At 38.9% G+C, this 72089-nt stretch overlaps 1 protein-coding gene across 1 annotated transcript; it reads right to left on the bottom strand.

Annotated features, from left to right (window-relative positions):
• Window positions 1-31505: 31505 nt before the first annotated feature.
• On the bottom strand, window positions 31506-68818 carry LOC311077661 (B-cell receptor CD22-like). Its single transcript, XM_084106243.1, has 9 exons — window positions 68747-68818; window positions 55574-55912; window positions 55227-55475; window positions 53454-53708; window positions 52770-53012; window positions 52584-52686; window positions 52368-52413; window positions 37018-37274; window positions 31506-32536 (listed from the first exon to the last, which is right to left on the bottom strand). Exons 1-9 carry the CDS (start codon window positions 68790-68792, stop codon window positions 32479-32481), a joined length of 1596 nt encoding a protein of 531 aa, XP_083962369.1. The 5' UTR covers window positions 68793-68818; the 3' UTR covers window positions 31506-32478.
• Between the last annotated feature and the right edge of the window lie 3271 nt (window positions 68819-72089).

Raw genomic sequence — 72089 nt, 5'->3', positions numbered from 1 at the left:
ATATATCGACTCATTGAACATGTAGATGTTTTAAAAACCAAAGTTAAAGATGAAGCAATGGAAGTAGATGAAAACAAGTCTCAGCATTGCAATGTTTGTCCAGTTTGTGCATTTAAAAGGGTTTGTACACCCAAAAAGGAAAATTCTGTCATTAATTACTCATAATTTTTCTTCGCTCTATAAAAGTCTCCGGTCGTACGGACCCTTGTAAGTTTACAAAGACACCTATAGACACCTTACATAAATATACTGTCGCCCTCTAGAGGAAGATTTAATTAATGCAGATTAATTATCTTCAGTGTCATTTGTCCTTAGCAGGGGTCATCAAACTTTTTTCTTTGGGGGCCACATTATCGTTCCTGACTGTGATGGGGGGGCCGGGTCAGCTATATAACATAGAATTGTATGACCCAGACCAAAATGACCGCCAGCAGGCCTCATTGTGTAGTAGAGATTACTAGCCTGGCACAGCCATCCCCACTACTATATCCACACTACTATATCAACACTTGATTCCTGGCACATATTTGTTTATCTTTACTAGTGGTTTGCAAAAGTTGTAATTGAGTCTTCACACTTTGTTTTAATTAAAGTTATTCTTCACAAATAATTGTTGGTCCACTGTTCTTTGAAAACTCTGCACTCTCTTTTAGGGGTGGAACTAGTGCACTGACAATAGTTTTATATAATTAGTTTATTAATTCAATTAATAAAAATACCTTGATATGTTTGGTATATACCTGAATGAATTGAAAATTAATCTGCTACATTTCAGATTTATATATTTGTTTTCCTTAAAAATGTAATTAACAGTAACTTAAACACTTTGCAGTTTGAATGAGGTCCTGCATAAACTAAATGACGGAGTATGTTTTTATGTTTCCACTGTTCGATCACGGCCGCGCCTCACACACTCACTCACTCACTCACACACACACACACGCACACGCACACAAATATAAGTAAACACTTTACAACTTTTCGATCGCGCCCACACCTCTCTCTCAACATATTCCAGCATTGCAATCTTTCTTTACATCGCAGCCTGCTTCAGAGCTAAGGCGGAGCTACAGATTAGGTGTCCCTAAAGAACCCACGTATCTAACAGTAGTTCCGCATTACATGAATTAAATTGCATGCGAGTTTTATTTATTTTTATACCGTGTATTCTCTGTGTAAATGTATACACCAAACCGTGACGCCCGTACCATGACGTACCGTCCATGACGACTTTTGGTTGCCTCATAGGGCCGGTTCAAGTAGTGGGGGGCAGAGGGGCTGGGGGGCCAGTCAAAGGGGGGTGGCAGGCCTGAGTCGGCCCGCGGGCCTTGGTTTGGTGACCCATGTTCTATAGAGAAGATAAAGCCTGTATGAGCTCTCAGTCTCAGACACTGTAACCTCCACTAGGTGGTGCTCTTTCAGTGTGATTAATGTAATATTCAGTCAGTGCTGATGGTGGGAGGAGCCAGTAAAGCTGATCATTACTGATAAAGAGCTGAAGAAAGAGGAAGGAACTAAAGCAGACAGATGTAGAGACAGAGAGATTCACACAGAGAACATTCAGCATAAAGAAGACTGAACTCAACTCACAATGAAGATCCTCCTCATCTTCTTCACTTTCTCCCTGATCTCAGGTCAGAGCTTTTCTCTTTCATCACTGCAGTAATGATGCTGTTTTCTGTTCATGAGTTTTCTGATCACAGTATCAATCTGATTGACAGGTGCAGTGAGATGCGTCAGTGTCACTGGATATTCTGGAGGAAGTCTTCTTGTTGATTCTGGGAAACTTTGGTTCAGTAACTCTGCTAAATATACGGCCAAATTACCTGAGTGGAGAACAATAATAAATGATAAGAAACATGATCAATGGATTAATGAAGGACAATTCACACTGTTTCAAAACAAAGAGGGAAAACTCATGATCTACATCAGAGAACTGAACCAACATGATGCTGGAAGATACGCAATTGACGTCGTTCACAAGTGGCTTATATATATGACTTTGAATGTGGAAGAAGGTCAGTCATTTTAAGAAGTCTTTGTGTAGTAAAACTATTTCAAAGTTTTTATATTCATAAAATAGATTTATTGTGTGAATTACAGATTCATGTTGTAATGTGTCAAAGAGGGTGATGGTGAATATTGGAGAAACTGCAACCTTCAGCTGTGAATATTCACAGAATCATATTAATGATCCCAAGATCATATTCAAAGAAGGAAAAGACTCTATTGAGATGATCTACAGCACCTCGAAGAAGACCGGAAGATTCAGTGTTTCTGATGACAGACATAATAAACTCATGACTGTGAGAATTTCTGCTGTGACTCCAGATGATGGAGGAGTTTATTTATGTGGAGTTTGGATCAACAGACACTCGTACAGTTACTCCATTATTAATACTGTTAATCTACGCATTATTAGTAAGTTGAACAAACTCAATCAAATCTGGCAAAAAAACCCAAAAATAAACATTATTACATAACATGCAATATGTAAATTGTGAAAATATAAGTATTTAAAATATAATTTATCAAACTATAATAATATTATTTGTCTTTGAAGTTTAATGATATTTGTGATTGACAGCTAAAGTGGGCGTGTCTAGAGCGACTGGTCACTCAGGAGGTCGTATGATGATCAAGTGTGAACATCCTCAACACAAAACCAAGCCAAAATACATCTGTAAAGAATCAGATGGATGTTCAGAGAGGAAGAATCCAGGAGTTCAGGATGAATGGATGGAGAATGGAGATGTTTCTTTATATGACGACACCAGAGCAGGAGTCTTGATGGTGTTTTTTAGAGAGCTGAAAGCTGCAGATGCAGGAACATACAGATGTGGAGTGAATGTGTCTCACTATACTGAGAGCTTCACTGAACTTCAGCTGGACGTCAGAGACGGTGAGGAACCGGATATACGTTATGATTTATATAAAGTATTTGTTCTGATCTTTATGTAAATTTGTCCTGGTTTATAGGTGCAAAATATCCAAAGAAAAAGACTGAATCTGTTCATCTTGGTGAAGAAGTCAACATCACCTGTCAGATCCCAGAGGAACACAAAGTTCATTTCTGCAAAGAGGATGATGATCACATCTGTCAAAACATCAGCACATCTGCAGTGACAGAAATGAGTCCTTCATCTGAGAGAAATGAAGAGAGAGTTTTTACAGTGAGCATCAGTAATGTGAGCGTGAGAGATGCTGGAGTTTACTGGTGTGGAGCAGAAACCAGAGACACACATTTGACTTTCATCTCCCTGACCACCAAAATTCAGCTCAACCTCTTCAGTGAGTGAATTCAGATGATTTCATTGTAGTAAATACAGTATATTCAGAATCAAGTGTGTGAAATTAAAGCAACACTAAAGAACTTTTTTTTACCTTAAAATAATGTTTCCAAAATCGTTTCAGTGGTTCATCAAGTCGTAACAGGGTGAACGGCACTTCTGCTCGCTTTGCGGCCCTATATCTGCTATAACCACACTATGCAAGTTTGCCAGATCGGGTAGCGTTTCTGTAGTTCGAATGAGACATAAGAAACTACAAATTTGACTTGCTTTATGGCAAGCGTTACAATAGTCATTATTTCGTTTTTCTTAGTTTCTGACATCGCAATACATCATACTGTCATAAAATCATCAACATACTCTACCTTGTCTGTGGACATCGTTCATTCCAAAGCTGCTGCTGGATGAACAGCGAGCGTGTGTGCGACTGTAGGCTGCGGTAGGCTAAATGATTTACAACAGCGGTAATGGACAATTCCACTTCCAACCTGTAGGGGGACCGAAGAGGAAAGTTCCTTAGTGTTGCTTTAATAGTTCACTTAAAATTGAAAATTCTGTCATCATTTACTCTCCCTCAAGTTGTTCTAAACCTGTATACATTTCTTTCTTCTGCTGAACACAAAGGAAGTTATTTTGAAAAATGTCAGCAACCAGACAGTTGATGGACGCCATTGACTTATAGGTAAAACAAGTATAAGTGAACTATTCCTTTAAATGTCTGTGTTTGTTTGTTTGCAGTGGCTCCAGTAGTGAGACGTGAAGGAGGAGGAGAATCACACATCTTCACTAAAGTGCTTTTAAGCATCAACAAAGGTAAGACAGTTTCTTTTATTTGTATCTTCTATCATATCAACACTTTAACAATCGGTTATGGGCGATTCCACCGATGTGAGAGGAGGGGCGAGAAAAAGCATTTCCATTGTATCGTTTGGTTTTATGCTATTTAAAATATGCACACAGTGTTGTCCGATTCATGAACAAATGACTCTTATGAAGCGATTCATTTGAGTAAATCAAGAACATACAGTGTAACTAGTATAGTCAGATTCATGAACAAGTGACTCTTACAAGCCAGTCATAATAAAGAATCGTTCAAAAGACTCACAAACTAAAGAGTGCGATTTGAATAATTCATTGAACAATCTCAGAGAAGTTACTGAATCGATGTCCATCCACTGCCACTAACTAAACTGTAAGATATTAATAACTTCTTACTACATAAAACAAAAACTAACTTACAGGAGCTCTGAGAAATAATCCTGTGCAGATTGTCTGTGTTTGCAGTATGTTATTTATTCTCACTGTGTTTGTGATGAACAGGTTTTTTTAATACCAGATAAAAACCACAGAAATGAGCTGAAGGTTCAGACTCTCAGTTTAATTTGGCTGTGAAGAATTACAGTCTTTATTCAGAAACCCACAGCAAGACTCGACAGAGACAGAAACAGAAACAGAGATGAAGCAGAACGTGCAGATCTGCAGACGAGAGACTGAAATACACTCATGTTACTGCAGAGCTACAGTAGCTCCTTTATGACAGAGTTCACAGATCAAACATTAAGACAGAAATCTGTTAGGTGTGTTTTACTCAGCCTTCTGTAAAATGTATGTGTTAAAACAGACGTTCATGTTTGGGCTGAAAATGTTATTATATTTGTGTTATTCATATGTTTGTGTGTTTTATTTTCAGGTTTCTCTATGATCATCATTATTTGTGTGTGTGTGAGTCTGCTGCTGATTGGTGGATTCACTCTGACTGTATGTAAATTAAGACACAAGAGACGAGGTTTGATGATTTTTTATCTGTTGAAACAAATTAATAATTAAAGTGATTTGAGTTTCTCTGTTCTGCTTCAATGAGCAACAGTAAAATCTCAATGAGTTTCTGTCTCAGATGCTGCTGTTCGTCTCCAGTTTGATCTAGTTGCTCTAGGTTTTACTAATTGATTCATTTTGTTTTGGGTAATTAGGAAGAACCTCGACATCAGAAAAGAGAAAGATGGAGAAAAATACATTGGTGAGTCACAGTGTGTGTGTATGTGTGTGTGTGTGTGTGTGTGTGTGTTGTGTTTTGTCATGTTAATGTACTTTTTCCTCTCTATTTTTCATGTTCAGTCATCATGTTCAGACAGCAGACGTGATTCTCTCTCAGATCCTGGATCAGCTCAGATTAACAGTCATGATGCACTACCCACAATCCTCTCTGATGAGCTCCTGTACGCGTCTGTCAGTTTCCAGAAGCATGAAGAGTCTCTCAGTAAAGCTTCAGTCCCCTTCAGTAAGAAACAAGATTCACTCTGATTATACTCAACTAGTTCCCTCTTGACAGAGATCACAAGATTATCACACATTACCACCATTATTAAAAAAAACAAAAAAACAAACAAAACAAAAACAGTAATTTACATTTGTTTACACTCACAGAAAATGTTTTTATAATCCTTAATTTAGTGTCAACCAGATGTTTGGTTTGTTCTGTACAGTCTTTTAAATCATGAGACACTTTAGTCTAAAGACATATATCCAGAAATACCTTATTATTATTATTATTATTATTATTATGAAAGAGTGAAAAAGGGCTATACTCTGCAAAGGAGAAAATCTATGATCTGAATGATTTTATTTTATTTTATAAATTATATTTTGTATCATCTCAGGGCTGATCTAAATATTCACATATAATCTAACACCATGAAAGCTGAATGTGTTTTTTGTGTGTTTGTGTGATGAACAGGTAGTTTTTTTCCGTCCAGCTCAAAGCCACAGAAAACATGTGAAGGTTGAGGGTCTCAGTTCAGTTTAATTAAACACACTTACTCAGGAAACCCACAGAGAGACACATGAGACTGAACAGAGAGACAGAAGATGAACAGAAGACAATAAAGACTAACAGCTGATCATTCAGTAATTCACCTTCAACATTTAATGAAAATGATGAATTGAGGAAAAGACAAAAAATAATGTATGATCAACAAATGAGTTATGTTATCTATTTTAAAAACAGATCAAACTAAATGAAAACAATGAGTCCACAAGTCAATGAAACTTCAGGGTTACTTGACTGTAACCCTGTTCCCTTTCAAAAGCTACAGTCGATGCTGCGCTGATCAGCGCATTGGGAACGTCTTTAACGTGACCAGCTGTGAAAATATGTGCAACACGTCAATGAAATTGCCCAGGAAGGTGGTGACTTCAGAGGAGCGCATGCGCACCGCAAGGCTATAAATAGATGAGCCACAGCTGCATCGACAGTATATTTTGTCTGAAGAGCAGTCCTGGGACATCTTCAGCACTGCAATACAGCGCAGCATCTCGTTCCAGTTTTTCAGGGAACAGGGTTACAGTCAAGTAACCCCAGACGTTCCCTTTTCAAAAGCTACAATCGATGCTGCGCTGCTCAGCGCATTGGGAACGAGAATACCCACACCACCATGCTTTGTAGTTGTCTGGACCCCTTGCGGTTATGTAGTGTGTGCTCACAAGAACGCAAGAAGGTCTCAGGCATGAGCTTGTGATGTCGACTCAAGGACGTGGCATGAACATCCAAACTATAGAATCTTATGAATGTGTGCAGAGAGGACCAGCCTACCGCATCACAAACATGCTGTAGGAGGGCACCCCCCGCCAAGGCTTGGGAAGAAGTGCCCCCCCCTAGTAGAATAAACCCTGATGCTTACTGGCAGAGCTTAACCGCGCGCCTCATAGGCAAGGGCAATAGCATCCCTCACCCAATGTGAAATTGTCCATTTTTGTGGCGGCCGCCTCTGTTAAAGCCGCAATGACAAACAAATAGTTGCTCTGACTTACGCCACTGGCTAGTGCAGTGGACGTAGGGCTGAAGACTACGGACTGAGTCTCTCCTGATCCGGCGTTGTGAACGGCGGAGAGCAGAAGGCCTCAAGAGTGAGCGGATGTACGGTCGAGAAGGGGACCTTAGGCAGGTAGTCAGGATGAGGATGCAAGATTCACATAAACCTTGAGAGTGGCGGGGCATGTGCCTGCTGATAATTTCTTCTGCGGGAAGTCCAGAACTGAAGCAATCTGGCAGTTTACTGGATCTGCATTACGTGCAGTGCACCACCTTTCAAAGACACCCCATTTATTGGAATAACTTCATCTGGTGGAAGGAGCCCTAGCACTGAGAATGGTCTCTATGATATCAGCTGAAAACTCAGTGTCCCTCAGTTGGTACCCTTCCGGGGCCAAGCATAAAGGTTCCACAACTCGGGCTGGGGATATTGTCCCCTGCGTTTGAGACTGAAGGTCCCTCCTGTTCGGTATCACCTAGTGCGAGCTGTCGAGGAGAGATATTTTTTCTGAGAACCAAACTCTGTTCAGCCAACTAGGCGCTATCAGTAAGAGGCAAGGACCCTTGATGACGAACCTTTGCCAGGACTCCTAAGGATGTAAATCGTCCTAAGGGACAGGAACTTGTCCTGACCCTAAAGCAGAGCCTGCTGCGCTCGCCTGTTTAGAAGGCGCGAACACACGATTTTTGTAGGCGACTACCATCGTATTGTCCACCTGCGCCTAGGACATGATAGCCCCTAAACTGCTGGAGGAAGTATTTCAGGGCCAAAAATACAGCCATCCATTCGAGGCAATTGATGTGCCAACCAAGATGATGCCTCCCCAGATCCCTTGGGCTGGACGACCACTTAAGACCGCTACCCAGCCCGACAGGGAGGCGTCTGTCGTTAGCATTCTGCGACGACAAGACACACCTAGAATGGGACCCAAGGCAAGGAACCGGGGTCTGAACCACGTAGAAAGGGAACGAAGCCATAGCGCGTAACCCTTACCATAAACATGGATTTTTAGAAAGGACACGAAGCCCTTGCCCTTATTTGCCTTTAGAGATTGTATAGATGAAATCCCCCGGTTTTGAGCCACAACTGAAGTGCTCTCATGTGCAAAAGGCCCGGAGGGATCACTGTGGGTGCCATGAGACCTATGTAATGTTCTGACCTAGCCAGATGTTGCTTAGGGTGTTTAAAATGGTCTTGACACGAGGGGAGACAGATGTGCCCCCCCAATGGTGACAGAGTCCCATTTAACCCCCAAGCATGTTACCCTCTGGGCAGGAGAGAGAACGCTTTTCTTGGCGTTGCATCTCAGCCCCAGAGAGATAAGGTGAGTGGGGGATCGCAAGCTCTTGAGACTGGGCCAGTATCAGCCAGTCATCTATGTAACATGGCTAGGTCGAATGGAAGGACCCTGTATTGGTAAGCTTCGCCCATCAAAGCAGGCAATATTTCTATGTGAAAATATGCATCTTTATGATTGACCGTAAAGAGCCAATCTCAATGTTGAATTTGCAACACAATCGTCTTGATAGTTAGCATCTTGAACAGAACGGTTCAAGCCTCAAAAATCTAAATACGAAGGCAGTCCCCCATTTCTTCTTCTGTGACAGCAGATGCGCCTACTCCTGTTTCACGGTAGTGGGAACCACACCGTTAAAACAAGGAGGGCAACGTACTCCTTTTTACTGTCTTTAGGACGCAAAGAGAGATACCACGGCAGTAGCTTTCATGCTGCCAAAGTCTCTTTGAAGGGGTACCAATTTAAATACTTCCTGTAGGGGGAATGTTAAATGTTCTGTGTCCTGGGCGATAACAGGAAACAACAGACCATTCAACATTTCACTGGAAACCCCCCGCTCCCCGAATCACCAGAGGTGGCGGGGATGTTACAGTGGTTTTGTGAGGCTGTCAGGTAGGAGCTGATTGATGTATTTTACATGCCCTGTCCCGAAGGGGCACACCCCCACAGACCTGAGAGGAAAGAAAAACTTGAGATTTTTGTCTCAGGTCTATTGTGAGGCTGCTGAGCGCAACGAGCCGGTCCACAGTCTTTACGAGGTGGAGCGCAACTCACCACACTAGCATTGAGCCCCACTTTTCTTTTTTTTTTAAGCAGATCAGCCTGGTATGCCTGCAACACTGCCATAGTGTGCAGAGCAGCACCAGTCTGGTCTGACCCCAACCAGCGTGGATGTTATTATACATGGCTTGGTGGGGAGTGCTGACTCCTTAAATGACAATGAGGCCCAGAGAAGAGATAGCCCGCAAGCGTCTCTTCGGACTGGCGCATCATCATATAACCACACGCCCCTGCACCTACGATAGTCTAATAAGTTGACGTTGAGGGCACAAAGACGCACAATGAATAAGGTTTTCCCCATGAACGTGTTAACATCATGGAGATCCTCAAGGAGAGCAGTCTAGCTGTAATCTGGCCACTGCACGAGTCACCACCTCGAGTAACCTCTCACACGCTTTATCATAACAAGAGAAGTGATCGGAGGCGGCACTCTCAAAGTCCATCATTTTTTTAGATGGCTTTTTCAATGTTTAATTCCTCAGAATTAAATGTGGCCAAAGAACAGCCAGACAATATATTAATATTAATACAAGCATCTGATTTCTCAGCAATAAATACAGCCAAATATCAATCAGACAAGCAAATCGCCCCAAGCAGTTATCCTTATCATCACGGGAGGAACGCTCGGAGGCGGTGAGCTCACGAGATTCAGTGTCCTCTGCCCGAGCCGAAGACGCGCCGTGGCACGCTTCTAGTCAGGCAAAAGGACACCGCGATCTGGAGAGAGAGCGAGCGATAGGGACGCACCCGTCTCTCGCTCCTCAGCCAGATAGACATGCGAGCCACACAATCACATTGCGGGTGCTACCCCTTTGAAATGAGCAAAGCAAACGCAAAGCACTTTTACTGTGAACATTCCACTGTGCTCGCCATCACCATGCTCAAACGCAAGGGCAGCATGCTCTTTCCCCAAACAAACAAAAACAGCATTGTGTGCCTGATTCAGCCATAGGACGTGAACACGGAGGCACACACATTTGTTTTTTAAATCACTCATATTCTTTTTTTCTTTTTTTTTTTTTTTTTTCTTTCACTTGTCAGAGTGTAGAGGAAAAAGAGAGAGATTTTGAGAGCTTGAGTAGCACACACATCACAGTATGGTCTGAAGACAAAAGACCTGTCGATGCAGCTGTGGCTCATCTATTTATAGCCGCCCAAGGTTCCTGGTCAATTTCATTGACGCGTTGCACATATATTTACAGCTGGTCACGTTAAAGACGTTCCCAATGCGTTAATCAGCACAGCATCGACTGTAGCTTTTGAAAGGGAACAGTATGTCTGTGTTTTGAATATAATACCTTTGTATTGTTTAAGTTATATTATGTTAATAAAGCAAGCAGCATCTCCAGGTTTACTGTATTATAGTATTTTTACTAGGTAAAAACACTTGCTTGTGTCTCAGTCCTTTTTGCATGGTTTGATACTGTGGTCAGTGTGATAAAGATCTACATCATGAGATGTTCTTCAGCTTGTGCTTTTCTTTTGCTCTATTTACTGTATATCCCTAGCCTGAAAAGCCAGACCTACATCAAGATGTTAGGTCTGGGAACACACCATTGGCAGGGCTCAATCTGAGACGCGGGATAAACGGTGGTCTTTCAAATTCCCTCTGCACGCAATAGAATAGCGCTACAACCAACCAGAGTGTTTTCCCATTTTCCCGTATATGGTCGGCAAAACTACAAACACATCTTGCTTTTTTAAGAATAACTTAAGTGCCGTTCTTTGTTCTTTTCTCAAATAAAAGCTTAACTCCAAGTCCTCCAGAGTCGCGGCCAAAGCCGATTCAAAAGACCGCTGTTCGCCAGCAGCAGCCGGCATTCTTTGTTTTCAAGTAGCAGGGAATTCACGCGGAACCGTCACAACTCTGCTGTCATTATGTTAAGCCCGCCCACCGACTCTATACACGATTTGATTAGCCTGACTAGAGTTTAGTTTTTCCAGCTCGAAAGTCTTTGGAGAGTTGCTAGACTACCCTGGCTGCAAAATAAATTTTTCTGCCTCTAGGGTGCGTCCAGATTTCTAGGCTAGTATATTCCCTCGGTCAAACCAAAACCCTTGAGCCTCCTACTGGTGTGATATAAACAGAAAATGTTTTTAGCCCCAATGGACACAAACTTTTCTCTCCATAAAAAGATGCTGTGAATTTGTGTAATATATATTAAAAAAAAAATAAAAAAATCTTATTTATATTGAAAATATTCAAAATATGTCATGACAACATACATGCCAGAGGCAATGAAGTTTAAAGGGTTGGTATAATGCCCTTTTCACAAGATGTAAAATAAGTATCTGATGTCCCCAGAGTGTGTATGGGGGATAGTGTGATTTAAGGAGACAATAAAGGCACTGAACTTTTTTAAAGTCTATGAAAATATGCTGTGAAAACCTCTGGAGAATCTCTCTAGTGTTTGTGATGTTCACCATTGCATTATTATAGATGTACAGCACCTTCAGTAAACACACACACAGCTCTCTTATTGAACCCTCTGGCTCCATCTAGTGGCAGATAGAAGTTCATGTTCTATTGATATTATAATTCCAATGACTAAAGATGACATTTCTTGGTTTTATGTAGTTGTGTTGTATGGTAGTTGACACAGAACATAATTTACTTTGTGTTCTGAAATGATGAAATGTAAATGGCACAGATTTACTCGCCTCCTGCATGTTCAGAAAGAAAGAGTGAATCATTGGAGGAATGAAACTTTGACCTAATTTAATAAGTACATAGAGCATTTGTCCATGCAGATTGCAGTTTTTGATGACTAAATCAGAGATGAAAGGAAGGAAGCAGAAAAACTCAAGTTCACCTGTCATCAGTGATGCTGATGTTCCTCTGACAGCTGCTGTCCGAGGTGCTGAATCCACATCAAACCTTCATATTATTATTGTCTTTATGCAGAAAGTATCCAAACAAATCCAGATCTGGCCTGTTTACTCCTAAAAAAAGATGTTAATGTTTCTTACAAGTGATAAAAAATGTTAAGAAAGTATCAGTATCATTGTTTTATTTTTTGCATTTCAAAGTTTTTTTATTTATTTATTTTTTATACAGGCTCTAGGGAGTGAACTTACATGAAAATTATACTGTCGCCCTCTAGAGGAAGATTTTAATAATGCTTATGAATTATCTTCAGTGTCATATGTCCTTGTATAGAGAAGCTGAAACCTGTATGACAGAGGTCGGCAACAGGGCCTCCACATCAACAAGTGAACAATAACAAAGCAAATTCAGCTTCCTTTTTATCAAAAAGATTGACAAGACAATCACCAAACAAAAAATGCCTTGATCATGGATGCAGAACAGCTGGGGGTGCATATGCTTAGGCAGGATGAAAGCATAGTTGTCTCTCCATTCTTCTTTGTATGCCCTATTTTCACTGTCAACTTTCCTCTTTAGACTCTTTGATAGTGCCATTTTTTCTCACCAGCTCGCTTGATGTTAACATCACTCTGAACACAACGTAATAGCGGACCTCCAGCACGCAAACAATAAAAAGATGCAGTTTAGTACGTGAGGATGCCAAGGAATAATTCTGAATGTAAAAGTAGGCTATGTCAAATAATTATTACAATAAGTTAGGCTCCATTGCGTAACAAGCAAATTAAAATGATACACATTTATTATTCACAATATGGAAAGAAGAAATAAAACATAGTTTGTTAAGAGCATGACTCAAACATGCCATTAATGGGCTCTTTTATTTTTGAGTTATTTTTATCCTTTCCGCATCTCCCACATATGTGTGTTTTAGCAAGGTGTTCTGTGCTGCAACTTGGTGAATGAAGATACTTGTCAGGTTACATGTCACTACTGCTTTATTCATTTATCCAGTGTAAACTAGGACACCACCACACAAATGTGGCTTTTCAAATGTTGATGACTGTCCTACTACAGGATTTAACACAGAGTAACAGCTCACTACCCGTTACAAAAGACACTGTAACAGTCTGTCACAGGCAATTCAAGGTGCATTTTTCATCAGTCATTTCTTAAATTATCCTTTGACTATGTTCTGGCCGCCATCTAGTGGCAAAAATTTGTTTTGGCCTGATGCCAATCTTACATGATGACCCCTGCTGTATGAGCTCTCAGTATCAGACACTGTAACCTCCACTAGGTGGCGCTCTTTCAGTGTGATTAATGTAATATTCAGTCAGTGCTGATGGTGGGAGGAGCCAGTAAAGCTGATCATTACTGATAAAGAGCTGAAGAAAGAGGAAGGAACTAAAGCAGACAGATGTAGAGACAGAGAGATTCACACAGAGAACATTCAGCATAAAGAAGACTGAACTCAACTCACAATGAAGATCCTCCTCATCTTCTTCACTTTCTCCCTGATCTCAGGTCAGAGCTTTTCTCTTTCATCACTGCAGTAATGATGCTGTTTTCTGTTCATGAGGTTTCTGATCACAGTATCAATCTGATTGACAGGTGCAGTGAGATGCGTCAGTGTCACTTGATATTCTGGAGGAAGTCTTCTTGTTGATTCTGGGGAACTTTGGTTCAGTAACTCTGCTAAATATATGGCCAAATTACCTGAGTGGAGAACAATAATAAATTATAAGAAACATGATAAATGGATTAATGAAGGACGATTCACACTGTTTCGTAACAATGAGGAAAAGCTCATGATCTACATCAGAGATTTAATTCAACAAGATGCTGGAAGATACTGGATTAGAGTTGTTGGCCTGCAGTTCATTGATATGACTTTGAAGTTGGAAGAAGGTCAGTCATTTTAAGATAAAAGTCTTTGTGTAGTAAAACTACTGATCATTTAAAAGCTGGTATGAAATATACAGAGGCATAAAGTCCAGGTTCAGAAAGTAAAAGTCTTCCTCAGTATTTTGTTCCAATCACCTGGATTTGCTAATTCAGCAGGAGAGAGAACTAATTAGTGAAATCAGCTGACTGAGTTTATGGGTGAAATATATTTCTTTATTATGTGAATTACAGATTCCGGTTGTAAAGAGTCAAAGAGAGTGATGGTGAATATTGGAGAAACTGCAACCTTCAGCTGTGAATATTCACAGAATCATATTAATGATCCCAAGATCATATTCAAAGAAGGAAATTACTCTATTGAGACGATTTACAGCACCTCGAAGAAGACCGAAAGATTCAGTGTTTCTGATGACAGACATAATAAACTCATGACTGTGAGAATTACTGCTGTGACTCCAGATGATGGAGGAGTTTATTTATGTGGAGTTTGGATCTACAGAGACTCGTACAGTTACTCCATTATTAATACTGTTCATCTGCACGTCACTGGTGAGTAGGAATATGATCAATACAATCTATTTGTCATTGTTTTCCTTGTTTCATATTTTTATGTAGTTTTCCCAGTTTATGAATGAAGACTTTGAATGTTGACAGATTCGTGTTGCGGAGCATCAAAAACAGTGAATGTAAACAGTACAGAAACTACATTCAGCTGTGAATATTCTTGGGATCAAAGGTATGATGGGAAAACCATATTCAAAACAGGAAATGACATCATTGATGAGATGATCTCCACTACTAAATTAGAGGATCAGAAAGAAAGATTCAGTGTTTCTGATGACAGACAAAACAAACTGTTCAAAGTGAGAATTTCTGCTGTGACACCAGATGATGGAGGAGTTTATTTATGTGGAGTTTGGATCAACAGACACTCATACAGTTACTCCATTATTAATACTGTTCATCTATATATCACCAGTAAGTGGAAATAACTCAGTCAAATCTGGTTTTAAAGTTTCTACAATCTTTGTGACAAAATTGATTAGAGAAGATATTTGTGATTGACAGCTAAAGTGGGCGTGTCTAGAGCGACTGGCCACTCAGGAGGTCGTATGATGATCAAGTGTGAACATCCTCAACACAAAACCAAGCCAAAATACATCTGTAAAGAATCAGATGGATGTTCAGAGAGGAAGAATCCAGGAGTTCAGGATGAATGGATGGAGAATGGAGATGTTTCTTTATATGACGACACCAGAGCAGGAGTCTTGATGGTGTTTTTTAGAGAGCTGAAAGCTGCAGATGCAGGAACATACAGATGTGGAGTGAATGTGTCTCACTATACTGAGAGCTTCACTGAACTTCAGCTGCTCGTCAGAGATGGTGAGGAACTGGACATACTTTATCTGGCATACATGAAGTGTTGGTTCAGATTTTATGCTATTTCTTCTTCGTTACAGATGTAACGTTTGTGACTGAATCTGCTCATCTTGGTGAAAAAGTCAACATCATTTGTCAGATCCCAGAGGAACATAAAGTTTATTTCTGCAAAGATGATGATAATCACATCTGTCAAAACATCAGCACATCTGCAGTGACAGAAATGAGTCCTTCATCTGAGAGAAATGAAGAGAGAGTTTTTACAGTGAGCATCAGTAATGTGACGTGAGAGATGCTGGAGTTTACTGGTGTGGAGCAGAAACCAGAGACACACATTTGACTTTCATCTCCCTGACCACCAAAATTCAGCTCAACCTCTTCAGTGAGTGAATTCAGATGATTTCATTGTAGTAAATACAGTATATTCAGAAACATGTGTGTTAAATGTCTGTGTTTGTTTGCAGTGGCTCCAGTAGTGAGACGTGAAGGAGAATCTGCTGAGATCTTCTGCCCTTATGATTCAATCTATAAATCAAAGTCAAAGTCTCTCTGTAAGGGGAAGTGCTCCACTAGAGATAGAAATACTCTCAATGAGACTGTGAGAGAAGAGAAAGAGACCAAGACTGACAGATTGACTCTGAATGATGACGTCACTGCAAGTGTCTTCACTGGGACCATCATTGGACTGACAGCAGAGGACGCTGGGAAATACTGGTGTGCAGTGACATTAGAGAGAGACGTGAATTATCTTTACACTCATCTGATCGTCATCATGAACGAGGGTGAGAAAGGTTTATACATCTGAATATGTGAAACTATGGCTGTGAATTGATGTTCTTATATTTCTAATATTTCCAGAGCTGAACTTGACTAAGTATGAAGGAGACGACGTGTCAATCCAGTGCAAACATCATGATGAACATCAGAAATGCTTCTGCAAAGCACATGAACCCTCCATGTGTGTGAAGGATGGAGTTTCATTGGAGACGATCAGAGATGATCGATTCTCTTTCAGCGATGAAGCTTCTACTGGAGTCTTTACTGTAAACATCACTGATCTGAGAGAAGAGGATTCTGGGATATACTGGTGTGGATCTCACATCACCACTAAAGTCACTCTCACTGTTAAAAAGGGTAAGGAAGTTTATTTTACTTGCATTATCTGAGGGTCAGATTTAAATATTCAGAAATTAGCACTTGAACAATCACTCAGGGGCGAATCTTCCAGAGTGACATTGAGAAGGTCATTCTATAGTGACTTGGCGACTTAGTTCATGGCATGGTGACTGACCGGGATTGTGGTGCAAAGGTGGGCCTGGAGCATGGCCTGGATTGTGTTGTGTCTGGACCTTAGAACAGAGAACAAGGACATGGAAGACCAGGTGGCCATGGCAGGACCAGCAGAGATGGAGACCACCAGAGTGGAGCCAGTGGGAGTAGATGATCACCACCTCAGTAGAGCAGGAGACCACCATGGTGGAGTTGGTGGATCGGGAGGCCGTGGCAAAACAGAAACATGGATGTCCTTCATGGCTGTGACAGACCAGGCATGAATGACCTCCGTGGCCATAACAGGAGGTACAGAGAGTCGAAGATGTCCTCCTTGGCTGTGACAGGACGGGCAGAGAGTAACCCCTCTTTCACACAGCAAGCGTGAGCGGCGCATCCGCGCAACTACATCGTCACTGCAGCAGCAGACTCCCGCAAGTATTCACACTGGAAGCGTAGTACAGCGTCATAGCAGCGGCTGCAAACCGTGTTTGGCAGACAATATAACCATTTCAAACAATGGGTCAGTTCTTTCAACATTTTTGTTTTTATAATAATACACCTTACTTTCACCCAAAACGAATAATTAAAAAGTTTAAATGGGTAAATACATATTTTTTATACTTAATTTTCTTTTCTGGCATAATTGTTAAAACACTAGACATTGGCATTGTTGTTAAAACTCTTGACATGTTTATTCTGTGCATTTTGAGCACGTTTTGTGTTAAATCACATTAATTTTGTCCATCAAAAGCATCAAAAATGTACTTTCACTTTAATTGAGCGTGAGCAGCACAGCAAAAAATAGACCGGACGCCGAAACCCCCGCTGCACTGCTGTTCACGCGACGCTCCTGCTTGACGCTCACGCGCTGATCCTGCTCCCGGTGTGAATGCACTCATTGATTAACATGGACGCCGAAAAAAATACGCGCTGCTCACGCGCCGCTGACGCTTGCGGTGTGAAACTGGGGTTAGGAGGCGGCCCCTTTAGCCTTGACAGGGAGCACAGAATGTTCACATATGGCCCGCTTGTCTGTTTTTATTCTCAATCAAAACCACAGAAATGGTCATCAGTTTAAATTGGCTGTGAAGAATTACCATTGGTTATTCAGGAATCCCAAACTGAGACCACATAAGACTCGACAGAGACAGATGAAATAGAACATAGTTTATGTGCAAGTCTGCAGAAGAGAGACTACAATACACTAATTTTACTGAAGAATAATTCAGCTTCAAAAAATGAATAAACAAAATTTGAAGCATGAACATTCATCCCACAAGACCTCAATGATAATAAGTAAAACATAGTAGGAAATTCTACTACTAAAAATACTACAAAATATTCCACGGTCAGCTGTTTTCTGCAGAGTCAATAGCTACAGACCTCCAAACTTAGGAGGGAAAAAAAACGAGCTGATCACGCCGGCATGATCGTCGACCCCAGGGGGTTAACTCAGAAAATATGTTCTCAATGAGTTCAGTGATTCAGGTCAAATAATGATTATGTTAAAACACAACCAACACCATCAGATCACCTTTTTTATGTGTTTATCTGACTGTTATCACTCAGTTACAGTAGGCAAACAAAATCTAAAGTTGAAAATGTAAGCGTCAAGAGCACAACTAAAACAAATACTGATCACCATAATGGTGACTTAAAATTACAGTTTTCTCCTTCAGTGATTCTACTTTTTAACATCAGGTGTCTTCAATAATGCTCAATCATCACTCAATTAATCACTTAATTATCTCATTAACTTTAACATTGCTTAAGTGTTACTTATAGCACTCTCTGAGTGTGGATTATATAAACACTGAGCAGTGATAATTTAACACTGAGGATTTTGCAGCGTGGGATGCAGTGGTGTAAAACGTGGGATGCAGTGGGGTAAAGCGTGGGATGCAGTGGGGTAAAGCGTGGGATGCAGTGGGGTAAAGCGTGGGATGCAGTGGGGTAAAGCGTGGGATGCAGTGGGGTAAAGCGTGGGAGGCAGTGGGGTAAAGCGTGGGAGGCAGTGGTGTAAAGCGTGGGAGGCAGTGGGGTAAAGTGTGGGAGGCAGTGGTGTAAAGCGTGGGAGGCAGTGGTGTAAAGCGTGGGAGGCAGTGGGGTAAAGCGTGGGAGGCAGTGGTGTAAAGCGTGGGATGCAGTGGTGTAAAGCGTGGGAGGCAGTGGTGTAAAGCGTGGGATGCAGTGGGGTAAAGCGTGGGATGCAGTGGGGTAAAGCGTGGGAGGCAGTGGGGTAAAGCGTGGGAGGCAGTGGTGTAAAGCGTGGGAGGCAGTGGGGTAAAGCGTGGGATGCAGTGGTGTAAAGAGTGGGATGCAGTGGTGTAAAGCGTGGGATGCAGTGGTGTAAAGCGTGGGAGGCAGTGGTGTAAAGCGTGGGATGCAGTGGGGTAAAGCGTGGGATGCAGTGGGGTAAAGCGTGGGAGGCAGTGGGGTAAAGCGTGGGAGGCAGTGGTGTAAAGCGTGGGAGGCAGTGGGGTAAAGCGTGGGAGGCAGTGGTGTAAAGCGTGGGATGCAGTGGTGTAAAGCGTGGGATGCAGTGGTATTTTTCACAATACAGCCTGACTGTATTGTGCCAAGTGTAAAGTTTGGTGGAGGGGGGGATTGGTGTGGGGTTGTTTTTCAGGGGTTGGGCTTGGCCACTTAGTTCCAGTGAAAGGAACTCTTAATGCTTCAGCATACCAAGACATTATGAACAATTTCATGCTCCCAACTTTGTGGGAACAGTTGGGGATGTTCCTGTTCCAACATGACTGCGCACCAGTGCATACAGCAAGGTCCATAAAGACATGGATGAGCGAGTTTGGTGTGGAGGAACTTGATTGGCCTGCACAGAGTCCTGACCTCAACCTGACAGAACACCTTTGGGATGAATTAGAGCGGACACTGTGAGCCAAGCCTTCTCGTCCAACATCAGTGCCTGACCTCACAAATGCGCTTCTAGAAGAATGGTAACAACACACTCTTGTGGAAAGCCTTCCCAGAAGAGTTGAAGCTGTTACAGCTGCAAAGGGAGGGCCAACTCCATATTAAAGTGTATGTAAAGGCAGACGTCCCAAAACTTTTAGCAATATAGTGTATTTCATTTATATAAAATGTTTTTACTTAAAATTGTTGAATGTTTATTATCCACAAGTGTTAAAACAGACATTTATGTTGGATAGAAAAAGGCTGAAATTAAATGGCATACATTCAAATATTATTTTATTCATGTATATCTCTATGTGTTTGTGTTTTATTTTCAGATTTCTCCATGATCATCATTATTTGTGTGTGTGTGAGTCTGCTGCTGATTGGTGGATTCACTCTGACTGTGTGTAAATTAAGACACAAGAGACGAGGTTTGATCATTTATTATTTGTTGAAACAAATTCATAATTAAAGTTATTTAAGTTTGTCTGTTCTGCTTCAATGAGCAGCAGTAAAATCTCAATGAGTTTCTGTCTCAGATGCTGCTGTATGTCAAGTCAAGTCACCTTCATTTATATAGTGCTTTTAACAATACAGATTGTTTCAAAGCAGCTTTACAGTGATAATAGGAAATTAAAGTAACATAATTTTTTTGGGCTTTACAGCAGCTCTAGGATAAAGTTATTGTCCAGCTAAAGTTAGTTTTGATTGATTCACTTCCGTTGCAACGATCATTAGTTATTAACTTAGGGGCTGCTAACACGACACCGTTCCAACAGAAAACCTTTAACACGGTCCGGCCCGCTCATCTGCACAAAACAGTGCCTGGTGGCTCGAGAATGCAAAACCATGAAATAGGTTCCAAGGTACAAGCATTGAAAAATTTATAATACAAAATTTTTTATCACTTCTGCGTAGCCACATGAAGCAGAATTATCCCAACAACACTTTATCTGTAGAGAGGTAAAGGGAGGGGAGGGAGGCCTTCACAGGGGAGAGACTAGTTGATACTTCAGGACTGCGCTGTCATCGTGTCCAGGCGCAGGTCCTTCATCAGATCTGGATCCGGCCTAAATCCAGCGGACTGCGGTAAACCTCGGTATAAACAGAGAGACTAATATTAGCGTAGACACAGTTCTTCTTATGATGTAACGAGTACATCAGGATTTATGGGAAGTGTTCCCGGTTCCGGCTGACCTAATCTATGCAGCCTAACATTGAATTATAGAAGTCTATAATGTGTTATGTGTATGCTAGGTCAAAGAGATGTGTTTTTAGTCTAGCTTTGAACTGACAGAGTGTGTCTGCTTCCCGGACAATGTTAGGAAGACTGTTCCAGAGTTTTGGTGCTAAATAGGAAAAGGATCTACCGCCAGCAGTCGATTTTGATATTCTAGGTATTATCAACTGGCTGGAATTTTGAGATCGCAATAGACGTGAAGGACTATAATGCAGTAAGAGCTCTCTCAAGTACTGCGGAGCTAAACCATTTAGTGCTTTGTAAGTAATCAGCAATATTTTAAAATGTATACTATGTTTAATAGGGAGCCAATGCAGTGTTGACAGAACTGAGCTAATATGGTCATTGAGCTGCTGTGTTTTGGACCAACTGTAGTTTGTTTATTAAGCGTGTATTTATTAAACCGTATATCTCCAGTTTGACGTTGATCTAGTTTGTCTATTTCTTACTTAGGAACAACCACAACATCAGACAAGAAAAAGAAAAGTACAATTGTGAGTTTGATGTGTGTTAGTGTTTGTATAAATGTTGTGCCTATAATATGTTTTCTCATTTTAAAATATATTATATCCATGTTCAGTCATCATGTGCAGACAGCAGACGTGATTCTCTCTCAGATCCTGGATCAGCTCAGATTAACAGTCATGATGAACTACCCACAATCCCCTCTGATGAGCTCCTGTACGCGTCTGTCAGTTTCCAGAAGCATGAAGAGTCTCTCAGTGAAGCTTCAGTCACTGTCAGTAAGAACGAGCTTTACTCTGATTACGCCACGGTCATTCTCCGCATGAGATTCAACTAACTTAAAACATCACACGTTACACCAGTATTTGCTTATGCTTAAAGTTCTACCAGAAAGACTTGGGAGATAGAATAATGTAACCAAGCATTAATTTATTGACAGCCCAGTAAGCAATTATTTATAAAGTTATTTGGCGTTGGCCCTGTCCGTTGTGCATAATCCGAGGGTAGCGGATCTGCCTTTCCTGTCTGTGGACGAAGGCAGGGGCGCAGCCGACCGCCGGGGAGGTATGGACGGGACCATCCTGGTGGTGGTGGGGAGGGTGGAGGTAATTGTTTGCATCAGCATCTGCGAACTCAAACGTGTAAGTACCGATCTTTTATACAGCAAGTGTTAGGACATGATTGGATAGATGTGAAGGTAATAAGTGACATTCTAATTAAGTCTTCCTGGCAGAACTTATGCTAAAGCTTTCATTTACCTGATAAAACCCCTTTATAACCTATAATTTAGCTTATAATTTTGTTTAAGGGTATTTTGGCTCATTTGGAGCTTTTGTTTTGTTTTGACAGCACATCACATTTTTGAGATTATTGATACTGCTTGTAATTGTAATGCAACATACTGGTCTATGAGACATACATTAAGCCTTTAAATGTAAGGGTTATTGAGCGTTTTACACTGGCATATATACAATAAAAGAGCCTGAACACCAAAAACCTGCTGCCACGTTTTGAACTTGTTTTCTGTGTATGTCTGTGTTTCTAAGATCACTTTCTAGTTTGCTAATTAGTTCTGTCCCCCAGGGCTGGCGGAAGCGCTGGGCAAACTGGGCATTTGCCCAGGGCACCAGACACACTAGATGGCACCGCACCATGACAAGCATGAGCGTCTCAAACTTGTGAAGAACTATCTGACAATACGTTTACATGCAACCAAAATATCCATAAAGCCATCATGTAAACACCTTAATCGATCCAAATTAAATTTCGATTTGATTGAAAGGGGTGGTTTATTCCTTTTCTAATCTGGGGTGCGTTTCCCGAAAGCATCGTTGGCCAACTATGGTCGCAAGTTCATCGCAATGTCCATTGAACTCTATTGGTAACGAGGGATCTTGCGACCATAGTTGGCTAACGATGCTTTCGGGAAACGCACCCCAGATCAAGAAAACATATAAACACCTGATCGGATTGAAAACCGAAACTAGAGAGGATTGCACGTGCAATGACGTAGAAAAAGCATAATGACATATGTCATATAAATGAGTGTCCCGTCATTCTAAAATTCTCCTTTCACTCAGCGAGCGTCTGTGAAGTGGAGCAGGACAGCGTCCCACCAGTCCTTGTTTCAGACTCTCATCCACAGACGACTGCACATCAACCCGATCACTTTAGTGTTCATGTAAACACTACGTTCGGATTCATCAATCGAAATGAATTCAGTCCGACTGAAACAAAAGGTGTGCATGTAAACATAGCCAGTGTCACAAGATTTTCAAGATTTTAATGCCGAAATTTCAATTGAGCACCAAATCGGTCACAAACTGGATTACTCCAAGCAGCAGCCAAAGCAAGAAAGGTGAGGCAACTGTATTAATTAATTACACCCGTCTTAAGTCAACAGTAGGGATCAAGATGTGATAATTTGCATTTTTTTTTTCGTGAAATTTTAACGTAGGGGGCGGCATATTCCTATTTTGCCCAGAGCGCTGGATTGTCTTCCCCCAGCCCTGCTGTCCCCTGCCTGTTTGTGTCTATGGTAACTGATTTGATTAGTGTCCTCAGTTCAGGTGTGTTTGTTTCTCCCGTTGTTTTTTCTGTCTATTTAAACCCTGTGTTTTAAAACACTGGAAATCTGGCAATTAGATGTTTTAGTAATGAAAATTATCTACATAAAAAAAAACTTGAGCTCAAATTTGCCTTTTGACCACTATTTTAAAGTTACTGTACTCTGCCTTTGTATTGTCAGCAAAAAGTGAGAAGCCATGCCAAGGCAAAAGGCAATAACTTCCACATTATTACTATTTGGTTGCTGATCACCATTAACAAAATCATTATAGTAACACCTGTATAAAATCTAGTTATCATGGCATTTATTTTGTATGATTTACAATTACTTATAGCCATTCTAATTACATATAGCCAACTACTTATTGCTATCCTGTGCTTTGGTTGCATTCTGATGGCATTATTAATACATTGGACATGACAAAATACCTCCATAGATATATTAGTCCAGCATTGGCTCGACCAGTGAAGTTTTGGCACTCTGGCAGCTAGATGCATGAGTGTTTCAACCAGGTCCAGTACCCGAACTGGGTGAGGCGGGGCTTTAGTTCTTTGTTGTATTCATCTGCTACGGCATGTGTAACATTTTTCTGTCAACTCTGCATAATCCTTCGCGATCGATATCGCACGTTTATCGATGGAGCGGGTTCAGACCATACTAAATGTTCTGACCGCGTTTGTGCAGGACAAAGCTCTGAGGACATCAGAAGTTAGAGGGACTGATGGCAGCTGTACAAAGTACACAGGCTACACCGTAATTTTAATTTTAATGGACAGTAAAACAAAGGCAGATAACCGTACAATCTGGTAGGAAGCATTATTTGATAGAACACCGGCATATTAACTTCATATTGACGCTTGGCTAAACAAAGGCAGAGTACCGTAACTCGATTTGAGCGTTCCAAAACAAAGCCAAAGAGCGGTAACTGATGTTACGGTGTTCTGCCTTGGTTTCTCATGGACTTTTGGAAGTTACTGTTAAGACAACCCATTATTTTCTCAAAAAAACAATGGAATTGACTCAAGATACTCATCCACATGATAAAGGAGGTCTTGAATGTGCCAAAAATATCAATAACTAATTTTCGACCAAAAACGAAGTTACAGTCTTTTGCCTTTGCACGGCAGTTTAGCACTGTCCGTGTGATGTAAGTTTAACACGCACTGTCCGTGTGATGTAATTTTCCTCATTAGGAGGGTCCGTGCACACTGCCCAATTTTTGTGTCCGCACAGACGGTGTGCGTACAATGTGCATGTGTGTAATGAACTCATTGCTGGAGGCGTATTAGAATCCATGTTGCAGAGGTTCTATATTGTCAAAGACAATCAAAGTCAAACAATCCAAGACGACAGACAAAAGACGTAATCAAAGTCCAGGCAAAGTTCAAAACACAGCAAGGCAGGCAGACAGCGAACAAAATCCAAACGATAGACAAAAGGGTAAATCCAACGAACAGACAAAGGGTAAAAAAAGACTAGCAAAAGAAAACAATTGGTAAAGCAAGATAAACTTGCAATACTTTGCAATGTGTTCAGTAAAGCACATGGCTTATAAAGTTAAAACAGGAAGTGAGAATATAAACAGGAAGTGTCACTAAAACTCAGGTGACGGCTCCCTTTAGTGGAGGGATGAACTGTTCATGGGCTGAGGTTTTACAATGTGCAAATGACTTGAGCGCTTGAAAACAAAGTCCACTAGACACACTAGTGCACACGCCAAACGCGTCTTTCCGCACTCACGGCCATAGGAGCATACTTTGAAAACTTTGCGTGTTCAAGAATGCTATATGGAGAAGATTAGGAGGAGTAACGGTTCAGAACGAGCAGAAGAGATAACAATGCCATGCACCAACAGAAATTACACTCTTCAAACTACACATCCTCAGCATCATGATGATCACTATTTTGCTTTAGTAACAGTTTTATATTGAATCTAAGGGGAATCTATGAGACTGTTGCTGTCATAAGCTGTGAAATGTGGTTTTACCGAGCTCAATGGCTCTGGCCGAGCTGGGTCAAGTCAAGTCAAGTCATCTTCATTTATATAGCGCTTTTAACAATGTAGATTGTTTTAAAGCAGCTTTACAGAGATAAACGTATAATTTATGGTAACAGAGATTGTTTTGGCTTTGTAGCGGTTCTTTAATAAAGTTATTTTCCAGCTAGTTTTGATTGATTCGCTTCCGTCGCAACAATCATTTGTTATTAAATTAGGGGCCGCTAAGACGACACCATTCTCTCTACACAGACTTTAAACGTGAACCTGTGATAAACGCTGATGGCGTTCACATGCGCATTAAGAATTGGTTCTATAGTTATATGCGTTTGAATATACTGTATGTGATAAACGAAACGCTATTGGCTATTTTAAAAAGGGGAGAGTCTGTTCTTTATGTCCCGCCCTGTCTTCCTGTTTGAGTGGAAATTACGTAAACACATTGAATAACGCTGCGTTACAAGGCACTTCAGAGGACCTTTACATATTCACATAAAAACTAACTACCAATAATCAGGTCCTTTAAGAAGCAGTAGCCTAATTGAATTTTAATGCTGGTTTGTTGTAGGTGTCGTAAGCTCCACGAGTGTGACAGGATATTCAGGAGGAGGAGTCATGATCACATGCAAATATAAAAATTAATATACAGCAAATGCAAAGTATTTTTCTAAAGGAAAGAAGCCAGTTAAACCAAAGTATGAGTGGTGCTCTGATCTCATCAGGACTAATGAAACAGATAAATGGGTTCAGTCTGGAAGATTCTCTCTGTATGACGACAGAAGTTTATCAGTCTTCACTGTGACCATCAGAGATCTGAGTGAACGGGATTCTGGGACACACCAGTGCGGAGTTGATATAACTATAGAAAAAGATTGCCTTTAAATATTCACATATAAACTAACTACCAATAATCAGATCATTTAAAGTCAGAGCAGTTTCTTTTTAAAGTCTGAACAGAACCTTGTTATGTACAATTTGTCGCTATTGTCATTATTCAAAGACTTGGAAATGACATTTTTATGTTTTTGTTTTTCTAACAATGTTTTTCACAATGCTGGAGGTGGGTTTTTTTTCTGTTTGCGTGATAAACGTTCAAAGCCACAGAAAACATGTGAAGGTTGAGGGTCTCAGTTCAGTTTAATTAAACACACTTACTCAGGAAACCCACAGAGAGACACACGAGACTGAACAGAGAGACAGAAGATGAACAGAAGACAATAAAGATTAACAGCTGATCATTCAATAATTCACCTTCAACATTTACTGAGTTATGAACTCAGATGAATTACCAATGTGTGATTTGACAATGTTACTTTTATAAACAGATCAAACAAAACCAAAACAGTCCACAATTAAATGACAGAATATCTGTAAAACTAATGTATATATCAGACATGTCATTGTGCATTTAGTACATTGACATAAATGTACCAACATTATTTAATATGTCAATAACACTTTAAACAAGCAACACCTATATATATATATTTTTTTTTTTTTTTTTTTGTACATTTGTCTTTTATTTTTTAGATTTGTAATAATTTTTGGCATTATCTCTGTGTCTCAGTGCTTTGTGTTTGCAGGGTTGTTTGATACTGTGGTCAGTGTGATAAACATCAACATGCGATGCTCTTCAGCTTGTGCTTTTCTTCGTTCTTGTTTTCAAATTACTTTTGTCAAACCAAGAAGCCCTTAAGCTGGAAATAGGAAATAGTAGGAAAAAGGAAATAGTTTTTCAGTACCCATTGTCCACTCCATAAAAGTGGACATATATAAAAATGTAAAATAAAAATAAAAATTGCTTATAATATATCTTTCTACAAAGTTTTATTCTAGTCATCTGAAATAGAGAGATATAAAGCATTTTGCTCATAAGTCATAAGTCAAACCAACTGTAGTCATAGATAAGTTAGTCTCAGCCTCAGATGTCAATCCTAAGTGTGCATTATAAAATATCTACTTGCTTTTCAGATGTAAAAACAAAACAAAAAAACTTTGCTCTCTGTCACACTGGGACCTTACATATTGTTTTACATAATCTTCAATGACTCTGCAATTGGGAGACCTGAAATAATACATCAGTATTAGAAATGTGAAATGTCAGTGTTGTGTTTGTATTCTGTCATCCACATTGGCATAAAGAACCTAAATATTCAAATATAGCACAAAAACAAACGCATGACAGGCAACGACGTTTAAGTGCAGTTTCTACTGCTTCCTTTTCTCCTTACAAGGCGCTGAGTGCTGTGTGTCAGTCAAAATGAAAAAGTGAATCATCATATGAATGAACAGGCAGATCAGAGAGAGGAATATTTTCTGTGAGTAATCAATTATATTTACAGCTGTTCCTCAAATAAAGCTTTTGTATGCATGCACTTGTTGGAACTTGACAGCAGAAAATCCACAGAGTTAAATGAACTCTGCTCAAAGCACATATGATCCCACTCTACAGAGTGTTAGGTAACACTAAAGTAGTGTTAAAGTTAATGAGATAATTAAGTGATTAATTAAGTGATGATTGAGCACTAGTGATGAACACCTGCTGTTAACAAGAATCACTGAAGGAAAGAGAAACACAAGAACTACAACTGACTTCAGTCACAGTCTTAGATGAAATCAACTGAAAAGAAAAGAAGACATTAAATCTGTGAAGATCTCAGCAGAGGAGGATTAAACAACTCTACAAACAGCATTACCAGCTTCACTTATTACTAACCAGACTGACTTTATTTCTTTTAGACGTCTACAGAAGTTCTTATTGAGAAATAACAGAGGTTTAGATGTTGATGTTTTATCGAAAATGTTTGATCACCATTATTGTGATCCGTGTTTCATTTAGGTGGGCAGTCACAGGCGCTCTTTCAGTGTGATTAATGTAATATTCAGTCAGTGCTGATAGTGGGAGGAGCCAGTAAAGCTGATCATTACTGATAAAGAGCTGAAGAAAGAGGAAGGAACTAAACCAGACAGATGTAGAGACAAAAGATACAGCACTGATGTGGTAATCTGATATTGTTTAACCATAGTTTGCACAAAGCATTACAAACTGCAGCCATATTTAGAAATACACAGACATCGGTTACACTTTATTTTAAGGTGTCATTGTTACAGAGTCATTATATATTTAAGTACTGAGCAATATTAAGCTCTTGGTTAGGGTAAGATTAGGATTTGGTTGAGAGACATCAATCAGCGTATGAATATCGACCACATTTAATGTTTAATATTATATATTTAATTAAATATATTTAATATTTAATGGTGTTCCTGCAAGTGTAAATAAATCCTTTTATTGTGTTGACTACATGACATTCTACCTAAATTGTATTTATATTCTTTTATTTATGAATCTATCTATAATGTATATAATTTCTGAATTGAAATGATTAAAATGATCTTGCTGTATAAATGTTTATAATATTTAATTGTAATTACCTGGAAAAACAGCACAACATACAGAAATACAGATATAGAATTAAAAAAATATATACTATAGGACAAACTGAAATTCCATGAAAATAAATTTGAATGAAGGATTCTAAGAATCTAATAAGATCCTATAAGAATCAAATTAGATCCTGCAGGACAAAGTGAAATTCCATTAAAATTAATCAGAATGTCCAATAGGATTATAAGAATCTAATAAGATCCTATTGGAATCCAATAAGATCCTACAGGATAAACTGAAATTCCAATAGGTTTTTTTGACAAGGGACAGCTCTCTTATTTGTTTTGTATTTTTATTTAACCTTAACCTCGATTAAAAATCGACCGTGGCGGGTTCGAAGGTTATTTTGGCAGGTTATGTAATGGCAATCTTTAAAAAATAGAAGAACATCTCTTTTTTGGAGCTTTTTTAAATACCTGAATTCAAACTCGGATGTCACCTTGTTCTTTATTGAAGTGAACTTTTGCCTATATGACTGATTCACAGCCCTGAACTTGAGAACGCGAGTACAGACTGACGCGACCGGGGTGCGATTGATCGGCCTGCGGGTCATTCAATAGTGCCACATATAAGTAATAATTTCCTGTATAAAATTTAACCGAAGCAACCTTATTTTAATTTGTTACCTACATTTATTTACAGTAGGTGGATGAATATTTGTATATGTATTTATTAATTTAGTATTTTGTCTTTTAGCTGCTGTGAGGAAAAAATCGTCTGACACATGCCACTGATCAGGAGAAAGAAGCAACAATACAAAGATGGCTTCAGCTTGCTCCTGATAGAGATGGAGGAAGGGGACCCAGACAGCAACATAGTATCAGCCCAGATCTGGCCCAAATCTGGTTCACATGGTCCAGATGTGGGCCGGATCTGGGCCGACACTATGTTGCTGTCTGGGGAGAGCGCTTGAGGAGAAAAGAGGGGCTGCAGAGCTGTACTTCACTTCCTGAGGACGGTCCTAGGATCACTTTCTCCCTCACACATACAAACATTCTTATGTGCAAATTTGTTTTAAGTAATTTTTTTAATTTGCTCTATATTTGTTGAGAGTAAAATTACATTATAATATGTTTAAATTTCAGTGCTAGATTCATTGATAGATTCATTTAGTTAGAATTGAAAAATGTTGTACATAGTTAGCTGTTCAGGCAACTAAAATAGTGTTCATAAATTCTAGCTATTTTTTATTTTTTTGGCTTGTGCATTACTACAATAAGTAAACTACTGTTTAAGACAGACCAGAACATGTTGAAATTAAATGCACTTTGAGGTGGTAATAAGATGTTAAGCTTTGAATGTACTAAAAAAATAGAAAATAATAATAATTTATTATTATTGGCTTGTGCCTATTGTTAAATAAACTGTTTTTGAGAATTGAATTTTCTTGTGCCTTATTTGTTCACATGGTTTGGGTAAGATTAGGCTGGGTTATGGCTCAGTTTTGGGGTTTCTGGTTAAAGGGTTGTGTCGATATGGTTAACTTATGGCTGAAAATTGGTACCAATAATAAAACCTGTTTTGGCCCAGTTCAGGGCCAGTTAAAGGTGACTAACTGGCTGAGATTCGGGCCAGTTATGGCCCATGTGTGACCCTTGTCTTTAATCCAGTTCTGGGCCACTTCAGGGCCGTCATTCTTTGCGGTACTTGGGCCGAGGGAAAAGTGATTGTGTGGCCCGGAGCTGGGCCAGAAAAAATTGCTATGTGGGCATTCAGGCATGCTATCCGCCCTTTTGTGAGGACAAAAAAAGTGTTACAAACTTTAAAGGCAATTTTCTCAATGTTTCGATTTTTTTGCACACTCAGGTTCCAGATTTTCAAATAGTTGGACGACCAAATAATGTCATATCCTAACAAACCATACATCAATGGGAAGCTTATTTATTCAGCTTTCAGATGATGAATAAATCTCAATTTAAAAAACTGGTTTTGTGGTCCAGGGTCACAATATCGTCAATAAAACAGCTTTACTGTATCGTGTATTTTTTCTTTAATTAATTAATTTCCTCATTATAAATTTACAATCTCTTATTTTCACTAGCCTGTCAAGACAGATTATTTGTAATGCTGCATTGCGTCATATTGACTAGTCCCACACACCGTAAAAATCTGACTGGTTTCTCTACTTTGGGAAAATGTTATGTTTGGAATTGTTAATTGGAAAAAAGAGCAATTACACAAAAACAAAAAAATTCTTACTTATTCTTTTTTTGTTAACAAAATTTTATATAGCATACATAAATGTAAGTTTTCAGGTCAGAAACCACTTTTCTATGTGTTACTTACTGAAGTACAACATTACTTTGGGACTATCTCTGACTAAAACATTTGAAATATGCAAGTCTTTTAATCTTTTCCTTTGACATGTAATCTTTTCTGATTTGTTAGGCCTGACTTGTGTCTTGTCTTTTTTTCCCCCTTTCATTTATTTGTTCTACATTTTGACTGTTTCCTTCTTTGTTTATATAATGTTCTCAATAAAAAGAGTAACTCACGCTGCTCAACGTCGACAGGTCGTCGAAAGCAAAAGTGAACCCAATCTTTCCAGAAAGGTCTTTCCATAAATTAGTCAAGTGTACATGTGATGGTCACTTTGAGGAAGCGTTTTTGCCGTCCGTTTATGATCACGTGACGTGATACAGGATTCATTTTGAAAACAGGTAATTTACTGACGTTACTGGGATAAAACCTATTTAAACAAAATGTTAAATGTTTCTTACAAATGTATCTGCTTTTTCACACACCACACAAAGAAACAGTGCAAAAACTGAAATAAGACTGAATTTATGACACAAGAAGTAGTAATATTTGATGCCAAATATTTTATTTATCAGACAGCTTAACAGAAGAATGAATTTCGATATGATTGTCATGGCAACCCCGTTTCAAACACTATACCTTTTAGTTTCTACAACAGTAATATAATAATTGATTTGTGTTTTTTTTTTTAATCTCAAGGGGCTCTTTTATATTAATTTGAAACACGTTTCCCTCCATCTGGGGTATTTGGTCTCTGAAACCTTATTTACATTTTATTACCATTATCCACAAAGCACAAATATAAACATTTTCCTTTTTCTTCGCTGTCTGCTTGAGATCTGAAACAGACTCTGTCGATCGTGACAAGAGAGAAGAAAGGAGGAGGGTAAAGTAGTTGGATGCCAATGTAATCTGGGAAATTGTTTATGTCCCATCAAAGAACAATAATTCACAAGTCAACCACTAGAGGTCCTACCAGTGCTGTGAATCCAGTAAAGACATTACAGACTTAAATATGTTGAAGGTTAATCAGGTTTATTGAAGCACTGGTCCTAGTTGTAAAAACAGAGTAAAACAGGCAGAGGAAACTCTTAATAGAATACATTAATACATAAAATGAAATACTTTTGCATTTGAATAATAATAAGTTGTGCAGATATCACTTGTCTGATTTCTAATCTTACGCCCCAATCTGAAGAACAAAAAATACAGAATAACAACAAACTCTATACTAACAGATTAAACTCAAACAAACTTCAAATATATATATATATATATATATATATATGTAATTACACACAAAAAATTAAACAAATAAGAAACAGACTTTACATCAGTCTAGCACACAATTACTGTCATTCTCTCACAAAGGGTCAAAGAGAACAAATGAGTCTTAATGTGGGTGATGAACCTGTTTATATTGGTTGTGGTCTGAACAGATGTATAAATTATTCCACAACTATATAATCATCCACCAATCGTTCATTAAACTATTGAACACAGGCTTTGTGTTCGCTGGTCTCTATCACTCATTTGACGCTGCTGTAGATCACTGATGCATCTTCCACAATCTGAACAGTTGATCGCCTAAAAAATCAAAACAAACAGGAGCACAACAATATTATAGCCCAGATTAAATGATCTGTGGTTGTTAAGATAGTACTGGTTAAATTGGTGCTGGTTAAGTTGGTGCTGGTTAAGTTGCACTGGTTAAATTAGTACTGGTTAAGCTGGTACTGGTTAAGTTGGTGCTGGTTAAATTAGTACTGGTTAAGCTGGTGCTGGTTAAGTTGGTTCTGGTTAAGTTGCACTGGTTAAATTAGTACTGGTTAAGCTGGTACTGGTTAAGTTGGTGCTGGTTAAATTAGTACTGGTTAAGCTGGTGCTGGTTAAGTTGGTGCTAGTTAAGTTGCACTGGTTAAATTGGTACTGGTTAAGTTGGTACTGGTTAAGTTGGAACTGGTTAAGTTGGTGTTGGTTAAGTTGGTACTGGTTAAATTAGTACTGGTTAAGCTGGTACTGGTTAAGCTGGTGCTGGTTAAGTTGGTGCTGGTTAAGTTCCACTGGTTAAATTGGTACTGGTTAAGTTGGTACTGGTTAAGTTGGAACTGGTTAAGTTGGTGCTGGTTAAGTTGCACTGGTTAAATTAGTACTGGTTAAGTTGGTACTGGTTAAGCTGGTACTGGTTAAGTTGGTACTGGTTAAGTTGGTATTGGTTAAGCTGGTTGAGTTGGTTTTTCCTCACCTCACTGCAGCATCAGGCTGATGAACTCTAATATCGTCATATTGACATTCATTCTGCCGTGCAAAGACAAAAGTCCGTAACTTCGTTTTTGGTCGAAAATTAGTTATTTATATTTTTGGCACATTCAAGACCTCCTTTATCATGTGGATGAGTATCTTGAATCAATTCTGTTGTTTTTTCAAAAAAATAATGAGTTGTCTTAACAGTAACTTCCAAAAGCCCATGAGAAACCAAGGCAGAACACTGTAACACCAGTTACCGCTCTTTGGCTTTGTTTTGGAACACTCAAATCGAGTTACGGTACTCTGCCTTTGTTTAGCCGCGCGTCAATATGAAGTTAATATGCCGGTGTTCTATCAAATAATGCTACCTACCAGATTGTACGGATATCTGCCTTTGTTTTACTGTCCATTAAAATTAAAATTACGGTGTAGCCTGTGTACTTTGTACACAGTCCCTCTAACTTCTGATGTCCTCAGAGCTTTGTCCTGCACAAACGCGGTCAGAACATTTAGTATGGTCTGAACCCGCTTCATCGATAAACTCGCAATATCGATCGGGAAGGATTATGCAGAGTTGACAGAGAAATGTTACACATGCCGTAGCAGATGAATACAACAAAGAACTAAAGCTCCGCCTCACCCAGTTCGGGTACCGGACCTGGTTGAAACACTCATGCATCTAGCTGGCAGAGTGCCAAAACTTCACTGGTCGAGCCAATGCTGGACTAATATATCTATGGAGGAATTTTGTCATGTCCAATGTATTAATAATGCCATCAGAATGCAACCAAAGCACAGGATACAATGTTAAAAAAAAAACTGTGAAATTTACGGTAAAAAAACGGCAGCTGTGGTTGCCAGTATTTTACCGTAAAAAATAAGGTAGCAACCTTTTATGTTTTACGGGATTTAAATTTACGGGCAAAAAAACACAATGTAAAAAAAAACCTGTGAAATTTACGGTAAAAAACGTCAGCTTGGTTGCCAGTATTTTACCGTAAAAAATATGGTAGCAACCTTACTTTGAAAAAAACAACAAAAAAAAAAAAAAAACCTTCAGCAGGATTTAAATGTGTGGTAAAAAAAACATCAGCTGTGGTTCCCAGTACTTTACCATAAAAAATACAGTAGGAACCTTTTAGTTTTCACGGGACAACCGTTATATTACATAAACCGATAAATGTTATCATTAAATTTCACTAAAGTATTAAAGTCTGCTTTATATCTCTGTAATATATTGATAACCATTATAATAACACAAGTGGTAAAAAAGAAAAGCACACGATGATTTAAGTATACCATTAGATTTCCACAAACTGAGGCACATGTTAATATTTAGAAGGTGCACAGTGTCATACACACAAACACAAAACACCATCATGGTGACACACACATGACTCCAAATAATGCCATAAACATTCATTAAACAATATATGATGTAATATAAACCCCAAATGTATAAAACTGATAACAAAAACCAAGAAGAAACATAATTATTTAAATTAAATAGCATCAAATGTGAAGTGTCACACAGGGAATTCTGGGAATGTCCATTTAGAGAAACAACAGGAACAGAAAAAGAGACGAGCAGAAACACAAGAACTACAACTGACTTCAGCCACAGCCTTAGATGAAATCAACTGAAGATAAAAAACATTAAATCTGTGAAGATCTCAGCAGAGGAGGATTAAACAACTCCACAAACAGCATTACCAGCTTCACTTATTACTAACCAGACTGACTTTTTCTGTCAGACGTCTACAGTTCTGTTTGAGAATTAACAGAGGTTTAGATGTTGATGATTTATTGGTTCATTTGAAGTCACCATGATGGAGATCAGTGACTGCTTTAGTTGGGCTCTTGACCCTTGACTTTCTGACATTAGTTTTTCTCTGCCTGCTGTAACTCTGTGTTTATAAGACATGTTGATTATGGCTAGGAAATCAGAGAGAAAATGAATCATGTGATGTTGGTTGTGTATCAGTGATGGCAATCACCATGTTTGATTCACTGAGCTCTTATAGAGTCTTATCTTTGATTATATGTGTTATTAATTTTACATTATTGATTGTAGTAGCCCTATGATTCTACAGCATGTGATCCATCATTGCTGTGATAATCAGAAGAATTTTTAAAACATTGTGTGCAATAAAGGTTTGAACTGCTGTATCTTTCAGACACACACAGACATCAAGAGTCAGCGTATGAATCTCAACAATGGTGATGATAAAAGTGTCGTGCACTTGATGGAGCCTCCAATCAAAACTCATCAGTATTTCCCAGCATGCATTGCAGCAGGAATACATTATGCAGAATTGCCTTAGTATTTTCTTTTATTATTATATCTGCTTTTATTTTTTATGTTATTTTTGTTGCAGCTTTTTAGTAGCTTGTTTTGTGATGTTCAGAGTTTTATCTGATTATTGTGTTGATTGTCACCGTTGTTGAGATTCATACGCTGAATCTTGATCTCTGTGTTGGTTTAAATCGAGCAGTAGTTCAAAATCTTTTTTCTACACCATGTATTTTTAAAGTTCTTCAGATTATCTGTTGCTCGCTGCTGGCTTACAGAGATATTATACTCAATAATATGAAATATTTATTTTTAATATTATAATTAATATTATCACTTTGCTCATAAAGTGAGAGATAAGACACTTTATGAGATCAGTGAATCAGGCCACAATATGACGATTATCTCATCATTAACCTGCCATCATCACCTGGTCACATTTTCTCTCTGATTTTCATGCCATAACGTTTGTGTTATATAACCACACAGTTAAGGCAGTCAGAGTAAATCTAAAGTTAAAAAGTCAAGGGTCAAGAGCCCAACTAAAGCAAACACTCATCTCCATAATGGTAACTTCAAACTTTATTATTTTCAATAAAACATCAACGTCTGAACCTCTGGTAATTCTCAATAATTAGATTACAGGAAACCACAGCTGGCAGGTTTTTATTTTTTATTTTTTATATAAAAGTTCAGTTCAATGTTCAATGCCATAAAACCTAAAATATTACTACCGTATTTTTTATGGTAAAGCACTTGCAAGCTGCTAGTTTTTTACCGTAAACTTTAGTTCAGTGCCGTAAAAGCAAAAAAAAATTATACCGTATTTTTTACGGTAAAGTACTGGCAACCACAGCTGCCAGTTTTTTCCGTAATATTTAGATCACTGCCGTAAAACCTAAAATATTACTACCATATTTTTTACGGTAAATCGCCTGCAACCAGCTGCCAGTTTTTTACCGTAAACTTTAGTTCAATGCCGTAAAACATAAATATTTATACTGTATTTTTTACGGTAAAGTACTGGCAACCAGCTGCCAGTTTTTCACCGTAATTTTTAGTTCGATGATGTAAAACTTTGTAAAATTAGTAAACATTTGCTACCGTATTTTTTACGGTAAGGTACGGTAAATGCAACGGTAATTTTTTTTTTTGCAGTGTACTTCCAAAATCCGTACATTTAACAGTATATTAATGTAAAATTACATGAAATGTCCCGTGAGAGCTATTACAGTTTTTCACTGTATATAGTAAGGGTACATACCGTTAAGGAATTAACTTTTTTTTTTTCGTTGCTTTTTTTACAGTTTTTTACTGTTAAAATTATGAACATTTTTTACAGTGTAGCAATAAGTAGATGGCTATAAATAATTGTAAATCATACAAAATAAATGCCATGATCACTAGATTTTATACAGGTGTTACTATAATGATTTTGTTAATGGTGATTAGCAACCAAATAGTAATAATGTGGAAGTTATTGCCTTTTGCCTTGACAAGTTGGTACTGGTTAAGTTGTTTTTCTCACCTCACTGCAGCATCAGGCTGATGAACTGTTATATCATCATATTGACATTCATTCTCCTCTGCTCTCTTCGTCTCTGTCTTTCTGTGATGTTGGACAGTTGCGTACAGGATCTCCACAGTATCTCTGGATTCAGGAGTTTCTCCTCTTAATTTTTTGGGTTTCACATTGGCATACAGAGCGTGATTGGCTGAATCCAGTTCAGAAAGAGGCTTGTCATGGACTGAAACGCTCTGTGACGCATCAGAATAGAGATCATTCTGAAATACAAGAACATTTGTAATTATTATTAAGACATGTAAATCAGATTGATCTGAAGATTCTCAGTCTAGAGGAGTTTGCCTCAAACTTTTCAGATCAAGTATCAGGTTAGATCAAATCAATGTAGTGATGTAAAATACACACAGCAAAATCCCCAGTGTTAAATTAACACTCCTCAGTGTACATATGTGTCCACACTACAGGGTGTTAAAAATTAACACTGAAGCAGTGTTGAAGTTAATGAGATAATTAAGTTAACACTGAAGCAGTGTTGAAGTTAATGAGATAATTAAGTGATTAATTAAGTGATGATTGGCCATTAGTGGTGACACCTGATGATAACAAGCAGACTCACTGAAGGAAAGAGAAACAAGAACAGAAAAAAAGAGAAACACAAGAACTACTGACTGAACCATTATTGCACTTATTATTTTACCAGTTTGACTTTATTTCTGTCATACATCTACACACGGTCTTATTTAGATTTAACAGAAGTTTAGATGGTAATGTTTTATGGAATGTTTCGTTTCATGTCACCATTATGGTGACCAGTGGTTGCTTTAGTTGGGCTCTTGACCCTTTATTATTTAACATTAGTTTTTCTCTGGCAGCTCCAACTCTGTGCTTATAGAGCATATGTGTTGTGGCAAGAGAAACTATGATTTGGGCTGTGTTTCCTGAAAGCATCGCAAGCCTAATTTGATCGTATAGACCATTTGTTGCAGTTGGTCTGTGATCAAGTTAGGCCTAAGATGCTATTGGGACTGCAGCCCTGGTTATGTTTTGATGATGAAATTACTAGAGACCTGATTTACTGATGGTACCCATCATTATAAACTGATTATCTAAAGGTTTTATTAATTTTTCACTACAGTAATTACTTCCAGCAATGTTTTGAAGATCTGAAGGATTTAAAATCACACACAGACATCAATAATCTACATATGAATCTCAATAATGGTGACAATAAAACAAATGCTTAATGTTGCAGTGCATGATGGGAGCCACCAATCAGAACGCATCAATGGCTGACATCATGCATTGCAGCATGAATAAATTATGCAGCTGAATTGTCCTGTAATTTTCATTGTTCTTTCTGTTGGCTTTTGTTCTGACTTTAGTAGCTTGTTTTGTGATGTTCAGAGTTGATCTGTTTGTCACTAGTTTGTTTTTTGTCACCATTGTTGAGATTCATATACTGATTCTTGATGTCTGTGCGTTTAAACACAATAACTTCTTTGCTCAAAGTATTTTCCAAATTTTTCATATTGCTATTGGATCTCAAACTGTAGAATCTCAGAGCTACAATCACCAATACTAAAACAAGACATCAAGCATATAGTCAAAAATTTAGACTCTGAAAGACATTAGTGAATCAGGTCACTACATGATAATGTTTTTATCATCAAAACATACTGTGAGCAGGTCATGTTTTCTCTTGCAATAACAAATGTGCTTTATAAACACAGTTGTAGCAACCAGAGAAAAACTAATATTAAAAAATGAAAAGGGTCAAGAGCCCAACTAAAGCAAACACTGACCACCAAAATGGTAACTTGAAAAGAAAAATTCCATAAAACATTACCATCTAAACTTCTGTTAAATCTCAAGAACTTTTGTCGATGTATGACAGAAATAAAGTCAAACTGGTAATAATAAGTGCAACAATGTGTAATGACTCGAAGTCAGTTGTAGTTCTTGTGTTTCTCTTTTTTCTGTTATTGTTTTTTTCTCTTTCCGTCAATGATTCTGCTTATTAACATCAGGTGTCACCACTAATGGCCAATCATCACTTAATTAATCACTTAATTATCGCATTAACTTCAACACTGCTTCAGTGTTAACTTAATTAACTCATTAACTTCAACACTGCTTCAGTGTTAATTTTTAACACCCTGTAGTGTGGACACATATGTACACTGTGTTGTACATATTTAACACTGGGGATTTTGCTGTGCAGGTATATTTCATTGATTCACACATGGAGTGGAGAAGAATAGGGCAGAATGAGTAAATTAAGTGAAATGTTCATTCATCACAGTATGTGTTAATACTGTAAGGATGGACTTTTACTAAGACTGAATTCAAGAATTCTAACCTGCAATAAAACAATAAAACTTAGGGCTGGGCGATTTAAATCGCGATATTGTTATGCCATCTCATCAGTAAAGCCGGTTCCTTGATTAGTAGTAAATCACCATCACCTGCTTTCAGATGGAGCGGCATTTACTACAAAGAGCCGTAGTTAACTGACAAGCTGAGCCATATCGCATTAATATCGCGGACGTATCGCCAGCGATATTTAATGCGATATGGCTCAGCTTGTCAGTTAACTACGGCTCTTTGTACACAGCAAAAACTCCAGTGTTAAATTAACACTCCTGGGAGTGTATGAGTCCACACTCAAGAGTGTTTAAGTTAATGAGATAATTAAGTGATTAATTTAGTGATGATTGAACGTTATTGAAGACACCTGATGTTAACAAGCAGAATCACTGAAGGAGAAAATCTCAAATTGTAAGCCACCGTTATGACGATCAATGGTTGCTTTAGTTGGACTCTTGACCCATGTATTATTAACTTTAGATTTTGTTTGTCTGAGGTATCTGAATTATAATCGCCATTTGAACAAAGAAAAAAGTGATCTGATGGTGTTGGTTATATTATGACAGTCATCATTTGAACTTGATCACTGAACTCATTAAAATCCTTCTTTCTGACTTCGATTTATGTTGTTGGTTACAGCATAACTGTGAATCTGCATAAATGTCCAGAATTTTTGATATAATATAAAGGATTTCTTAAAAGTTGTTTAAAAAAAAAAAATCTTTCTTCTAGGCACACACAGATGTCAAGATTCAGTCAATGCTTCTCAACAATGGTGACGAGCAGAATATTCAATTAGGAAAAGTAAATTACATAGACAATTCAGATCATAATTTATTCATACCGCAATGCATGATGGGAGCCATTAATGAGTTGTGATTGGTGGCAGCCACTGCAACATGCTTTATTATTGTCACCATTGTTGAGATTCACAGGCTGATTATTGATGTCTGTGTTTTAAATAAATTTATCTAAATGTCTTTTGATCAGAACAATGTTTATTAAACATTTTGAATTATAAGTAAAGTACTGATAATCATAGGCTGAAGAATCACAAAACTGCTGCTAACAAGTTAAACCAAACTATCTCAATAAATTTCATTTTTCAGATCATGCATGATTATTTCAAAACATAACCAATACTATAAAATAACATTTTACTTTGTTCGATTAACTGTTATAAATCAATAACAGCAGACAAACAACAGTAAATATTAAAGTAAACATATAATGGTCTAGAGCCCAACTAAAGCAAACACCATTCGCCATAATGGTAACTTACAATTTGTGATTTTCTCCTTCAGTGATTCTGCTTGTTAACATCAGGTGTCTTCAATAATGCTCAATCATCACTCAATTAATCACTTAATTATCTCATCAGCCCTAAATGCTGCTCCATCTGAAAGCAGGTTGAAGACTAAAATTTCATCTTTTAATATTATTTTATTATTTTATATTATGTATTTGTACTATTATTCTTTATTAATATTCATAATCAGTTGTATTATCATATGGAGTTTTATGTGCATGAGTTTGAGTGTATGAGAGACTATAGATAGCATGGATGCATGTAAAGATCATATGTCAGAGACAGAGGGAGACAGAAGGGTGTGTACTGTAACATGTTTCCAACTGATGCAGATGTAAGCAACAAAGATGATTCTTAATATGGAAGTGAATTGTGCCATGTGTCGCATGACATATACGTTCCATTTTTAAAGCTAAGTAACATAGTTTGTTACCATAAAAGGAATCCGCTCAGTGATGTATATAAGCTCAACCTTACTGTACAACCTCAGAGAAACTAAGAGATGTGAGGGAAGAGAAACACGAGAACGCATAGACCTGGCATGAATGTAACATCTTCTGAAAGTTTCTCTCCTGACATATAAGAATAAAATTCTTCTTGGCAAGATAACTGGTGTCCGGCCCTGTGAATTTAATAATAAGGGGAAAGACTAAATTCCAAGTCTACAATTGGCGTTTCACGAACAGGATTGATGTCTTCAGGCCTTTGTTTGATCATTCCAGGTAAGACCTTATTTTATTTTAAATAATTATGAGTCTGCCTGATGATTAAACATAGACTGAAACTGCTTAAAAGAACTGTGCTATTTTAATTACCAGTTGTGTTGCCAATGCATATATGTCAGATATAATAATAAAAGGGAAAAATGGAATTCAATTAAGTAATTCAATTTAATTTGGCTAATTTAAGTTCCTCTGAAAAGTAAACTTTTAAAGTATTTGATATGCTGGGATAGAGATAGATCTTTTTTAGAAAGAAGACTATCTAGTCAAAAGTTTGGGAAATTAGCTGTAAGACGGTTAAGCTAGAAAATATTTGAGGATACTTGATTAATAGGAGCGGTTAAGTGTGGCGAGTTCCCAGAGAAAGGGGTAAAGATAGTCTCTAAAACATTAACACGCTGGAATTAATACAAGTATGAAAAGGCAGCAAGACTTGATTGACAGGAGTAGTTAAGTGTGACGAGCGCCATAGAAAGGGTTAAAAAATGCTCCAAGGACATTAACACTGGAGTCATACAGGTATGAATGTGCCGATGTAACTAGATAAGATCGCAGGCATTTCTGATTTTGACCGTAAAGCTGTTCAAATATTTGAGTATACTATTCTGAGCAAGCTTAAAGGAAAAAGTAAGAAAGAAAAAAAAAAATAGTTATCTGAGGTAAACTAAATAAATAAATAAAAAAGAAATTCAAAGATAACTGAAAATATAAGGGTTAACCTTGTTTATAACTTTTTATATTTCTTATAGTGTTTAGAGAAGAGAGAGAGAGAGCAAGGGTAGCAGTTGCCCCCTCCTGAGAATTCACTCTAGACACACACACAGACAGTTGTGAAGCAGCCCCATTTTTCGCCCTTTGAGTAACCAGAGCAGGTGGAAAGGGAGAGAAGCAGAGGGCCTCCCCCGGAATTTACACACACACGCACATACATACACATACACACACACATCCATACATTCATAGTCCTGTTGTTTTGAGCATACAAGACACAGAGGGACAAATAATTTGCAAGATGGCAGAAAGTGGCTGTAATAGCAGAACAATATCTGCTTGGTTCCTGGAAAGGAAAAATAAGAAGCAAGCTAAGCTTTTGAAAAAAGGACTCGATATTAACGCATCTATGGATGTGCAGTTAAGCTGGTTTGAGTCCCAAAAAGACTCCATTAAGTCAAAAGCATTTCCAATACTTGCAGCTCATTGGATTGTGAAACAAGGAGGAATTTGTTGCGGTATTAATGGATGCCCAGTCCCACTGGTTGAAGTAATGAAGCCTCAAACTGAAGCGTATAACAAACTGAACAAAATTATGTCTATTAAATGTTCAGATGAAGAAAATACAACTAATAATGATTCATTTGATCCAGATTGGACAAATATAATAACTGAAGTTGAAAAGAAATATTCACAAGAACCAGTGAAATCCGTGACAGTAACACCTCCTCCTTACAAACCAATTTATCCAGCTTTGCCTGAACAATATACAAGTTCATCTAAACCTTTGACACAGCCTCAAGCTTTAGGATCAAATGGAGGTTCAGTTGACAAAATGTTTATTGCATCTGCACAAGCAGCTCCAATAATAACAAGATCTAAATCAGCCCAGCCAAACAGAGACATGCTGCGATGTACACCAGCTCGTAATTATGGATCTGACTGGGGTGATGAGACCAGGGATGACGACATGATCACAGTAGACAAGATTAGTCCTGGATTTTCTTCACCTGCTGTTAAAAGGGAAGAATTACAATCTGAAATGATGACAGAAGAGAGACCATTCACACCAGGAGAACGTCAAGCCATTCTCACAGCCTTGCCTCCTCTGAAGCGACAAGATCCAAACACAGAGTTTTGGCGAGAATTAGACTCTTTGGTTGAAGCACATCAAATGACATTAAAAGACATACACACCATTGTGAAAGCTAAAATCCCAAGAGACAGATGGGAACGCTTGCCAGCTTCGATAACAACAGCCCAATGGATAAATTTGTGGGTTGATGACCAAGGACGACCCTTGGGTCTTTGGCAGGCATTAGATGTGTTTCGAAAAGAAATCCAAGAAATCTTGGGCAGTGGGAAAGTTCCTTTCACATTAGTGACGTTGATTAAGCAAAAGGATGATGAATCTCCAGATGAATATGCTCTGCGTAAGTGGAATGCTTATGAGAGATGGGCTCTCTGTGCTAAGAAACAACCTGACAGAGATGATGTGCAGTTTACTGACACACTTGTGGATGGACTTAGCACAAAATACCAACAAGCCTTATCACTTGGAGTCAATCCAGGTGAGACCTTTGACCAGATTTTACAGTGGGCTGGCCGTTTAGAGATGGCTACGAGATCAAATAAGGAAGACGGAAACAAGCCAAATCGAAGAGGAGTGGCAACAGCTCAATACAACATGGACATAAAGAAGAGGATGATTGTCTGCACCAACTGTGGAAAACCTCGCCACACAATAAAAGATTGTTGGGCTAAAGGAGGTGGAGCAGAAGGTCAAGGTCCATCATTTAGACAGGTCAGTGCGAAGAAACATGATGAAACCTCTCAAGGGAAAACGTGGACTGAAGCACAAGTCCGTCAGCTCATTGAGGGAATAGTGCGTCCGCAATAGGAATCAGCGGCCCCCTGTATTAGTAAGAAAAGAGATAATCGCCTTTTCGTTAATGCATTAATAGGGGGCCACCCATGTGACATTTTGGTCGACACAGGAGCTTCGATTTCAATAACAGATCTGAACCTACCTACAACTGATGAAACTATGGAAGTTGAAGGAGTTGGAGGAGCTATCACTAAATTTCGCAAAAGTATACAAGTTCCTTTGCAAATACATGAAGATGAAGTCTTATGGACATCTTTCTGGGTAGGGCCGAATTCACAAGGAAGCCTTATTGGCATGGACATTCTTCCATTGTTGAACATGATCATATTCACTGACAGTCGTCAAATCGCTACAACAACTGGGATAATACCACATGAAGATCGCACATGTAATTTAATATCTGTTGGTACAGCAAAACCAATTATCAGAGATTGGGGAAAAGACGGTGTGTGGGGTCTTCTGTGCAGTTTATATCCAGATGTTTGGGCTAAACACAAATTGGATTGCGGTAAAGCCAACATTGACCCTGTTGTTATTGAGGGACCGATACATGCCCCTCATAAACAATACCCTATCCGACCTGAAGCAAGACAAGCCGTGGAAGAGATAGTGGCAGACTTGGAAGCCGAAGGAATTATCAGACAAACTTCATCAACCACTAATAGCCCTGTCTGGCCTGTCAAGAAATCGGATAATTCATGGCGATTAACCATAGATTACACAAGACTTAACAGTGTAACACCAAAACCGCATCCTATTGTGGCCAATCCTGCCACCATTTTAAATGATATCCCAGGAAATGCAAGAATATTTACAGTACTAGATGTACTGTCGGCATTTTGGTCTATACCTATAGACAAAAAATCTCAAGAGAAATTGGCCTTTACAGTGGGTGCAAACCAGTATGTCTGGAACCGACTCCCACAAGGTCTCAATCTTTCTCCTGTTGTATTTCATAGAGCCTTGGATCAGTTCTTAACGGAGCAAAAAGCTGAAATTGAGAGTTCAGGAAGTGTTTGCATCCAATATGTTGATGACCTGTTGATTGCAAGCCCAGATGAAAACAGCCATATATTTGCTCTGAATGTTGTCTTACAAGCCCTTAAGAAAGGAGGATTCAAAGTCAACCCCGACAAAGCACAGCTGGCTAAAACCAAGGTTATCTACTTGGGCCAAGAAATATCTGTCGAGGGAAGGAGAATGACAACAGAGCGTGTAGAGGCATTACGACAACTTCCAAAACCTCTAACAGTTACAGGAATACGGAAGGTGATGGGACTTTTCAACTACTGTCGCCAGTATATACCTGATTTTGCCAGCATCACTAGCCCTCTCATCGACTTGTACAAGGGAGGAAAGCCTGGAGTGGAAAAGATAAACTGGACGCCGGAAGCTGAGGAAGCATTTACTTCTATGAAAGAGAAACTGACATCAGCCCCAGCCTTGGGACTTCCTGATGGACGGTTGCAGTTCCATTTGTGGACCAGGGTGGGAGATGAGACGTATTCAGCAGTTCTGTGTCAAAAACCAGGTGATAGATACAGACCAGTTGGATACTTTTCCACAAAGATTCCTGTCACTATGATTGGTCAACCACGATGTATACAAGCTCTTGATGGTGCTACGTGGGCAGTGGACGCTGTTGAAAATCTGATAGGAGCACAAACTATCATACTGCACACTCCACACAGTATAGTGACACTGTTGAACAACACAAACATCAAAACCATAACTGACGCAAGAAGAGCAAAATGGGAAGCAACTTTGTTGAACAAGGATCTGAGAGTGGAAATCATCAGAGACACTTCTCTTAACCCTGCAACAATGATGTTGAAACCACATGAGGGAATACCACATGAGTGTGAAAAACAAGTAGAAGAAGATAGTCTTGGTCCAGTAAATCCAATCCCTCTTGAAAATCCAGACAAAGAGTTATGGGTCGATGGATCCAGTTATTATGTTGATGGAAAACGACATACTGGATGGGCTGTAGTGGAAGCTGATGGAACTGTCGTGAAGAAAGGAGCTCTTTCGGGGCAATTTTCAGCACAAGTAGCTGAGCTTATAGCACTTACGGAAGCCTTTGAACAATCGGAAGGTTATCGGGTCAACATCTATACAGATAGTCGTTATGCTTTTGGCGTGGTCCATGACTACCTAGCTTTGTGGAAAAGATGTGGACTTATCACTAGTAGTGGGAGTGAAATACAACATGCTTCCATAATTCGTCGCTTAATTGCAGCATGTCACTTACCCAAAGAAGCAGCCGTGATCAAAGTAAAAGCACATCAATCTGACAAGTCCAAAGAAAGTCAAGGGAACACGGCAGCAGATGCAGCAGCTAGAGAAGCAGCTCTACTTCCTCTTACTCCTGTTACCTTGGTAAAGGAAAACAGCAAGGATAATCCTGAGTTCCATCTTCTGTCATATCAAGTGGAGACAGATGAAGAGAAAGAACAATGGATAAAAGCAGGAGCAAAAGAAGATGATCAGGGTATCTGGAGAATTCCAACAGGACAAGTAGTGATGCCTATTGGAACAAGAAGAGAACTAATGCAGCTGTATCATGGAAAAGTGCATGCTGGAGCAAAAGCAATGAAAGCTCAAATCAGTGAGACTTGGTGGTGGCCACGAATGATGAGAGACATTGATGATTACTGTAAGAGATGTTTGATATGCCTGAAGGCAAATGTGGGAAAATCTGTAAAGGTGCGAATGTCACATGCACCCAGACCAACAGGTCCATGGACACACCTCCAAATCGATTTCACAGGACCTTTATCACCCAGTGGAGGGTACCAATACATTCTAGTAATCATGGACAGATTTACTAGGTGGGTGGAAGCATTCCCTACGAGAACTTGCACTGCTGAAGCGGCAGCACGAGTAATGGTGGAAGAAGTTTTTCCTCGCTGGGGTCTTCCATATGAAATTGATTCTGACAATGGAACTCACTTCACTGGAAAACTGATGAAGGAAGCAATGAAATTGATGGGAATCAAACAAAAATTCCACATTCCATACCATCCGGAAAGTTCAGGGATGGTAGAGAGGATGAATAGATCGTTAAAAACCGCTCTTACCAAAGCCATTCTGCAAACTGGCCAAGGTTGGCATAAGTTATTACCTGCTATTCTGTGGAACTTGAGAGCAACTCCAAACAGAGTCACAGGACTAACCCCTTTTGAACTGATGACTGGAAGAGCAATGGTTCTACCTCCTGATGCTCCGCCACCTGCGGGAACAGGAGGAGATTCTACTTTGTTCCAAGAAAAGTTACGACGCTATATCACAATGCTTGACAAAGCTACTAAAGACAATAATAAGAAAGTGAGAGAAGCTCAACAGCAATGGGATGAAAAACATACCACTACTGATATTCCACACATTCCCGAGTTAGGTAGTTTTGTTATGGTCAAACGTATTGCTAGGAAAGGTTTAGAGCCTAGATGGGAGGGACCATATGAGATACTCTTAACAACTGATACAAGTGTTTGTCTTAAAGGGAAAGGTGTAGGAACAGATAGATGGTACCATTGGTCACAAGTTAAACCTTGTTTAGTGAATGAACAAAATGATGATGATGGTTTATGGCCTGAGATTGAGCAATGTTCATCCATTAGCTTTAAAGATTGGGAACAAAGAAGTGATGTTAATTATTTCTCTGCTTCCATTTCAGGAATCAATTCCATTGACATTGATTAGAGATGGTTGCCAGTTATTCTCGATACCCACCGACAATGGTATGCTTATTCTTAATTTTACTTGGCATTTACCAAGAAAGCCAAGCTTTATGGACTCCCCGAGTTCAGGAAATCACTCGGAATGCAACTCTGAAAACTGGCCAACATTTTACTCTACCCTTTATTTCCAGATGGGGATTATGGGATTGGGTGCCACGTAATGATAAAGACCTTGCTAAATATCGTGAGGGCATCTTTGGCGGATGTAACTTTTACCGTCAGTGTTACAAAAGCAGAGTAATTTGGCCTGTGAAAGACGGGGGGTATACTGGTAGTGCTCAAAGAAGAGGAATTTGTTCAAAAGAACAATGTGAAGTTATAGGGTTAGACCTTATAACATCTACTAATGTGGAAATTAATTTCATTTTGAATCGTACTCACATGCTTACAATATGGGACTCATTGGCCCAAGGGTGTATTTATCCCATAGTGTTACCATGTGAAGGGTTTCTGAGGGATGCTTCCTCGGGGACAACAAGATTCAAGGGAAATTATATGCGAGTATGGCATTCAGAAGATGAGAATGAATATTGTGAGACTGAACTAGAAACTGGGGAAATTGGAAGGTGTTTTTATCTTTCAGCGGAAAAAACAAACAAAGCTAAAACATGTCCAAATACAACTATTGCACCAGTTCATGGTATTTTGTTGGCAAAAGAAACCAAAACCTTGATAAATGAAGCCCATATGGTGCGACAACGCATTAATTATAACTTGAAATCCCTTCTTACCGTTTTTGATCAGTCTTATTGTGGTAATTTTACACAAATAAGAAGTTGGTTGGAAAAAGAAGTTGAATATTATACCTCTAAAAATCCTCTGAGTAGTAAAAATCGTAAACCTCGAAGTATATGGGGAGATATAGCGGGGGTATTTGGCTCTGTCAATTCAATAAGTAATACTGCTCAAATGAACCAACTAAGCGACTATACTCAGTGGGTGGGAACCATGGCGGGGAAAGGACTCACTGAGGCTCTTCAAGGTTCTTTACATATTATAGCAGCGGGTGAGCATCTTAATAATGCTGCAAAAGAATTGGCAGATGCATTAACAAAATCGTCTAACTTTGAGACACATCGAGCGGCATGTTTATTTTTAGCTCAGAATTTAAAGGATCAAATGGTAGAGGATATACAAGTTATTCGAATGGGACAAGTTCCTGAGCGAATAGCAGAATCGTTGTTAGTGGTTTTTGGTAACCAACTTAATTTGACTTCTGCTAAACATGTCCCATTAGTTAAAATCGCCATTAATGAAAATTTGTTGTCAGGTTCTGGAATGTTACCTTTGATCATGATATGGCCTCAATATGGGAAGCGCAATATTATGACAGTTAGGCAATTCCAATCAATGGGTGTTAGACAAGGGAATTCGGTAATTAGATTAGGAAAGAATGGATATTGGGCTGAAGGTGAAACACCAATGATTTCTACCACAGATTGTTGTGTTGAGGAACATGAGTGGGTAATTTGCTCATGCTCTACAATGTTTAGTCTATCTCTTAATGGTTCCGCAGTTTGGGAAGTAGTTCCTTTAGATCAAGCCACAGGTGCATGGCAAGTGTCAGAAGCACAGTGGTGTATATTACATGACGGAATAAGTGATAACATGATATACGGAGGGAAGTTGTGTCCAATTCCTCCTGATCCATTTTGCCTTGAGATTCTCTATCCTCTTCACTTGGGTGGAATTCATGTTCCACATGTGCAATTGTTGCAATTGGAGCCACAATGGTGGAATAATGATTTAGTAGAAGAAAGGAATTATGAGCTCTTTGAGATGGTCAGAAGAGTTAAAAAGAGTGTAAAAGCAGCTCAAGAGGAGGGAATTCAAGCCATGGGTCATGTTATCGTAGCAAATGGTGTAGCTAAATTAATGTCTGAAAGGAAGCTAACACATATCCTAGGGAAGTTATCATGGTCGGAATGGATAGTTTTGACTATGGTAGGAGTTTTCGTGTTCCTGCTATTAATACAACTCATAATATGTGCTACTAGAAGGAAAAGTACCAAACCTGTTAAATTGGTTATTACTAACAAAATGGACGGAACCAAGAATGGAACATACAGCGTGAAATAGGAGATTTTATATACTACTTACAAAACACAACTCCACAAACAATGAATACCCGTTTACTGATTTTCAACCCCAAGGGATAGGATCTTTTTAACATCAACGTTTGTTTTGGTTTGTTGTTTTAGCCGGGAACTTGAGGAGTTAAGTACTTAACGAGTCAAGGCACCGGTAGAAGAATTATTCGTTTTTCTTTTCTTAGATGATTGGGGTCCATTTTAAATGCTTACACATAGACGTTAAAATAACACATGGTATACGGGGACATAACATGGGTTGGGGTTCTTTGTTCTTTGTTTTTTGTTTTTTGTTTTGTTTTTGTTTTCTGTTCTGTTCTGTTTCTATTCTTCTATTCTTTGTCTGCTATTTCTTCTCCTCACTATCACTTCTATAGGTTGGCCACCTGGGAATGATGGTGTGGAACTGACGGCCGTAGTTCCAGTGGAGGGAGATGAAGACTAAAATTTCATCTTTTAATATTATTTTATTATTTTATATTATGTATTTGTACTATTATTCTTTATTAATATTCATAATCAGTTGTATTATCATATGGAGTTTTATGTGCATGAGTTTGAGTGTATGAGAGACTATAGATAGCATGGATGCATGTAAAGATCATATGTCAGAGACAGAGGGAGACAGAAGGGTGTGTACTGTAACATGTTTCCAACTGATGCAGATGTAAGCAACAAAGATGATTCTTAATATGGAAGTGAATTGTGCCATGTGTCGCATGACATATACGTTCCATTTTTAAAGCTAAGTAACATAGTTTGTTACCATAAAAGGAATCCGCTCAGTGATGTATATAAGCTCAACCTTACTGTACAACCTCAGAGAAACTAAGAGATGTGAGGGAAGAGAAACACGAGAACGCATAGACCTGGCATGAATGTAACATCTTCTGAAAGTTTCTCTCCTGACATATAAGAATAAAATTCTTCTTGGCAAGATAACTGGTGTCCGGCCCTGTGAATTTAATAATAAGGGGAAAGACTAAATTCCAAGTCTACACAGGTGATGGTGATTTACTACTAATCAAGGAACCGGCTTTACTGACAAGATGCGCATAACAATATCGCAATTTAAATCGCCCAGCCCTAATAAAACTCACTAATCTGAAGAAGAGATCTATGGGACAGAGAGCACAACACAACTTCTCCAATCTCGTCTCTTCCCCCATGCTGAGTTCCTGACTCCTCACACTATCTTCTCCCCTCCAGGTCTCATTCAGTCATGCAAAACACACACACACCTACTGTCTCCAGTTGTTTTATGAGAGGTCAAAGTAAATACTGCGATACTGTAAATTGGTGCGAATGGTAAAGAAGTTTCATTCCCGCAGCAGCAGAACAGTCAGAAAAAGAAAACAATGCCTGTTCTTCTGTTGTGGGAGATGCCCCAATAAAGATTGTTGATAACGTTTGTATTTATCCCCCAAACTCAGGTGTGACCACTTGGGCACGAGAAAGGGTCCAACAAAAGCTGAATAAATATTTGGGTGCTAATGTAGATGTTTATTGTTCTTTTGTTCCACTTGGGTATTTAAAGGGGATTGGCAAACCACTCAAGGAAGCATCTGTAAACAGAACTTCTGTTTAATCCTTTTTAATTGATGCTTAACCCTGCCTGGCAAAATAAATGTTACATCTTGATTTATTCTGAAGTATTCTGAAATCATTATTTTAGTAAATTAAGGAGGCTGGTGCTACCGCAAATCTTAGTTAAGGTAGGTCAAACTAAAGGCGCATGTATGAACGGAGCAGTAGGCACGTCATCTGAAGACCTTTTGATTTCTGTCTATCACTGATTTAGCAAGTTGTATGGAAATGGCTAAAATAAACTACACTTTTTTGTTCGAGTGAGCAGTAGGCAACCGACTTTAGAGGTATTAGCTAACCCTACATCCACTGACTAAAATCAGAATTAGCAAGTTTGTGTCCGTGAGAAACACGATCCGGCCGACGTGATCTCTATGTGGCATTGGGTCCATAATGCATTAATAACTGAAAGTATGGAAGGTCAAGAATAATAAAAGATCTAAATTAAATCACTATTCATCTTTTGATCAGCTGTTAAGAGAGAAAATCAATAAAAACAAAGAGTCACTTAAATTTGGAGTCAGATTAAATTATTCATGGAGTCAGAATTAAAATTGGAAATCAACTGTTTAATAAATTAAAGTGAATTTTCCAGAAGCGCCCAAAAAGACATACACGCTGCATTGCCTTCGACCACGACACCGGACACCGTCGTTGGGCCGGTGATTGGAGCTTACAATGATTATGCAATTAGACCAACAAACCTATATTAAAACAGTAAATATATATAAGTATTCCATTAAACCATGGGAAAATTAGTTAAATGTCTTCATTAGTTTTATTTATTAATAAAAAAAAAATTCTGGATTGTCTTGATAAAGACTTTGATAATGTTAGTTTCCCATCAGTTCGCACAGTTACAGTCTGAGACACAGATAACGGCTGATCGACTGATTTTCTGCTTCTGTAAAGTTGTGTTGTGTTTAGATGATTTACCTCTTTCACTGTGAGATCTTCAGCTTTAACATTCCTTTGTTTCTTCCTGTTATAATCACAGACATTAACAGCATATGGACGAATGTATTAAATTAAGAGAAAATATGAACACTGTTTTTAAAGATTACTAATAATCAAACACAAATTAGCCATGTTCTTCTACATCAGACCAAAAGTGAACTTATACAATCACTGCAGTTTTTTTATTAAACCCACATAATGAACAGGATGAAGATGATGATGAAGATGATGATGATGAAGACTAATCCTCCAGATGCCGCTGTGATCACAATCACAGTCCTACCAGCAACATGATGAACTGAAAGAGGAAGATCATCATGATTAACTCTCCAAACTGATGAATGATGTGAAGATACAGGAGTGTGTTAATAAAAGCTTCACCTGTGACAGTTACAGCGTCTGATCTCTGAGATCCATGTTGATTGTGAGCCTGACAGTAGAAGCGTCCACTCTGTAGTGCACTGAAACTCTGTCCAGATCCAACAGCTGAGGTTTCATTCTCCTTAAACCAGCTGAAGTTCAGAGCAGGAGGGTTTGAGTCACTGGTGCAGTTCAGAGTCACTGAATCTCCCTCCACTATTACACCAGATCCACTCATCAACACTGAGACGTTCCTGGGAGGGTCTAAAACAGACAAAAATGAAAATTCACAATAACTATTACAAAATTATGTGTTTGGAAATTTTAAACAATGTGCAGATGATCAATAACTCACACATGACGTTTAAAGTCACAGCATCAGAGTATTTCTGTCCATGTTCATTGATGGACTTGCACTTGTATTCTCCACTGTCATCAGAGCTGATCTTTGAGATGCTGTAGATTCTTCCAGATCCTACAATCGTTCCTCCTTTAAACCAGCTGAAGTTCAGAGCAGGAGGGTTTGAGTCACTGATGCAGTTCAGAGTCACTGAATCTCCCTCCACTATTACACCAGATCCATTTATCAACACTGAGACGCTCCTGGGTGGGTCTAAAAAGAACAAATTTGAAAATTCACAATAAACATTAAAAAGTGAATGAATTTGGAAATTTTAAACAATGTGTAGATGATCATTAACTCACACATGACGTTTAAAGTCACAGCATCAGAGTATTTCTCTCCATGTTCATTGATGGACTTGCACTTGTATTCTCCACTGTCATCAGAGCTGATCTTTGAGATGTTGTAGATTCTTCCAGATCCTACAATCGTTCCTCCTTTAATCCAGCTGATTTCTGCAGGAGGGTTTGAGTCACTGATGCAGTTCAGAGTCACTGAATCTCCCTCCACTATTACACCAGATCGACTGATGGACACTGAGACGTTCTTTGGAGGGTCTAAAACAGACAAAAATTAAAGTTCAGTGAATATGATGATGGCTGAGGTGTCTGAGCACCAGGTCCCTGTGTTCGCACAACTGATCTCGCGAGTGGGCCAAGAAGAGGGCGGCCTCCGCGACCTTCGTAAATATGCAGGGTGACAGGGAGGAGTTTGTGCTGGTACGCCTGTCCCTCGAACTCAAAGCGTAGGAACGGTCTGTGTCGAGAGAGAATTGAGACATTAAAGTACACGTCCTTCAGGTCGATCGCTGCGAACCAGTCTTAGGGGCGAACACATTCTGCATTAGCATTTTGAACGGAAGCTTGTGAAGGGCCGATTCAAAACACACACATCCAAGATTTGATGTAACCCACCACTCTTCTTGGGAACAGTGAAGTAGGAGCTGTTAAACCCTGACCTCACAATCTCGCAATCTCCGCATGCAGAACAAGGGGCCTCTACGTTCCCCGCTGTACTGAATCTCATAGCCAAATCTGAACGTCCCAATGAGCCAGCGTGACGGGCGCTAGCCAGGCTCCCAGCGACCGAACCAGCAGGACCAATGGGACCACAGACGTACCCGTGGAGGACAGAGACCCGTCCCAGAGTGGGGTCTGAGTGTGCAGTGCAACACTTACCTGGCTCCACAGTTTGGCAGGGCGTGCGTGAGAAGGCATAGCATACAGCTTGATAACTGAGACACTGCTTATGATTTATGGGGATTGAAAAAGGTGGTTGTGTACACACACTGCCGACACATTTATGTTCAAACACTGTGTAAAAGTTAATTTTGCATAATAGGGGCCCTTTAAAAACCTTGTTAAAAATCTTAAATACTTCAGAGCACAGACTTAAGTTTGGTATCTTTTTAAAGGGAACACTTCACAGATTATTGTAGAAATACATATATATTTTTAAGTTTTATATTTTATATAAAATATATATTTTACAAAACATTTTCAGCTAAAACTTTAAGAAAATTAAAGCTAAATATCTGAACAAATTCTGTGACAAATTGTAGGTTGATATAAAAAAAATAAAAAAAATAATTCAGTATGATTTTTTTGAGTGCAGTACCAAACTTTTCCACTAGATGACATCCAGACTCCTCTGGTGACCATATAAGGACTCTTCGATTTCCATATATGGATTAAGTGATTTAACTACAGTCTGAACGCTTTCAAATGCTATATAGTTGGTCAAGATTACTTTAGGTTTAGACTAAGATATTATTGTTATAAATGTATAATGGCAAGTGTCCCACGGGTGTCGGGGAGGGGCAGTCTTAAAAATAGTGGTTAAAACATTTTTATAAATCATAAATTCAGAAATGTATTCTTTGTAATGTGTGAAAAGTATTGATATTAAAAGTTCATTATTTGTACCTGATTGTAATTATTATCTTTTTTTTTTTTCATAGTGTGATTTTTGGGGAATTGAATACAATTAGGATCAGTTTGACCTGGACCACACAGACTGTAACCAGAAATCTAAAGTGCATGAGGGTTAAAGAGAGAAAGTCAATCTGCACTCACACATGACATTGAGCTGAACAGCAGGAGAGATGTGAGTGTGTCCGTCTACAGCACAGCTATATCTGCCTGAATCCTCTCTTCTGACTGGATTGAAGGAGAGTTTGTTACTGTATTTATTCTCAGTTAATATCTTCTGTGAGTTTCTGTACCAGATGAATGTTGCTCTGTCAGTCAGAGCGCAGCTGCTTTTACATCTCAGAGTGACTGAATCTCCCTCTGTCACTCTCTCAGGAGACTCCACCTGAAGATCTGAACACAACACACACATTATATCTAGTGCTGCTGTCATACACTGATTATTATTCAACATAATGCACAGAAGAAGAGATAAACCTCACCAAACTCACCTGTGACAGTAAGAGTCACTCCTGGATCACCAGTATATTTTCCATCAGGTTTATCAGTGATGAATCTGAAATAGTACATGCGTGAATCCTTCAGTGTCACACGACTCAGTCTGACGGTGCAGTTCTGCTGTTTATCTCCCAGATACTGAAGCCTCTGACTGTATTCAGGGTCCTCAGACAGATCTCGAGGACCTACACGTGTTTTTTTGGTCCAGAACACTTTATTGATCTTATATCCAGTAGGGTATGTATAAGTGCATCTCATTATCACTGTTGAGTCCTTTAGTGCACAGATGTGTGAAGGACTGTAACTCACACCCCAATCATCACTAGAAACCCCTGAAACACAGAATTCATCAAACTGTAAATGTTGTTTTATCTGTTATATTGGGCCATGAAAACATGACAATACTTTATTACTATTAGAAAACAGCGACTCATTACAGGAAATATAAGATAAATGTAAATAAATAATCTCAAGAGAGAAGAGAGAGAAGAGAACTGAAGAGAGAACTGACAGTGGTGAGTGAATAAATACTGTATGCACTTGCAAGTACTGTATAGTATTGCACTGAATATTGTATAGTATCGAATGTCTGTATATTCAGCATTTGCATACTGTGAAATACAGTGACCAACTGCAGAAGCCCAAAAGGTTACAGTAAAAAACTGTAAATGAAAAGCATGTTACTGTAAAGTACAGTCAGAAGAGTTGAGCAACTGCAGAATCAAGGTCAGTGAGAGAGATTTATTCTGCTTCAGCTTCACGTCTTCATGTCGGTCCGGCCGGAGAATATCATCTCTGCAGGAGAAGAGAAAAACCCTGAAGCAGATCCAGCCTTGACAACATTCTCCACACCTTCCTCTTCCTCTTCCTCCTCGTTCATCACCTCTTTCACACACTCTTCCTCCTCTTATACTCACACTCTTCCTCCTCTTATACTCACACTCTTCCTCCTCTTATACTCACACTCTTCCTCCTCTAACTCACACTCTTCCTCCTCTTATACTCACACTCTTCCTCCTCTAACTCACACTCTTCCTCCTCTTATACTCATACTCTTCCTCCTCTTATACTCACACTCTTCCTCCTCTTATACTCACACTCTTCCCCCTCTTATACTCACACTCTTCCTCCTCTTATACTCACACTCTTCCTCCTCTTATACACACACTCTTCCTCCTCTTATACTCACACTCTTCCTCCTCTTACACACACTCTTCCTCCTCTTACACTCACACTCTTCCTCCTCTTATACACACACTCTTCCTCCTCTTATACTCACACTCTTCCTCCTCTTACACACACACTCTTCCTCCTCTTACACTCACACTCTTCATCCTCTTATACACACACTCTTCCTCCTCTTATACACACACTCTTCCTCTCACACTCTTCCTCCTCTTATACTCACACTCTTCCTCCTCTTATACTCACTCTTCCTCCTCTTATACTCACACTCTTCCTCCTCTTATACTCACACTCTTCCTCCTCTTATACTCACACTGTTCCTCCTCTTTCACACACTCTTCCTCCTCTTATACTCACACTCTTCCTCCTCTTATACTCACTCTTCCTCCTCTTATACACACACTCTTCCTCCTCTTATACACACTCTTCCTCCTCTAACTCACACTCTTCCTCATCTTATACTCCCACTCTTCCTCCTCTTATACTCACACTCTTCCTCCTCTTATACTCACACTCTTCCTCCTCTTATACACACACTCTTCCTCCTCTAACTCGCACTCTTCCTCCTCTTATACTCACACTCTTCCTTCTCTTATACTCACACTCTTCCTCCTCTTATACTCACACTCTTCCTCCTCTTATACTCACAATCTTCCTCCTCTTATACTCACACTCTTCCTCCTCTTATACTCGCACTCTTCCTCCTCTTATACTCGCACTCTTCCTCCTCTTATACTCGCACTCTTCCTCCTCTTATACTCTCACTCTTCCTCCTCTTATACTCGCACTCTTCCTCCTCTTATACTCGCACTCTTCCTCCTCTTATACTCACACTCTTCCTCCTCTTATACTCACACTCTTCCTCCTCTTATACTCACACTCTTCCTCCTCTTATACTCACACTCTTTCTCTTCTTATACTCACACTCTTCCTCCTCTTATACTCACACTCTTCCTCCTCTTATACTCACACTCTTTCTCTTCTTATACTCACACTCTTCCTCCTCTTATACTCACACTCTTCCTCCTCTAACTCACTCTTCCTCCTCTTATACTCACAATCTTCCTCCTCTTATACTCACACTCTTCCTCTTCTTATACTCATACTCCTCTTACACAAATACTCTTCCTCTTCATATGACAACATTCTCCACACCTTCCTCTTCCTCCTCGTTCATCGCCTCTTTCACACACTCTTCCTCCTCTTATACTCACACTCTTCCTCCTCTTATACTCACACTCTTCCTCATCTTATACTCACACTCTTCCTCCTCTTATACTCATGCTCTTCCTCTTCTTATACTCACACTCTTCCTCCTCTTATACTCATACTCCTCTTACACAAATACTCTTCCTCTTCTTATGACAACATTCTCCACACCTTCCTCTTCCATCGCCTCTTTCACACACTCTTCCTCCTCTTATACTCACACTCTTCCTCTTCTTATACTCACACTCTTCCTCCTCTAACTCACACCCTTCCTCCTCTTATACTCATACTCTTCCTCCTCTAACCTCCTCTTATACTCACACTCTTCCTCCTCTTATACTCACACTCTTCCTCCTCTTATACTCACACTCTTCCTCCTCTAATACTCACACTCTTCCTCATCTTATACTCATACTCTTCCTCTTCTTATGACAACATTATCCACACCTTCCTCTTCCTCCTCGTTCATGGCCTCTTTCACACACTCTTTCTCCTCTTATACTCACACTCTTCCTCTTCTCTTCCTCCTCTTATACTCACACTCTTCCTCCTCTTATACTCACACTCTCCCTCCTCTTATACTCACACTCTTCCTCCTCTTATACACACACTCTTCCTCCTCTTATACTCACTCTTCCTCCTCTTATACTCATACTCTTCCTCCTCTTATACTCATACTCTTCCTCCTCTTATACTCATACTCTTCCTCCTCTAATCTTCAATGCAACATTTTGAGTCAATTTAGGCACTTTAAACTGTCTTGTATTTTGTACAGTTGGTTTCCTCTCATCATTAGAAATAAGTCTGAACAATTGTGAGTCGTTGTGTGTAAACGATGACAACTGTGTTGTAGTTGTGTTTAACTTTAGCCTGCCCGTGTTTAGTGTTTTGAAACATAAGTGCATCACAGTGCAAAATGTGTTTAAGTGAGTGAGAATGTGTTTTGAGTTTTGCAAAAAGAGTGCAATGAGATTGAGATTTGCAAACAGTGTTTTAACGACCTGAACTTGTTTAATGTTTTACAGAAAGAGTGATTTATTCGACAAATTGGTTTAGGTTATTGAGAATTAGGTTCAGAGAAGTGGGTTTAGTGTTTTAGCAATTCAGAAAAACTGTAAATCCTGGAATATGACTAAATAAATATTTAACATATACACATTCACTTCCGAGAACAAGAGCAAAATATATTCACGATCTAGTGCAAAAGCAGGGCTGTGAACCGTCACACTTAGTGATCCAACGCCGGATACTCTTATAGGTTACTCCTGTGGATCACGGCTGAACGCGTCTTCTCCACACTCACTTACAAACAAACATTTTTTCGCCTATCGTGCGTCTACTCTACACCCGTACCGCTAAAAAGACGGATTATATCCAAGACTTAAGCCATAAATTAGTATTAATATTGATAGCATCACTGGTAGCGTCGTTGCTAACTTAACGTTACTGTCCATCTGTTAAAATGGCGAATATATCAGATGTAAGTAGTCTACCTTTTGGCGCAGGTGAAGAGCACTTCACTTCACGCACTTCAGTCTGAGCTGGAAGCTGTTGAGAAACAGATCCACGACCTTTTAGTGAGACAAGCCGAGCTGATAGACCGGCGTTTGGCTCTTGAAACATCACGCGCCGATGCACACAAATCAGCGATTAACGTTACTAACCCGCTGACTCCGACCTCGTCTACTCCGTGCGTTTCTCAACATCGGTCCCGAGCGTCGAGGTCGCGATCAGCCATGGTCTCGTTCACTCCGGCTCCAACACGCCACCACGAAGCCTGGATGGTTCCGCAGCGGAAGACGCGAGTCAGGTCTAGACCAAGAAAACTCTCTCCGACCCTCCCGGTTTTCGAGATATCCACCCAAAACCGCTTCTCCCCTCTTCGCGAAACTGAACGCGATGATGTGATCATCGGTGATTCCATCGTTCGGCACGTACACGCTACGTTAGGTAAAAGTAAGGTCCACAGTCACTGCTTTCCTGCTGCTCGTGTTTCTGAAATCGCTGCTCGCGTTCCCGAGATTCTGAACGGTGACGAGCGCGTCGGAACTGTGGTCCTGCACGCGGGAGTGAACGACATCAGGCTGCGCCAGACAGAGGTTCTGAAGAAAGACTAAAGGAATCTGATCGATACGGTACGCAGCACATCGCCTGTAACAACGATCATAGTGTCAGGACCGCTTCCCACGTACCGACTAGGACATGAAAAGTTTAGTAGATTATTCGCGCTAAATGAATGGTTAATGTCATGGTGCAATGAGCAGAAACTGCTCTTTGTAAATAATTGGAATCTGTTTTGGGAGCGTCCTAGGCTTTTCCGTGCTGATGGCTTACACCCAAGCAGATTCGGATCGGATCTTCTGTCGGATAACATCTCCAAAATGTTAAATACCTTTTGACTAGTAACCAAAAGTCCAAATCATAGTCCCTGCTGCACCAATTTAACTGATATAAATACTAGTGTTGAACATTGCATAGAAACTGTGTCTATTCCTCGTCTAGTGAGATCAAATAATAAATCTACTGCAGGATCTAGGAAAAATCTAATTGTTATTAAACCAGAAAATGTTGCTATTAGTAGCTAGGTCTTCTAAACATTAGATCACTCACACCTAAGGCAGTTATTGTAAATGAAATAGTCACAGATAATAGCTTCGATGTACTTTGCCTTACTGAAACCTGGCTTAAACCAAATGATCATTTCGGTCTAAATGAGTCTACTCCGTCAGGATACTGTTATAAACATGAGCCCCGTCTGATTGGTCGTGGCGGCGGTGTTGCAACAATCTATATGTGACCCCTAGGGGGCCTTTTTAAATCAATCACAAGTGGATAACCAACAATCTAAATTTTAGAGGTTTACAAGCAGGCTATCCCAATGAAGGGAAATGAAAGGAGAGAGAGGGACTGGAGTATTATAAAAATATAAACAGTTTATTTTATTTTTCTCAAGTAGGACATACACATGAAAAACAGACCTTAGGCCTCTGGGCAACAAATTCATGAACGGGGACAACAAAGTGCAAAATCAAGGTGTTTGAATAAATAGCACTCAATAAAAATTCAGCAAGACTCAAACACAGAATAAATAGGGCACATCACAAATCACATGCACAAAAAAAATAGTTTACACTCAGCAAACAAGTGGACACACAATACAATTGTTACCCCCCCAGGATATTGCACCAACCCAATGGCCTAAGATACAAACATTAGATACACAAACATGAAACATACAACAACGCACACAAGGGAGAGACTGATGGACAACCCAGTGGGCCTCCCTCACACACACACACACACACACACACACACACACACACACACACACACGCACGCACAACTAGATACTAAAAACAAAGCACAGGAAAAACAGTGGCCAAGATGGCATGTGATGGTCCTCCTGCAAAGAAAACAGTTACAATACCATACAAGTAATTATACAGGTCAAATCAAAGCTATGCTTAGTTTGTAGCTTGTGCATCAATGGGCTAAAAGTTACTTAAAACATAAAAGGTCTTCAATTAAATACAAGCAGTCGGAACAGGGCAAGGTGCTAAAGTAGCCTACTTTACCAACCTGTATGAATGCTGAATACAGACCGCAGCGTCGAGCCAAGAGCTTGTTTAGTTGTAATATTGTAGCAATCGCTTTATTCCGTCTGGTTTTTACTCATACATTCCCAGGCCAAACTATAATACAGACATGGCGAGTCAACATGACTACATACATATGAACAAGCGTTCCGTGATGAAAATGTACACACGTGAGGGAGAAAGGAAGCCAGTGAACTTACATTCTCAGCACAACAAACAGCACTCAGCAAACTTTGTAGTGGTCACTCTAAACCCGTAACTAATATAAACAGAAGACGAATCAATGAGAGTTCATTACGGCCAGTGCCTAAAGAAAAAAAACTGAACGCTGCTCACGAGTAAAAGCAGAGAACTTACATTTTCGTTGAAACGAGCAGACACAATTCATAGCCAGTGAGGGCTCGTAAAGACAGGAAGCTGGATGTAACCACGGCACTGAATAACCGCACAAACGCCAGATCACGCTACAAAACAATGCAATAGTCTGAATCAAAATCAGATCCATGCCAACCATGTTTTCACAAGGAGGCTAAAATACATTTAAGCATGAACTCACATCAACTCGTACAACCAACCAAGAGTCCAAGGAACCAAGAGTCTGTAGCAAAACAGTAATGAGAGAGACCGCCAGCTTGCTGGATTTAAAGGTGCAGCGCCAAATGATCACCACCTGATTCAATCAAGGAACAATTCCCACTGCCTACGTCCTACCCGCTACATATAGAGATATTCTCAATGTTACTCAGAAAACGGGCTATAAGTTTATTTCGTTTGAAGTACTTGTTCTAAATGTTACGCTCTTAGATGTTCGAAAAACATCCATATTATCTCTAGCCTTGGCTACCATATGTAGACCGCCTGGGCCTTACGCTGATTTCCTAAAAGAGTTTGCAGATTTTCTCACAGATCTATTAGTTAATGTCGATAAAGCATTAATTGTTGGAGATTTTAACATACACGCAGATAATCCAAATGATGCGTTAGGGGCTGTGTTTACAGATTTATTAAACTCCTTTGGGGTCAAGCAAAACGTTACCGGACCAACTCATCGTTTTAATCATACACTCGATTTAATTATATCACATGGAACCGATCCAACCGATATAGATATTCCACAAAGTGACGATGTCACTGACCATTACATGGTAACTTGCATATTACCTACTCCTGTAATATATCATGTTGCGCCACGTTAGCGATCAGGCAGAACAATCCTTCCATCCACCATAGATAATTTTTCAAATTGCTTATCTGATCTGTCTCAGCTGCTCAGTGAACCCAAACAAACAGATGAACTAGAGGAACTAACTAGCACTATGAGCACCATTCTCTCTGGAACATTGGATGTTGTTGCACCCATTATATTAAAAAAGGTCAGAGAGAAAAGTAAAGCACCATGGTACAACAATACTACGCATGTTCTAAAGAGAGAAACCCGTAATTTGGAGCGTAAATGGAAACAAACTAATTTATAGGTCTTTAGAATCGCGTGGAAAGACAGTATGTCACGTTATAAAAAGGCCCTAAAAGTAGCCAGGGCCGAGCACCTCCGCAAACTAATAGAAAACAACCAAAACAATCCTAGGTTTTTATTTAGCACCGTGGCTAGACTAACAAATAAACAGATGTCACCTGAACAAAATATTCAGTTACAGTTTAGTAGTAATGATTTCATGAACTTCTTCACTGAGAAAATAGAAAGCATCAGAACCACAATTGTAAACGTTCAATCCTCAATCGCGCCTTATAATTCAGCCTCAATTATCCCCCCGCAAGAACAATTACAGTGCTTTACAACTATAGAACAAAAAGAGTTAAATAAACTTATCACTTCATCTAAAACAACAACATGTTTATTAGATCCTATACCAACTAAACTACTGAAGGAAGTGTTACCTGTAGTGGAAGAGCCTCTCCTCAATATTATTAAATCATCTTTATCTTTAGGTCATGTTCCAAGAACATTTAAACTGGCAGTTATAAAACCTCTCATTAAGAAACCACAATTTGACCCACATAATCTAGCAAATTATAGACCTATTTCAAATCTACCTTTTATGTCTAAAATACTAGAAAAAGTTGTGTCCACTCAACTGGGCTCTTTCTTGCAAGAAAATGACATCTATGAAAAGTTTCAGTCTGGATTCAGACCGCATCATAGCACTGAAACTGCGCTCGTTAAAATCACAAATGATTTACTCTTAGCTTCTGACCAAGGCTGTATCTCAATATTAGTTTTACTTGATCTAAGTGCTGCGTTCGATACTATAGATCACACAATACTCTTAGATCGACTACAAAATTATACTGGTGTTCAAGGACAAGCATTAAGCTGGTTTAGATCATACTTATCTGACCGCTACCATTTTGTCTATTTAAATGGAGAAAAATCGATCATAACTCCAGTAAACTATGGAGTGCCGCAGGGATCTGTGTTGGGCCCTCTGTTATTCTCAATATATATGCTGCCACTTGGAAATATTATAAGGAAACATGGAATTAGTTTCCATTGTTATGCTGATGACACTCAAATCTATATTTCATCACGGCCGGATGAAAACGCTAAATTATCCAAATTGACAGAGTGTGTTAAAGATATAAAAGATTGGATGACGCGCAATTTTCTTTTATTAAATCCAGACAAGACAGAGGTACTAATCATCGGTTCAAAAAACCGCCCACAAAACCTCTCACAATACAACTTTAACATAGTAGGATGTCCTGTTACTTTATCCTCTACAGTAAAAGAACTGGGTGTTATACTAGACTGCAACCTGTCTTTTGAAAATCATATTTCATATGTTACAAGAACAGCCTTTTTCCACCTTAGAAACATTGCTAAGCTACGTAACATGCTATCAGTTTCTGATGCAGAAAAGTTAGTTCATGCATTCATGACCTCGAGACTAGATTACTGTAATGCTTTATTAGCCGGTTGTCCTGCATCCTCAATAAACAAGCTACAGTTAGTCCAAAATGCCGCCGCTAGAGTTCTTACTAGATCAAGAAAATATGATCATATAACACCAATTTTATCATCACTACATTGGTTACCTATAAAGTTCCGTATTAATTATAAGGTATTGCTACTGACTTATAAAGCCCTAAACGGCTTAGCTCCAGTCTATTTAACGGATCTTCTTTCGCCCTATAATCCATCGCGCTCTTTAAGATCACTAAATTCAAGGCTTTTGGTCATACCTAGGATATCCAGATCAACCAAAGGAGGGAGAGCATTTTCACATTTAGCTCCAAAACTCTGGAATAGTCTTCCTGATACTGTTCGTTGCTCAGACTCGCTCTCCCAGTTTAAAACTAGATTAAAGACACATCTCTTCAGCCAGGCATTCATATAATACTTTTAATCTTACAGTTAAATCCGACCTCTAGTTCATAAATGCCAGAGGAGAACTGGCCCCCGACTGAGCCTGGGTTCTCCCAAGGTTTTTTTCTTTTTTTCTCCATTAGGTCACCTGATGGAGTTTTCGGTTCCTTGCCACTGTTGCCTTTGGCTTGCTCAGTTGGGGATATTTGTGGATATTTAATTTAATTAATCAATCAACAATACTATTGATCAGCATTACCAAACGTGGACGTTTTCCACTAGAAACAAACACTGATGTATTGTTTTAATTTAATACTGTGACGCTGCTTTGATACAATCTATGTTGTGAAAAGCGCTATATAAATAAACTTGACTTGACTTGACACTTTCAGCCTGAGACTATAATCCACACGTTTCACACACTCTCACGCCACACACACATTTTCTCACGCAGAGAAAAAAAAAAAATAATAATAAAAAAAAAATAAAAAAAATAATCGCACTGACACTGACCAGAGGTGTATAGTCCAGGGGTCAGAAAGTAGAAGTCCTGCCATATGTTTATTCCACCCATGAACTCAGCAGCTGATTCTCCTGTCTGAATTAGCAAATCCAGGTGATTGGAACAAAATACTGAGGAGGACTTTTACTTTCTGAACCTGGACTTTACACCTCTGACACCAACAGACAAGACAGAGCTGGTTACTTTTGATATGAAACAAATTCTCAGCCCTCAGATTCTGTCAATTTTATTTCGAAATTAAAACAATAAATAACGTTTTGGCGTTGTAAATGTGACGTGTAAATATAAAGTGGCAGATCGCTGTAGCGCCTCAGTAGTGGTATAGATTCAAATACTTGTATATTGTTATTCATATGTTTTATTATTATGTATTGTTGGTTACCATTTACCAAGTAGGCTATAGATGTTTATGTTAACATCACTTAAACCTGCGTGTACTGGCGAGTGACACTAGGGGGCAGTGGTGAGCCGCAGGGCATTTCACTTTTTGACATGGAGTCACACTGCCAGCTACTTTGGCCCTGTCCCAAATGGCACACTCCGGACTTAAGGACTTCCTCAGAGTCCACACTTTGGTGACGTCATGTAGTGCAGATCTATAATATAATATAATATACCTATTTATTGTTGTCTTTATTTAATTTTCAGATTGTACAGCGTGTGACAGAAATAAAAATGATATGTGCCACCAGAAAACACAGCCTCTTCTGTGTGTGCAACACCTCATACATAATATCGATCAATCAGTGTTTTTCAGCTGCAGAAAGAAGTCAATAAAACAGCTGGAGAACAAGAATATCACATTACGTTACATAACGCTGGAGAAGCATAACATTACATTTACCCTAGGAAAGCCAATTAATGACCATAGCACGTTAATTGGCTAGAAATATAGAGGCCATTTGCTAAATATGTGCACTATATTAGCCTACATATTTATTAAATTTTTACCTATATCACTATGATATTATAATGTTGTTATTATAATAAAAACACATTATATTTAATTAAAGTTGTTATTTTTAATCTTTAATAATAATAGCTGACAGGGCTCTGTATGATTACAGCAATGTGTGAGATTAGTTTTTTCTTGAGAAAAATTTACATGTATCTTCTGTACCTAATATTATCCAAATTAGGGGTGGGCGGTATGACCAAAATTCTGTTTCACGGTATGACTAATTTTATTTCACGGTAACAATATATTTCACGATATAGTTATTTATATATTATTCTCAAAAAATCGACAAAAAGGGCTTTGTATAATAAATAAACCCAAATACTTTAGAAATGAAAAGTAGGCTACTTCACTTTGTTTGAATTTTCTTTTTCTTTTATTTGGTAAATTATTTCTTTGGTAAACGATTTTTTATAGCTAAATATAGTAAACAAAACACTCTCATCAACTTTTAGATGAACTGCCCCCATATGGTTGATATTAAATACAACTCAAAGCAATTCAACTTTAAATAAAGTGTTTCTGAATCATTTTTCAATCTCATGTTATTGCTTTACTTCATCAATCAGTTTATAATATCTGAATATTTTATATTGAACTGTTCAATTCATAATAAATTAGCTTGTTTTGTTATTTTTGCGATATCTGGCAACCCGTCACCTTAAACAAGAGATGTTCAGCAGTGTCAAGTTCATAAGTGACTAGGAGAACAGCAGTATGAAACAATAGCCTCACACTAACACGGTAACATAATGAGGGTCCTTACATACAAACCGAAGCATTGAGAACTTTGTAAGTGTACAGACAGTTTAATAAGAATATACTTTATAAAGACAGTACATTACGCGTTTACATCCAGGATCCATCTTGGAAAACAGTCTCGACTAATCGAGCCACGAACTCCGTCGATAGGATAGCTGGTCGATAGGAGTTACGTTTGTGAAATCTAACGTAGCACGCCGTTCGTGGCTCGATTAGTCGAGACTGTTTTCCAAGATGGATCCTGGATGTAAACGCGTAATGTACTGTCTTTATAAAGTATCTTCTTATTAAACTGTCTGTACACTTACAAAGTTCTCAATGCTTCGGTTTGTATGTAAGGACCCTCATTATGTTACCGTGTTAGTGTGAGGCTATTTTGAGCCTTGTTAGTGGTATTAACTAGCGATTTAATTTTACTTACTCTGTGCCCCATATACTACTGCTATGAGCTATACTGTTTTTAAAGATAAAACTCTATACATTCGATTTTCATGAAAACGCATCGCAGGGAACGATCGACTCGGTAACCATGTGTTAAATACCCCTAGGTTCATTTTTCACTGGAATTGTCCTTTAACAAATCTCATTGTCTCATGCATGCGAGTTAACCACGCCCACTTATTTGCGGTATCACAGAATAAAAAAATCTGTTATGGTTGACCTTTTCTACCGTGGTAACGATATATACCGTCATACCGCCCAGCCCTAATCCAAATTAATTGATATTGAATCAAGATCGGAATCAAATCACAATAATTGAATTCGTGATAGAGATTGAAAGAATTGAAATCATGAAATTTGTGTCAAGCAATAATAATAATTAAATAAAACAGTAGCCTACCAGTCATTGTACCATGTAAACATTTTAAGATGTTGTCACTAAACTTCTAAAATTCTTCTGTTATTTTAAATAATACAATTCTGATGTTTTGACAATCACAATAAACTTATTGTGATGCAAGTTTTTTTCTTTTCTTTTTTACACCCCATCAATCCCCCTTCCATAATTCTCCCTTTAAACTGAACTCAGAAGTTGGCAGCCCTGTCCTACAGTGATCTTTTGATGAGCTTTGATGGAGGGTGTTGCAGAAAAGCAGAAGTAAATGTACAGAGACAGAGGAGTGAAGAGAGAACCACGAACAACATGATGCACGCTCAAATAATGAAATATATGACAAATAAGACGAAGAAAATAATCAAAGTTGATTTATTAAAAACCCAATGACATCAAAATATTAGTTTTGTGGCTTTTAGTTCTTATCTATCAGCTCAGAGCTCATTTATGCTAGTGAATGATAAATATTTAACACATTCACTTCCGAGAACATGAGCCAAACATATTCATGATCTGCTGCTACAGTGACTTTTGTCCAATCAAATGCTCTGAACATTGAGAAAGTCCCTCCCCCTAAACCATGTGACACTGATTAGCAAGTAGCAAAAGACTATTGGACATTTCTAAAAGGAGCGTTTGACATGTTCAACACAAACTTCCTGTTTCAGAGAGAAATATGTGAGAACAGGACAGAAGAAAGTGCAGATCAGCCGCTCATGAGGCCTTAAATAAAACATCAGAGTGTTTCTAATGTGAATGTAAGAGAGACTCACCGTGAATCATGAGCAGAAAGAAGATCAGAGGAAGAGGAGGAGCCATTCTGACTCACATCAGCATAACATATCTATAATACACATATACATATATAATACACATCGTTTCAAAGCAGCTTTACAGAAAATACACAAGTCCACATTACAATTTAGAGTGATCTGTTATCAGAGGAAACTGTCTAAGATATGCATTTCAGAAATGTACATATACAAAGTCACAATTAGCTAAAAATGTATTAATTTAAACAATGTAATAATTTCAAGCAGAAACAATGAGCTCATTGAAGTAATGAATACTTGCATTAATATATTCATCACTTAAACAAGTATATGTAAATCACCCTATTCTTAACATTTCTCATGTAAAGATCCGCATGTTATATGAGCAATAATCATTTAAGCAAGAGTGTGTTTGTCTTACCGTGTTGAAGCTCATCAGATCAACAGCAACCAAATGACTGACTGTTTTAACACAAGCACTTTAGCTTTACAGTGAAGGACTCTGTGTGGTCAACACTGTTTATTAATAACCATCGACGGAAACATCACAGTCCCTCCCTCAACAAGAGAACAACATTACTGAACTAAACCTACTGAAAGAGAAATGATGATCTTTTTGATGATCTTTTTCATTTTCAACATCTTCAAGTTGAAGATGAATAATTGTGAAGATGTATAATTGTGAAGGTGAATGAAGATGAATGATAGTGATTTACAGGTGAGGCTCATCAAGGTGGATGTCGGACGCAGGAGACGGTGACCTCTGGTGGCAGTTTGAGGGACTGAACTCAGTGCATATTTCCACTGAAATATATATACAGTAGATAGATAGATAGATAGATATAGATATAGATATATAGATAGTTATAACTGCCTAAAAAAAACGGGGTTGAATCTAAACATGTTCACCATGGTCAATGGGCTTTATGCACAGCTGCACTACTTCCTGAACTTCAGCCAGCACCTTTGTTTCCTGTCTGCCATTATTGGACAAACTGATTAATTCAGGTGTGCCTGATAAAGTCTAGAGTATTTACTAGCCTATGTAAAATCACATACTAGTAACATATAAGTCAACATTTTCAGTAGTATATATTGTGTTAAAGTGGATGTTGTTGTGAGGACTTTTATTATGACGGGGGGACAGAGAGGAGAGCAGAAGAGAAATTTAATCAAACACACCTGAACCAGCCAATCAATGTCTTCAGGATTACTAGAAAGCTGCAGACAGGAGTTTATCAGGGTTGGAGCTAAACTCTGCAGAGCTGTGGCCCTCCAGGACTGAGTTTGAAGACCCCTGATCTAGGGTATTAATCAGTATTTATCCTTCTACATATTAAAGGATTTGAATGATTTGTTCAGGCGTATGAGATTTACTTAGTTTTACATACATGTCTGTTTACTGGAATGCACTCTCCATGTTTTAAAGATAGAGAGACACCCAACATGTGTTAAAACATATATTTAATCTTCTAGCTGAAGACATCCGAGGTCACTGGGGTCTTCAATCAGTCGCCTACGTGATCACTTCTTAGTTAAAGCATTTACTTTACTTTTAATCTTCAATCACTAGAGAATAATGATGAATATTGTCTGAACCTCTCACTGAGAGAAAGAACATCATCATCATCATCATCATCAAAGCTTTATTAAAGGTGCTCTAAGCGATGCCACGCGTTTTTTAGGCCAAAACATTTTTTTCCACATACAGCAAACATCTCCTCACTATCCGCTAGCTGCCTGTCCCCTGAACACACTGTAAAAACACGCGGTCTCTGTAGACACCACAGGCTCCACAAACAGCAAGAAAAACAAACTGGACTCACCCGTACCATGAAACACAGCAAACAGTGCTCCAGCCAATCACCGACAAGAAGTATTTGAGGGTGGGGTTTGTGGGGTTAGTGCGCGTGCACATGAAGTGTGTGTGGAGCGTGTGGAGGAGAGAGAAGCATGAAGAGGGAAGTTTGAATTATGGCCGAAATACGACCAAAGAGACGACGTTCCGAATTGCAAAGAAGAGGGACGAGGATAAGGAACGCGTGAAATACCGAATTTACATCGGAAAAACCTTTGAAAGGTGGCAAGAACTCCGGCGGCAGAACGGCTTTCGATCCGACATTCAGTTGCTCTGTTTTTGCAGAACAGGATAAATCCATATTTCTTTCTAAACTGACGTTCAAATTCGCCAAACCAACACAAGGATGTAATTAGCTAGAACTATGCAGTCAGCGTAACTTTGGTGAATACAACATATAACTTATGTTTCTAGCAGCTAGCGATCAATCTCTAACTTATTGAAAACCTCAATATTTAATGGATCTTTTGACTCCGTACAGTTCATGCAGAAACCTGAGATCCTCTGACCTTGGCCATCTTACAGTCCCTAAAGTTAAACTTAAAAAAGTGGTGATCGTGCTTTTGCCGCTGCTGGGCCGAAGCTGTGGAACAGCCTTCCTCCTTCTATTAGGCATGCTCCATCTATCTGTACTTTTAAATCTCAGCTCAAGACTCATTTCTTCACCTTGGCTTTTAACACTCTGTAGTTTGTCTTCCTGGATTTTTCTTTTATTCTATCGAGTGCCTTTTTGTCTTGTCTGGTATTTATTTACTCATACAATGCAAGTAGTAAGAGCCTCAGCATTTAATAAAAACTGGCTTTAATCGGTTAACTATTTTCTTTATTATGTTTTTCAATAAGTTTCATGCGGTTTCATGTGAGAGGGACGCCGGACAAATGGATGTCTATGGAGTCTTTAAATTTTCGGGCAGCATGTGACCTGAAGCTGGTCTCTAATTGGTTTCTTAAAGATTCTCCTCCGGACGCAGGTCGCTGCGTCCCTGGCGAATCAGAATTGGATACATGTTATTTTATCCAATCTGATTGGTTCTCGTCACCTGCCATTCAACTCAACGCTCTCTGCCACTACTGCGAGTGCGCGGGCGACACCGTCACTCCGACTCCGTCAAAACCTTGCTAGGCTGATCATTTTCGTAGAGAGAATGGCAGAAGTTAAACCAAATTCTGTCATTGATTTACAAATAAAAACCTTTCACAAGGCGTTCGCTGGAAGAAAAAAAACGATAAAGGATCTCCGACCGGACCAACCCGATTTACAGGCCAGTGACAGAGGACGAAGCTAACGCTACACCCGGAGCTTCACCCACGCTTGTTATGAGAAACGGAGGTGGCTGGCTTTATTTGCTTATTTGTTAACTTATGCTGTTCAATTCATTGCATTTTAATGTTCATGTCATGTATTTGTACTCAATATATAATCTAACTGTACATATCTGTTCTGTTACAGTAAGTAACTGAAGTGTAGATCACATTTGTACAATT

Source organism: Abramis brama (genome assembly GCF_963993115.1).
Source record: "Abramis brama genome assembly, chromosome: 2".
Taxonomy (NCBI): Eukaryota; Metazoa; Chordata; class Actinopteri; order Cypriniformes; family Leuciscidae; genus Abramis; species Abramis brama.
Note: the sequence above shows the minus strand (reverse complement) of the source record. Positions and strands in the feature narration are given on the sequence as shown.

Coding starts and splice junctions, on each gene's coding strand:
- LOC311077661 (XM_084106243.1), bottom strand. CDS start 68,792: ATGGCTCCTCCTCTTCCTCTGATCTTCTTTCTGCTCATGATTCACG. Junction 53,013..53,453: donor TGTGACTTTAAACGTCATGT/GTGAGTTAATGA, acceptor TGTCTGTTTTAG/ACCCTCCCAGGAACGTCTCA. Junction 32,537..37,017: donor CAGCCTGATGCTGCAGTGAG/GTGAGAAAAACA, acceptor TTGATTTTTTAG/GCGATCAACTGTTCAGATTG.